The sequence below is a fragment of the Notolepis coatsorum genome (assembly GCF_963971535.1).
Source record: "Notolepis coatsorum genome assembly, chromosome: 19".
Taxonomy (NCBI): domain Eukaryota; kingdom Metazoa; phylum Chordata; class Actinopteri; order Aulopiformes; family Paralepididae; genus Notolepis; species Notolepis coatsorum.
The window spans coordinates 71,015,779-71,084,579 of record NC_140183.1 but is presented as its reverse complement, the minus strand read 5'-3'; the positions used below and the strand labels follow the sequence as shown (position 1 = coordinate 71,084,579).

Below are 68,801 nucleotides of genomic sequence, written 5' to 3'. Positions count from 1 at the left end.
GTGGGGAATGCAAAAAAGATTTGCGTGAGCATCCATGTATTCAGCCGTTTCCCACTTCCAATTTCCCACCGTCGACCATAAACTGAACGAGACAAACTCCTACGCAGAGCTGTCTCTAGCATGCGTGATTACCAAACCAAGCCGCATTTCTCGAAGTGGTTTGTCTTAGAGCAGGGAGGGGCAACTGGCGGCCCGCGGGCCGCATGCGGCCCTCACCGACGTTCCATGCGGCCCCAGGCCAATATTAAAAAAAATTAAAAATTAAAAATTATAATATTTTTTTATTTTTTATTTTTTTTTATTTTTTTATTTTTTTTATTTTTTATTTTTTTGTATTGTATTCGACTAAGAAGAGTTGGCAGTCGACTATGGCTCCTTTCGATCGATTAGTCGACTATTTGACTAATAGGGGTCAGCCCTAGTGTGGACATATGAAACGCTGTTGAAAGTGCCGTGCAGCAATATGGGGGTTTTGATAAACTGTCGGCTGTTGTTACCGATGGAGCACCGGCAATGAAAGGAAAACGCACAGGATTCGCCGGGCTTCTAAGGCAGAGTGGCGTTGAGTGTCCAATGCTGCACTGCATTATACATCAGGTAAGTTCGCTAACATAATTTCCATCTATTGTGGGTCACTAATAATGACCAATGCGAGTCGAGTGTAGTAAAATTATATGCGAGAGTCGTTAAATCGTTTTTCTTTTTTTTATCTGATATAGGAGGCTCTCTGTGCCAAGAAGCTTGACTACTACAGCCATGTTATGGATTTGGTTACCAAGGTTACTGTTCTGAAGGATCAGATTAAACCGAATATATATATTTATTTATATATATATATTTAATTGTATTTGTATATCCCCTGATATCCCTTGTATATTCCTTGTACAATATGCATTGAATATCCCTTCTAGTCTACTGAACATCCCATAATAGTCTCCATTCTACCATTGGACGAGACCTTGGTGCCAGGTCGCCATACCCCTCAGACCAGGTTCAATCGTACCGCTCAACATGTATGGACAAGTCCTAGTTCCGCGTAGGAATATGTCTACCGCACCACTAATGGTACTATTTGTTCATAGTGCGTATATATACTGCGCTATTAAAGTAGAGCTTTCTTTTAGTCCAGTTCCTTACCCTCCAACAGAGTGACAGACGCAAAAGCCTCCCCGCGAACCACGTGTGGGCAGTAAGGCCAATTCGGCCCAGTATCGGCATTGAGACATCGTGTATATTAATATTTGAATAGTCATATTTGGCACTATATCGTCGAGTTGGACGTATTCTATTAAGCTAATAATAGTCTATTCATATGTAGTGCCTCGTGCGGTAAGAGTTCTATAGTAATCAGCACCCCCATCGTTTCGGGCATCAGCTGGACGCTTATCCAGGGTGGTTGACCCCACGTGAAGCTGCACCCGAGGAGCTCCAGGCCAAAGAGCGAGTGGACCTGTATATTGGATTATTCTACCGACGACGGCTAGCCTTCCCCGGCTTGGATTATGCTTTGAGTGCTTTGATTATTCTATGGATAAAGGCCAACACTGCGGTGTGTTGGAAATACCCCCCCCGGAGAGGACGACAGGTGAGAAGACGCTCTACACGACGAGGTCGCCTCACGTCTCTCCATCGTGGACCGGAGGACGCCGGCCACAGAGAGTCCAACTGCTTTCATCTGTGGATCGAGGATCGCTGGGCACCGGGTCGCACGACTGTGGGCTCTCCCAGGATACCCTCGGCCAGACGGGATACAGCCAGACTCTACCCCCCCCCCTCCAGCTGTCCTACAAGCAGTCGGAACCTTCCCCTAGTGTATCCAGCTATATAATCATTCAAGTATCATTGCTATTGTTCCCTAAATATTCCAGGTTGTATATTTGCTTCCTGCGCAATCAGAGATTGGACATTCGATATTGATCTACCTACGAATACTCATTTGCCATAAAAGTGCATACTATTTCAAATCATAAATGTAATTAAGTGATCGTTGTACATACCTTTTGCTATGTATTATTATTAAACGCAGACTTTCGACTTGGTACATTTGTGTTGGATCCGTTTCATCAGGTGGGAGTGTTTATCATAATTATTTATACCTAGTACTGGGTGGCCAGAGTCTAAAGTACAAGAGGTAGTGGTAGTAAGTATCATATCTAACAATACAGTCAGGGAATTGTACCCCTCAGTTACAATTGGTCCTTCGAGCCGGAGGGTAATCAGTGTAATATTAATATAGTGTTATTAATATTAAAATGGCCTATGATGAACACTCCACGAAACGATCCTCCTAACCAACAACGCCCGCAAACGACAGCTCCCTCAGTACCTAGAGGCTTACGCTGTCAGTCAACAACCTAGTCTTCTACCAACAGTAAACGCGTTAAAACTAGAAAGTAAAATTATGTCTAACCCTAACGACCAGGCTACCCCGACCATAGAGGCCCCTATGGGTTCTAACGTAACTGACCCAGCTCACGGTGGGGACCAGGGGGAACCAGACATGACTTTACACCCCGCCAATACCGAAGAAGTAGTCCCCGACGAGTCCCGGGAGGAAGACAACACTACCGAGAGAGAACTCGGCACGGAAGAAGATGAGGAGAGCACCGTGGAGATAGAGCTCCAAGACTCCGCACGGAGTACCCCAAGGGACGGCTCCCCTATACAACCGTCTTCTCCCAGCGAGGCAGAGAGGACACTACAGCAGGCATTCCTCGTCAGCCTGAAAGCCTCTACTGAACGCGATAGACTCCAGGGTGAACGCGATCGATTGCAGATACAGCAACGGAGCGAAGAAGAGCACATACGCCTGGAAATAAGACGCATTCAGATGGAAGAGAATATGGCAAGAGACCGGGCCGACGCCCAGCGCGCCGCCACCGGTGCCCAGAGAGAATCGGATCTCACCAAGCGCGAAGCCGAGCGCGACAGAGCACAAGCGCAACTAATAGAACAGCTGATCAGAAGGACAACACCCCCTCCCTCCACCAGAGGCTCCAGGAACTCGTCTAGACATCACTCCAGGGCGGCATCCCCTAGCCGAGTAAGCGACCCTGAACTTGACCAACAGACGAGGTTTATACCCCCCGCAGACCCCCTTCCCCAACCGGTCCAAGCGAGACCCAGCCACCGGGAAGGAGCAGCATACACTGCGGAGAGGCTAAATCAGAGACTACAAGCCCTGGATGACCTAACGGAAGACGAAGAGGAAGAGGAGGAGAACCACGCCCGACGACAGCACAGTACTCTACCGGACCAGGAGGTCCAGTACAGCCCAGGCTATACCCCCCCGGAGCTGCGCTACAGACCCCCGACGCTATTCACGGGTGAGCACGACGCACGACCCGCACCGAGGAACAGCACCTGGACCAGCGGGCCATGGTACACAGCCGGTACCAGCCCACGCCAAGGAGCAGGAGGAGACTCGCCTAGGAGGCCTCTCCCCCAACGCTCGCCGATGTATCAACCATCCGCGTCATACATTGGCACACCTATGGTACCAGACTTCACCCAGGAGAACCGGGCCCAGTATACGGAGCTCCGCATGTGTCTGGAGACAATGTTGGTGGATGTCATTGATGAACGCCATAAATACGCGATACTACTGAAGCATTTAAAGGTACCCCGCGCGCACAACATAGCGCTCGCCTACGCCACTTCCACGACCCCATACACCGCAGCGCTGGTAGCGTTGGACCAGAGATATGGACGTATATGGGATTACGTGATCCAGGAGATCAGGCACATCGACCGCCTACCCCCAGCAATAGACAATCGAGCACTGGACGACCTGTCCATCAGAGTGCAGTCCCTGGTAGGGATGCTGGGAGCGCAGAGGGAAAAGGGTAGGCATGAACTATACGCCAACTCAAACGTAGAGAGGATCTTGGAGAAGCTACCGCCCGCCCGACAGGAGCGCTTTAGGCGGCAGAGAGACCACCGAGACCCTAATGGCCCCGAACCGAACCTCCTCGATCTAGCCGACTTCCTGGCGAGAGAAGTCAGCAGCTTACGGCTAGATACATTCGGACGGAGCACCCCTGGCTCCAGAGAAGGAACCAGGAGACTAAATGATGGAAGAAGATCGGTGACTGTCATGCACCAATCGGAGTCAGTGCCAAGCAGTAGGAGCCACAGTACCCCCTCAAGAAAGGAGAAGTGGAAGATAGTGTGCCCCTACTGTGAGAAAGAACACTGGCTGTCACAATGTGACTCATTCCCCAAGATGAATGCGGAGGAAGCGAGTCAATGGATAAAGTCCAACAGACGCTGTTTTCGCTGTGCGCGATCACACATGGCAGCCGAATGCCGCTTAAAGAAAAAGTGCAGTCGGTGCGATGGAGCCCATCTGGACATACTCCACGACAGTAACAGACGGCGGCCTCCACCCGCACCATCAAGCGGCAAAGCAAGCGTCATGTACATCGACCCCGCCAGCAGCAGCGGAGCCAGAGTGCTCTTAAAGGTAGTCCGTGTGACATTGAGCTACCAGAATAAAGTCATGGACACTTACGCCGTCCTTGATGACGGGTCAGAGAAGACCCTTCTGCTCGCGTCCGCTGCGGCCCAGCTAGGGCTGCGGGGGAGCGAAAACCAAATGACAATTCGGACAATAAGAAGAGATTTGAAATCGATAAAGGGCGAGAATGTCTCATTCTCTATCGCAGCAAGCGGCCAGCCCGAGCGACGGTACAGGATTACAGACGCTTTCACCAGCCAAGAAATAGGACTCTCGCGGTACACATACCCCGTAGCCAAGCTGATGGAGAAATATGTACATCTACGCAAGCTACCGATCCCACTCATAGACGGTGCTACCCCGACACTGTTGATAGGCTCCGACCATGCAGACCTCATTGTCCCGATAGACCGGGTTCATACCGGACCCAGAGGCTGTCCTGCAGCAGTCGAGACCCGCCTAGGATGGACTCTCCAAGGCCCACTCGCCAAATCTCTCAACCGAACCACAGCCACTAGCTGTCTCCACTCCCGAGTCACAGAGGGAGACACCGCACTCCTGCAGCATGTAGAGAGGCTATGGACCTTAGAACAAATGCCCTTTAAGAACGAAAAGAAAGACATTCGCTCTAAAGACGACATCTACGCCATTAACCTCCTCGAGACGGGAACAAAGAGAGTCCCAGTCAGCGGCGTGTTGAGATACGCCACGCCACTCCTGCGGCGGGAAGGGATGCCTACCTTTCACGCAAAGAAAGACGCCACAGAGCGGTACCTACTAAACACAGAGCGGCGCTTAGCCAAGGACCCCGCCCAAGAAAGTGTATACCGCGCTGAGATTGAGAAGCTCATCACAGCGGGACACGTCACAAAGATTGACATTAAAGAGGCCGACCAGACGACTGAATCGTGGTACGTGCCCCACCACAAGGTTCATCACAACGGCAAAGACCGCATCGTGTTTAACTGCAGCTACCAGATCGGATCCCAAAATCTGAATAAAGAGCTATTGCCCGGTCCTACACTCGGCCCCTCCCTACTAGGCGTACTACTCCGCTTCCGCCAGGACAAGGTGGCTATCAGCGGGGATATCAAAGGGATGTTCCTGCAGGTGAGATTAGTAGAGGAGGACAAGCCCCTGTTGCGGTTCCTATGGAGAGAGAGGCCAGGAGATGAGCACCCAGCCATCTACCAATGGGAAGTCCTCCCTTTCGGAACTACATGCAGCCCATGCTGTGCTACATTTGCACTACAGAGACATGTCGCAGAGGACCCAGCAGCGGACGAAGAGGTCCGACACAGTGTGAAGAACAGCTTCTACGTAGATAACTGTCTACAAAGCGTTTCGACCCAGGAAGAAGCCGAGGCTCTCCTACATAAACTCCGCGCCTCTCTGATCAAAGGCGGTTTTGATCTCAGGCAGTGGGCCAGCAGCGATCCGCACGTACTGCGCAGCCTCTCCTCCGAGGACAAGGCAGCGAGCAGCGAGACCTGGATGGCCACAATCCCAGGAGAAGCCCAAGAGATGACACTAGGACTAGTGTGGCGCTTCAAAACAGATTCGCTCCACTATAGACACAAACCCCTGACCACGGAGCAGGGAAGGTCGACGGCAATACCGACCACCAGACGGAGTGTGTACAGAACACTCGCCCGACAATATGACCCGTTAGGATGTATACTACCGTACACCACCAGGGCAAAGATGATTGTACGAGCATTGTGGGACAAGGACCAGGGCTGGGACGACCCCATTCCCGCACATCTTGCATCCACCTGGAGAGAGTGGGAGATGGAACTCCACTCACTCCCAGGCGTTAATATACGCCGAAGCTACTTCCCACCCACGGTGAGGCCAGAGACATGTAAAATGGATCTACACGTCTTCAGTGACGCCTCCGAGGTCGCCTACGGATCAGTAGCCTACTTGCGGGCCCAAGAAGAGGGGGGAGAGATCTACACAGCATTCATCCTCGCCCGCTCGAGAATAGCCCCACGCAAGCAACAGTCTATCCCACGTCTAGAGCTCTGCGCAGCCCTCGCAGGAGCGCATCTAGCCACGCTCATCCAACGTGAGCTCACCATTCCGGTGCATAGAACAATCCTGTGGTCAGATTCCACGACAGTACTCGCCTGGATCAAATCGGATTCATGCAAATACAAAGTCTTCGTGGGAGTCAGAGTCACTGAGATTCAAGAGTTAACCGGAGAGTTAACCGGAGAAGCAAACTGGCGCTATGTTGATACAAAACACAACCCAGCTGACGTCATCACCCGGGGAATGTCCCTAGATGACTTAACCCGTCATAACATCTACAGTGACGGACCAGCATTCCTCAAGCTCCCGGAAGGAGATTGGCCCACGCCCACCCCGAGGGAAGCAAGTGACGAGGAGGCTGAGAATAAGAAACCCATGTTCTGTGGATTGAGCACTGTTGTCTCCGCAGACCCCAACATAGACGATTGCATTACCATAGAGAGTGCGCAGCAACGGACATTCCTGCGGCACCACCCAGAGATTAAGTCCCCCGCTGATATGTCAGCAGCTGACTACGAGGAAGCAGAACTGCTTCTACTGCAACGAGCCCAGAGAGACTCGTTCCCCGATGAACTAGACTGTCTACAGGGAGGAAAGCCCGTCCCATCAGACAGCAGATTGATTCATCTGGCCCCCGAGAGTGACACACATACCCTCATCAGAGTGGGTGGTCGCCTGCGGAGAGCCCCCAATTTACCGGATGACATTAAGTACCCGATCGTATTGAACAGCCGACACAAGGTCACAGAGCTGATTATAAAGAAATACGACGAGGATGTACACCACGCAGGAGCAGAGAGAGTCTTCGCGGAAATCAGACGTCGTTACTGGATACTTCAAGGAAGAGAGGCGGTGCGACGCTTCCAGCGAACCTGTCTAGACTGCCGAAAGTGGCGCGCGCAGCCCAGCATACCACGGATGGCTGACCTACCTCCATGTCGCCTCCGACTCGGCGACAAGCCATTCCACTCAACAGGCATGGACTGTTTTGGCCCGCTGCACATAAAGAAAGGAAGAGGCACCGAGAAGCGGTGGGGTATTGTATTCAAATGCATGACCACCAGAGCGATACATATCGAGCTCCTTCCGACCATGAGCGCAGACTCATTCCTTATGGCCTTCCGAAGATTCACATCACGGAAAGGAAAACCGTCTACATTATTGTCCGATCACGGGACAAACTTCAAAGGTGGAGAAAGAGAGCTGAGGGAGAGCTTCCAAGCTATGGGCCCAGAACTTAAGACCCACCTCGCTCCAGCCCAGATTGACTTCCAATTCAACCCCCCAAACGCACCCCACTTCGGTGGAACTTGGGAACGAGAAGTACGTTCTATAAAGACAGCCCTGTATGCAGTACTTGGGGCCCAGACTGTGGCGGAAGAAGTCCTAATGACAGTCCTCACGGAGATTGAGGGAGTATTGAACTCCAAGCCCCTCGGTTACGTCTCCAGTGATGTAGCAGATGTCGACCCAGTCACCCCCAACACCCTCCTGATGGGGCGGCTAGATCCCGCGTTACCCCAGACAATGTACCGGCCTGAAGAAGCGAACGGCCGACGAATGTGGAGGTACAGCCAAGTATTAGCCGACAAGTTTTGGAGCAGTTTCCTACTGCACTACCTACCGTCCCTACAGACCCGCCAGAAGTGGGTAAAAGAGAGAGACAATTTGACGGAAGGAACAGTCGTCATGATTATTGACCAGTCACTACCCAGAGCTATGTGGCCGGCTGGCCGCGTAAGCAAAGTGATCACCGGTGCCGATGGCAAGGTCCGAGCAGCTGAAGTACTCGTCCAGGGGCGCATTTACACCCGTCCTGTGGCGAGGCTCATAGAACTGCCCCGACTCCCAGACACAATCGATGATGACCATGACCCTATGACTTTGTGAGTTGACTGACCCTTACAGCGAACCCTTGAGTGGTAGACAGTGCGGTTAATCTGTCTCTGCTTAACTAATTGGGTTGGGACCAATTAGGGGGCGGCTGTTCTGAAGGATCAGATTAAACCGAATATATATATTTATTTATATATATATATTTAATTGTATTTGTATATCCCCTGATATCCCTTGTATATTCCTTGTACAATATGCATTGAATATCCCTTCTAGTCTACTGAACATCCCATAATAGTCTCCATTCTACCATTGGACGAGACCTTGGTGCCAGGTCGCCATACCCCTCAGACCAGGTTCAATCGTACCGCTCAACATGTATGGACAAGTCCTAGTTCCGCGTAGGAATATGTCTACCGCACCACTAATGGTACTATTTGTTCATAGTGCGTATATATACTGCGCTATTAAAGTAGAGCTTTCTTTTAGTCCAGTTCCTTACCCTCCAACAGAGTGACAGACGCAAAAGCCTCCCCGCGAACCACGTGTGGGCAGTAAGGCCAATTCGGCCCAGTATCGGCATTGAGACATCGTGTATATTAATATTTGAATAGTCATATTTGGCACTATATCGTCGAGTTGGACGTATTCTATTAAGCTAATAATAGTCTATTCATATGTAGTGCCTCGTGCGGTAAGAGTTCTATAGTAATCAGCACCCCCATCGTTTCGGGCATCAGCTGGACGCTTATCCAGGGTGGTTGACCCCACGTGAAGCTGCACCCGAGGAGCTCCAGGCCAAAGAGCGAGTGGACCTGTATATTGGATTATTCTACCGACGACGGCTAGCCTTCCCCGGCTTGGATTATGCTTTGAGTGCTTTGATTATTCTATGGATAAAGGCCAACACTGCGGTGTGTTGGAAATACCCCCCCCGGAGAGGACGACAGGTGAGAAGACGCTCTACACGACGAGGTCGCCTCACGTCTCTCCATCGTGGACCGGAGGACGCCGGCCACAGAGAGTCCAACTGCTTTCATCTGTGGATCGAGGATCGCTGGGCACCGGGTCGCACGACTGTGGGCTCTCCCAGGATACCCTCGGCCAGACGGGATACAGCCAGACTCTACCCCCCCCCCTCCAGCTGTCCTACAAGCAGTCGGAACCTTCCCCTAGTGTATCCAGCTATATAATCATTCAAGTATCATTGCTATTGTTCCCTAAATATTCCAGGTTGTATATTTGCTTCCTGCGCAATCAGAGATTGGACATTCGATATTGATCTACCTACGAATACTCATTTGCCATAAAAGTGCATACTATTTCAAATCATAAATGTAATTAAGTGATCGTTGTACATACCTTTTGCTATGTATTATTATTAAACGCAGACTTTCGACTTGGTACATTTGTGTTGGATCCGTTTCATCAGGTGGGAGTGTTTATCATAATTATTTATACCTAGTACTGGGTGGCCAGAGTCTAAAGTACAAGAGGTAGTGGTAGTAAGTATCATATCTAACAATACAGTCAGGGAATTGTACCCCTCAGTTACAGTTACCAATCTAATTCGTGGAGGCAACAGGTCACTAAACCATAGAAAGTTTGTCTCCTTTTTGGAAGAGATGGACACTGATTATGGCGAGTTGCAGCTACACACAGAAATCCGATGGCTGAGCTGTCGGAAAGTACAGGAGCGACATTGAAACACTGCAAATGCAATTCAATGATCGGTTTGAAGATTTCAACGGCATGCAGTCACGGATAGCGCTGTTTGCCGGCCCCCTCACCGCTACGGTGTCAGAGCAGCCCCCACCGTTGCAGCTTGAACTGTGCAAGCTACAGTCGGATCCTTTTTTTCAAGCAAAGAGAAATGAGAGGGGAATTTTGTTTTGGAAACTGCTACCTGAGCCCCGCTTCCCACTCCTCAGGGACTTTGCCCTCTCTATGGCCAGTATGTTTGGGAGCACATACATATGTGAGAGCAATTTCTCAAACATGAAGAACATCAAGTCAAAGGAGAGAAACAGGCTGTTGGATGAAACATTATTTCATCTGATGCAGATTGCATGCACAAACATTGAAGTTGACATTCCTGCTATTGTGCGCCAACAAGAGAGACCACAAGTGTCTCATTAAAGACAGGGGGGGAGGAGATGATGAAGAGGTGTAGAGGGGGGGGAAGGAGATGATGAAGAGGTGTAGAGAGGGGGGAAGAGATGATGAAGAGGTGTAGAGAGGGGGGGAGATGATGGAGAGGTGTAGAGAGGGGACCATTATTATTATTATTATTATTATTATTATTATTATTATTATTATTATTATTATTATTATTATTATTATAACCATTATTGACCCACTGTGGGGCGAGGGTGAATGTCATGCCAGTTTGATAAAGGGTCAATGGGAGGTGTTACGGACTCTGTCCTTATTTCATTCCTTATTTCATTATGTATTATGTATGCATGTAATATTATATTGTGTGGGTTATTATTATTAGGCAGGTTGTAGTGTTTTCTTGTCTCCCTCCTATATAATCTATCTACCTCTCAGGGTCAATCACCATTCCACTCCAACCAACAGAAGAAGCAGCAGCAACCACAGCTGAGGCTCATCAGCCTAATTGGCCTCCACATCCCTTCATATAATCCCTGTGTATGCATTGTTAGCTAGAGCTCTGTCGGTGTATGTGGGTAATTATATCTGGTGGTGTTGTGGTAGAGCTCTCATTGTTTTTTGTGTATGAGCTAGTTAAAGCTCTGTTGAGCCCATGTGTAGTGCATGAGCTAGTTAAAGCTCTGTTGAGCTCATGATTGGTGCTTGAGCTAGTTGAAAGCTCTGTTGAGCTCATGTTTTGGTGCATGAGCTAGTAGAAAGCTCTGTGGAGCTGTTGTTTGTGTGAGAGCTGGTCAAGGCTCTGGTTTTCTAGAAATTCCCTATAGTATTGTACCGTTTTGTGATCCTGCCTGTTGTACATTTCTGTTTTACCCATAACCTGTTTCTGTATTTATGTATTTCTCGTCACCCAGCTTATGGTGATTGTTTTTCTTATATATTAACCTTTTGTTTCGCACACAGGGACATTGAGGGCAGTGAAGATACCCTGGGGTCTACACCTGCATCACGTAGGAGAACCACTGTTAAAGACACCAGCTTAGAGTGAGCACCACCTCCTGTACTTTGGGGCGTCCGCGCCTGTAAAGGGGGGGGGGGGCTTTGTTTTATTTTGATATTATTTGGTGCTCACTGGTAGGTCCTCTTTGCTCTCTGTGTTGCTGATCCTCACTTGTGTAAAATAAATATTGTTATTTTACAACCCGTCTATGGTGTTTTGTGTCACTGCATCCTCACCTATCCTGTCTGTGGCCTAGTGTTGCGTCTCCCCACGGGGGCACGTAACAGGAGGCATGTAGTATTGCACTTTACTTTACTTGCACTTTACTTGTTTACTTTTGTAGTGTTCAGATAACACTAATAACACAAACACAAAGCAGCATTCCTGCTGCATTTCACTACAACAGTAAATCAAAAGTGCAATAATAAATGATTTTGTTAAATGTATACACTTTTATCCTGCTACTAAACAAAACATTCCTGAGTGCTTCATATCCATAACATGCATTTCAGTGTTATAATGTTTTGTTTAGTAGCAGGATAAAAGTTTATACATTTAACAAAATAATTTATTATTGCACTTTTGATTTACTGTTGTAGTGAAATGCAGCAGGAATGCTGCTTTGTGTTTGTTGAGCAGTGGGCTTTAAGTTCATACATTTATTTTATTAGAAGCCTTAATTATAATTGATCATTTTTGTATATATTTGGGGTTACACAGCAATACTTTTAAATTCAGCTGTTTATAAATTCATAAAGTTGAAATTGCATTACTAAATGCATTTGAAATGGAATAAAAACAAAGTTACAACAAATTATAATTGTTTATATACCTTGTGACTATTAGGGCTATTTGAGTGATGGGGTACTACTGGCGGGACTGCCGATAAACAATGCGGCCCCCCAGATTGATTGTGGACATTTTGTGGCCCTCACCATATACAAAGTTGTCCACCCCTGTCTTAGAGCATGGCGATAGAACGCCAGGTAGTTTGCAGGCTGTTTGACGTGGAAATGGGCAAAGACACAGCTCGTCACGGATTGGGCAAACGCGTCAGTGGCCAATCAGAGAGCGTCAGTCAGTGCCAATCAGAGAGCGTCTCCGAGAAATGCGGCTTGGTTTGGTAATCACGCCTCGAAGGCGTGTTCGAGATTGATTTAGGCTCGCCTCGAAAATAGACGAGAGTAGCCGAGTGCAGCCGGGGGAGGAGTCAGATTGATTGATTGATTGATTGAAAAGTTTATTAACAGATTGCAGAATGGGTACAGTACAGTACAGCTCAATACGGGGTGTAGCTCCAGATTCTGGGCCCCATGAAAGAATGTATTTGTAGGCCCCCAGTGTATGCGAGCGCGCGTAAGCATGGTCAGTAGCTCATACCGTCGGGGGAAACAGCAGGATCTCCGCACCAGAGGGGCTATCAGGCCTGAGACACCGAAGGCCAAGCCTGAAGGAATGTGCGTTTACTGTGGAGGGATGGGCCACGGCAAAACGCCCCCGTGGCGCGCCAGGCGCGACGAGTGCCCCGGATATGGCAAGACGTGCCGGAAATGTGGCCGCCAAAACCACCTTGAGAAGGTCTGCCTGGGTGGTCGGTCGGACAAGACCCCGTCCGAGAGGACAAACGAGGTGTCCGACGAGCAGACGGCAGCCTTTGTCGAGCTATGCACGCTCACCGTGACCAGCGCGGGCGACCAGCTACACACGCTCCCCCTCGCTCACCACCTATACGACGATATGTGTGACAAGTGGATGAAGCGCACATCCAACCCGCAGCCCTACATTAACCTCTCCCTCACTGCCAAGCGTGAGGATTACAGAGCACTGGGCTTCGACCTCCCGAAACGTACCCGCACGGTAACACTGCCCGCCATGGCCGACATGGGGTGCCAGAGCTGCCTGATCGGGATAAAGGTAGCACAACAAATGGGCCTGAGTACGGAAGACCTCATTCCCGTGTCCATGACCATGAAGGCGGCGAACAACGAAGGCATTCGGATTCTCGGCACCGCGGTGGTCAGATTCTCCGGTGACAGCAACGATGCTCGGAGGTTGGAAACGCGCCAAATCGTGTATGTGACGGACTCTTCCGATCGCATATTCCTCTCCCGCTCAGCCTGTGTGGATCTGGGTATGATCTCCGACAGTTTCCCAACGCTTGGGGAGGTGAATCTGGCGACCTCAGGACTATGCGACTGCCCGCAGCGTGCAGAGCCGCCAGCTAGGTCGACCACGCTCCCCATGCCGGCGACCGAAGCTAACAGGGAGGCCCTACGCGAGCACCTACTCAAGGCATACGCTCAAAGCCCGTTCAATACATGCCCCCACCAGCCCCTACCAAGAATGTCTGGCCCGCCGCTCCGTCTCATGCTCGACGAGAACGCGACGCCGGTCGCCCATCACACCCCCATCCCCATAGCCATACACTGGCAGGATGAGGTGAAGGCGGCCCTCGACCAGGACGTTCGCCTTGGGGTGTTGGAAGAGGTACCTGTTGGTACACCGGTGACGTGGTGTCACCGCATGGTGATCTGTGCAAAGAAAAACGGCAAACCGCGATGCACAGTTGATTTCCAGGCGCTCAACAAGCATGCGTTCCGCGAAACCCACCACACGCAGTCCCCATTCCACCAGGCGAGACGCGTGCCAAGCGGGAAACGGAAAACCGCGTTCGACGCGTGGAACGGCTACCACAGCGTCCCACTGTACAGAGATGACCGCCACAAGACAACGTTCATCACTCCGTGGGGGCGCTACCGATACCTCTCGGCCCCGCAGGGGTACATGGCATCGGGGGATGGTTACTCACGACGGTACGACGAGGTGGTTGCGGACATTGGTAACAAAACCAAATGCGTGGATGACACACTGCTGTGGGCTGACACGATCGAGGAGAGTTACTTCCAGGCGATAGAATGGCTGGATGTGTGCGGCAGGAACGGAATCATCCTCAACCCGGAGAAGTTCGTCTTCGGCGCGTCCACGGTAGACTTTGCGGGCTTCACGATCACCATGGACAGTGTACGACCGTGCGGCCGCTACCTGGAGGCGATCCATGACTTTCCACGTCCACGCAACATCACTGACGTCAGATCATGGTTTGGGCTCGTCAACCAAGTGGCCTACGCCTTCAGTATGGCCAAACGTATGCTGCCGTTCCGGAAACTCCTGCAGAGCGGAGCGCGCTTCGAGTGGTCTCCGGAGTTGGAGGAGATATTCTGCGAGTCGAAGGCCATGATTGTCCAGGAGATCGAGCGCGGTGTCCGCATCTTCGACAAGGCCAGGCCGACATGCCTTGCCACAGACTGGTCGAAGGAAGGCATCGGATTTTGGTTGTTTCAGAAGCACTGCCTGTGCACACCAGTTAGACCTTTCTGCTGCACCGACGGGTGGAAGATCACCCTAGTCGGCAGCAGGTTCACGCACGCAGCGGAGTCCAGATACGCGCCTGTGGAGGGCGAGGCCCTCGCGGTTGCAGACGCCCTAGACAAGGCGCGCTACTTCGTACTGGGCTGCAAGAACTTGATTGTGGCAGTCGATCACAAGCCGCTACTGAAACTCCTTGCGGACAGAGCACTTGACGACATACCCAACCCCCGCCTCAGGAACCTCAAGGAGAAGACCCTGCGGTATCGCTTCCGCATCGTCCATGTCCCGGGCATGAAAAACAAGGCAGCAGATGCCATGTCCCGCAGGCCGGTCGGCACCTCGCGGCCGTCACTCATGAACCTTCCAGACGACAGCGCCACCGAGGTGACCCACCTCTCGCCCAGCACGCACACCGACGTGACGTACTGTCTCTCCTGCGCCGAGCTGAGCCGGAGGACGACAGCGACATTGAGGATGGTGACCTAACGTGGTGCGCCGCGGGGCTGGAGTCATTACGGTCTGTGACATGGGATCGTGTCAGGGCTGCCACTAGCAGCGACGGCGATATGCGCGCGTTGGAGGAGATGATGGCTGATGGCTTTTCTGAGTCAAGGGTCGGGATGCCGGAGGCGATTCGCGGCTTCCACCAGTACCGTGAGGACATCACATCCACTGACGGGGTGGTCCTGTTCAAGGACAGGGTGATCATACCGCCTTCACTACGAGGTGAGGTACTGAGCGCCCTCCATGCTGCACACCAGGGCGTCTCGATGATGACGGCTCGCACGGAATCCTCTGTGTTCTGGCCGGGCATGTCAGCCGACATCAGCGCCGCTCGGAACAGCTGCGAGCAGTGCCACCGGATGGCGCCCTCGCAACCTGGGGCCCCACCGACCCCGCCCATCCCCGCCGTTTACCCATTTCAGGCGGTGTGTTCTGACTTTTTCATGCACAGGGGGGGTACACTACCTCGTGACGGTGGACCGTTACTCGAACTGGCCGATTGTCTCAAGGACATCAGGTGGCGCTCCCGACCTCATATGCCACTTACGTCGCGCCTTTGCGACATACGGGACGCATGAAGAGCTCTCGTCAGACGGGGGGCCTGAGTTCACCTCTGCCGAGACCAGGTCTTTCCTGCGAAGATGGGGCGTCCACCACCGCCTTTCATCAGTGGCGTTCCCCCACAGCAACTGCCGTGCGGAGATTGGGGTGAAGACCATGAAACGGCTGATCACCGACAACACTGGCCCGAAGGGCGACCTCGACACCGATGCTGTGCAGAGGGCGATTCTGCAATACCGCAATACGCCTGACCCAGACACGAAGATTTCCCCGGCCATGTGCGTGTTCGGCCGCCCGATACGTGATTTCATCCCGATTGCCCCCGGAAAGTACAGGCCGCATGACACTTGGCGCGAGACGCTGACAGCAAGGGAGGAGGCCCTCCGCAAACGCCACATCCGCACAGCGAGCACCTGGGCATAGCACACTAAACGCCTCCCTCCGCTCGTAGTAGGGGACTTGGTCCGTGTGCAGAACCAGACAGGGCTCCACCCCAACAAGTGGGACAGGACGGGCTGCGTCGTGGAGGTGCGTCAGCACGATCAGTATGTGGTCAAGATTGACGGCTCCGGCAGGGTCACGCTTCGGAACAGGAGATTCCTGCGCAAGTTCTACCCGGTTCCCGATGACCGGCTTCCGCCCCAATCGATCTATGATGATCTGCCAGTCCGCGTCGCCGCGCCAGCGCCCGTCGTCATTCCTCTGCTGCCTGGCCTCACACGCAGCTCTGGGTTGCCCGTGACGGGGCCTCGGTCCGGCCTGCCACCTACACCGCCGTCGGCAAGCTCTCCTCAGCGCTGGACACGGCCCGCCTCTGCCCCGCCGGTGACACCGGCTCGCGACCCGCTGCCGGCCCCCGTGGCCCCGGTGGCTCTGTCTCCGCCGGACATTGTCGCGTCACCGCCGACGCTGGCATTGGGATTACGCCGGTCTGCCAGGGCGACCTGCGTGCCCGCCTGGCACAGTGACTTTTCTATGGACTGACTTTACGTGGGTGGTGCTCATATTGTATGCTATACTTGTTGGTTCGCAACTGGTGCACTTGACTCTGCTGTTTACTGTTTGCTGTTGCAATGTTACTATTCTAGGATTGTTTTATTTTAGCCTTTATTGTAGTCGTGTTAAAGACTCGGGAGGAGATAGGGAATATTGCACTCCGGTTACATATTGGTGCACGCACCGGAAAGGGAAGTAGTTAGGCTACTGCTCTGATGTGAAGAGACACACGTTTCCCCCGGCTCATGACTTGTTTGATTATTGTCATTTCGCCTATTAAAGCAAGTGAACAAATAGAATGTTGTTCTTATTTACTTACTGTACAACTGGGTTAGGACATTTCATAGGGGCCAGTTTCGAATTGCAGTCTCCCGTAGGTGTTCTTTGAGTGTTTTTGAAAGTGGGCAGTGATTCACATTCCTTTACAGCTTTGGGTAGGGCGTTCCACATTGATGTGGCGTAATTGCGAAACGTGTTTAGTCCCTTGTTTGAGCCGAATCTGGGTTTAACATGATTTGTGGAGCTCCCTCTGGTGTTGTGATCGTGGCATTCACTGACCTTTGGGAAGTATTTTGACATGTACATGGGTACCTTGGTCATGTAGTGTATCTTGTAGACCAGGCCCATTGCAAGTTGCTGTACTCTGTCGTCTACTCTAAGCCATCCTAGGTTGGCAAAGTGGGCAGGGGTGAGGTGGGTTCTAGGAGTCAGGTCAAGCAGTAGTCTGACTAGTTTGTTTTGAGATGTTTGTAATTTGGTTTTTAGTGCCTTTGAGGTGCTTTGGTACCATGAGGTGCAAGCATAGTCGTAGTACCCTTGAATGAGTGCTCCTGCCAGACGCCCCAATCCTGGACACCTTCAAATCCGCTCTAAAAACACACCTCTTCACCAAGGCTTTTCCCCATCAGTTAGTTTAGATTAGATTAGGTCCATTATCCCTTACCTTCCCTCATCCCCCCATTTATATTAGGGATGCTCGATATTGGCTTTTTTACCGATACCGATATACCGATATTGTCCAACTCTTAATTTCCGATACCGATATCAACCGATATCAATATATGCAGGGTAATTTCAGGTAATTAACATTACATATCTCTTGTTGTGGAATTAACACAACATTATGCATACTTTTGACAATAAATAAAATCAGAATTTGTTCTTACTTGCTTGCCTGGGTAAATAAAGGTTATAGAAATGTAAAAAAAAATAAAAAATAAAAAGAATTGAAAACCGATACCAATATTTTTTCCGATATCACATTTTTATGCCGATATCGGCCGATAATATCGGTAGGCCGATAATATCGGACATCCCTAATTTATATATAAAATACAAATAAATTAAAGGACTCAATTTCATACTGTCTGGACTAAACCATAACACTACATTAAATTAACAGGGAAGTAGTTTACTACATTTATAAACAACACTGGTACAAGGAATGTGTCAATACGAGCAGGTGAGCACAGATAAAAAGCATGGATGATCTTAGTTGTGGTCACTCACAATAGTAATATCAATAGAAAAGATTAAACTTCAATAAATAAATATCTATCCTATTTGCAACTCAGTGGAACTGTACAAGTGAAGTTATAGTGTCTCTACTACGAGATTAGTTGGTGTTTCAATACTCTGATGTTTCTGTGAGTGTCCACACAAGGCACATTTTGGTCGTATAAAAAATACAAAATTTACACTAAAACATGACAAGAAAAAGTAAACAGTCAGACATTACATTTGTAACATACAGCACTGCAGTATATGTTGTGCACAAGTAAAACCATTAGCTGAAATAAAATACATTCATTAGGTAAAAGCAACAATAAATCCCTTGGAATCAACAAAATAATAGTGTTTGGCAGATGAGATTTCCCTTCCTCCAAAATGAAACAGTGTAACTGACCACAGGCAGGTTTGAACTGTGGTTGAACTCGTACAGCTTTGGTAAACCTGAACAATAGTTTATTTTTTAACCCTTTAACTACCACACTACAGAAGGTTAACCTTTCACTACCACACTACATAAGGTTAACCTTTCACTACCACACTACAGACGGTTAAAAGTAGTGAAAGCGTTAACCTTATGTAGTGAAAGGGTTAATAATTTGTAGTGTGGTAGTGAGAGGGTTAATTTAGGAAACTCCCAAGTAATCACATAGATGCCAGGGACTGAATATCACTTCTCTGAGTTTGTTTAACAGTGTTCAAGCTGGTCAAGCCACAAAGGAAATCCTCTCCTCTCTCTCCTCCCTCTCCTCCCCAGGCTCCATCCTCTCCTCACTCTCCTCCCTCAGGCTCCATCCTCTCCTCACTCCCCTCCCTCAGGCTCCATCCTCTCCTCACTCTCCTCCCTCAGGCTCCATCCTCTCCTCACTCTCCTCCCCAGGCTCCATCCTCTCCTCACTCTCCTCCCTCAGGCTCCATCCTCTCCTCACTCTCCTCCCTCAGGCTCCATCCTCTCCTCACTCTCCTCCCTCAGGCTCCATCCTCTCCTCACTCCCCTCCCTCAGGCTCCATCCTCTCCTCACTCTCCTCCCTCTCCTCCCTCAGGCTCCATCCTCTCCTCACTCTCCTCCCTCAGGCTCCATCCTCTCCTCACTCCCCTCCCTCAGGCTCCATCCTCTCCTCACTCTCCTCCCCCAGGCTCCTCGCCCGCTGCTCTTGGTCCCCTGTGAGATCTGGAGAGCCGTCCACCTCGCCGCGGATTTCCATGCCGTACAGCTCATTGTCGACCATGGGCTTGCCTTGACTCGGAGGCCTGTTGGGAAGCGGAGGGGCCTGCTGAGACGCAAACGGCTGGTAGACGCCGACCTCCGGGCGCTCTGTGGCGTTGGCCGTGCCCAGGGAGAGTGGCGGCCCGGGTGGGTCTGTATGCCCCGCGAAGGACTGGTAGGTGTCAACCTCCCCGTAGACTCCCATCGCCTCCCCCTGTCTCAGGAGGTGTGTGTACACCAGCGTGTCCTCGATGGAGGCGTAGACGTGGGCCTCGTCATCGGGCGGTCCGGGGAAGCCGTTTTGCCCCACCGGCAGGAAGCTGGCGCCATTAGGGTTGTAGATGGCTTCCTGGTGGATCATCTCTCGCTTCTTCTTCCTGGTTGACAGGAGACGTGACAAGAGGAGGAGGAAAGATCAGTAGGGTAACTCGGATCATCAGCGTTACGTAGCCAACCAGGCTGGAGATAAAAAGATGGCAAGGCGGAAGGCGGGAAATGTACTTTGTCAGAGAGAGACCGTAGCGCCTTACGACCTAATGTCATCTCATTTATTCATGGGAACAAATTCCCAGAACGATCTATTTATCTCTACTACTAGTCATTCATACTAACATGTAGGTCTACTTTATTTATTTAAAGAAATTCATTTTTGAAAGAGGCGAAAAAGAAAAAGAAACAGTGACAGTACGATGTCAGACAAAAACACTTACTTGATCACCACGCAGACCACGGTGAGAACGGTGATCATGAGGACCAGCAGAACAGCCACAGCGCTCAGGATGATGGTCAGGAGCAGGTCTAGACGAGGACAAACACGGACGACGTTCACAGACGAGTCTCTCCTGTCCCATATTGACCAATCGCATTGACCGGTGCGATATCACTAATACAGTTCAACATCAGATCAGGTGTTCGCTCTCAAAAAGGATGTGTTAGAATAACAGCGGATCTGTTGTCCTTCGCTAAATTAAAACATAATTGCACTACATCTTTAAGATAAAAACTACTCTTGGTGAATCTGTCATGGTTCATAGTCATACTAAGATTAATTTGCATTAATTGTAATGAAACTCAAAGTATTAAGAGCGAAGTACTGCTCTGGGCTTTCTTATTATTTATTAAGCCTAAAAACGAATGAAACTTTAAGTAGACATACTTGCTGTTCTGTAAAGTAATTCAGAACTGTTCTGTAAAGTAATTCAGTTTATGCCTAATTCTATGTCTGGACTTTATGCATTGCTCTTGATCTGCCAATTTTATGCCTATGTCTTTTTTACAGCTGTGAAGCACTCTGAGCTGCAATTCCTGTATGAAAGGTGCTATAATGCTATAACCCGCATTTCATTGTATACTTGTATGCCGTGACAAATAAAACTCTTGACTTGACTTGACTTGATAAGCTATGCTATAATAAGGTTTATTATTATTATTATTATTATTAGACTTTTGTTTCTGACTACCTAAATGTTTACTGTGAGCAATCTGTAGTGCCGAATTTCCCTCGGGATGAATAAAGTATTTCTATTCTATTCTATTATTATTATTATTATTATTATTATTATTATTATTATTATTATTATTATTATTATTATTATTATTATTATTATTATTATTATTGAGAAAGAGATTAATGAGTAAAATAGACAGAACCCTCCCCGTGGATAATGCTCTTACTCTTGTGCAGGGTGATCCTCGTGATGACGCTGAACTGTCCCGTGTCAGGCATGCAGTTGGACATGTTGAGGTAGAAGCTGCTGAACACCGTGTGGTCGTTCTTCGCCTGCTCGTCCTCCCGCCGGCTGTACCGCTCCTCCAGGGAGCCCAGGGTCTGCACCTTGATGTTGGTGTGGCGGGTGCTGCACTTGGGCAGGCTCATGTTGGTGAACATCAGGTGGGCCTTGTTCTTGGACGGCACGTTGACAATCCAGGAGACGGTGGAATAGAACTTCATCCCCGCCGGCCAGCCGGGAGTTGCCAGAAGGAGGGGAGCACCTTTCTTCGGAGATACGGTGAATATGTAAGTGTCTGTGTGTGTGTGTGTGTGTGTGTGTGTGTGTGTGTGTGTGTGTGTGTGTGTGTGTGTGTGTGTGTGTGTGTGTGTGTGTGTGTGTGTGTGTGTGTGTGTGTGTGTGTGTGTGTGTGTGTGTGTGTGTGTGTGTGTGTGTGTGTGTTTGTGTGTTTGTGTGTGTGCGTGTTAAGAGACAGGAGAAACATGAATTAAACTAAACCTATAAAGGTAACATACATTAATTTACTCAAAATACGTAAAAGGAACACACCAACATTATGGGAACTTACCGTCTTCTCCAGAGTCAGACAAGAGGATGGATACCATTTCCTCTCTGTGTTCAGTAGAAAGCTAGCCTAGCTTAGCACAAATTAATGCAAGCGGATATTGACCACTAGCCTAGCTTAGAACTCCGGGAGAGGTGTTCTTGGCTAACAGCTAGGCTAGCTGGTCCATATCCGCTTCCATTCATTTGAGCTAAGCTAGGCTAGCTTGCAGCCAGGTAGCTTTCTACTGAACGTACAGAGAGGAAATTGGTATCTATCTATCTTCTGGTAAGTGCCATTTCCCATAATATTGGCGTGTGTGGGGAGCTCCAGTAGCTCACCGCGTACCTCGAACGCTATTTCGGCGTCGGGGACAACCGTGCGCGTCACGGATCTGGGGTAGCGAGTTCGACTCCCGGACTAGCCGTATTTTCTCAGAGTGTCTTTCCCCCATCTATACCCCCATTCAACCTGTTTCTGTCGGTCATACTTGACCAGAAAAAGCGATAAACGCGAAAAGAACCAGCTGACTGGTCAAAGTTTAAAAAAAAAATATTGGCGTGTGTGGTGGCTTTTAAACCGTACAGGTTTAAATTAAAGTTTCCCGTTACCTGAGATTTCGCCGTGGAAACTGACACTTAGCAACGCCTGAGACTGAGAAGATGGCTGCCACTCTTTGCTCCCCAGGCCTGAGGCGGTGACAGACACGTTGGTGTGGATCTGGACCTTCTGTATGGCACCCTGTGAGCAGAACTGTCCAAGGTGAGTGCCGTCACCCTCGGCCACGGTGAGAATGACCCTGTCGTCGCATGGCTGCCCGGGGAGGGACTGCCTGAGGCTGCCAGTGGGGGACAGAAGCTCCACCGAGCCACCAGGGGGAGGACGGAGGGTCCAAGTCACACTACTCAGAGGGGCAGGAAGGCACTTCGGCAGGACAGGCACAGCCAGGGAGACGGGAGCCTTTGGGCAGTCTCTTTGTTGATGACATTCTGGTGATACATGGAAACAGTAAGACAATAGGATGAATCTAGGATCTGATATGAATAGCCGATGTTACGCTGCTGGCCAGTATGACTACCACCATACTGTCTTTATACCTGTATCACTGTACATATTAATATTACAATTCTGTACATACATCTGATTAGCACTACACCCAGTAGTACACATTTATATATTTTATACCCAGTTGAATCACTTGTACATTGTATATTACTATTGCACTTTACTGTACATTTGCACTGTGGTTGGTCGCCAAACTTATTTTCGTTGTACTGTACTTGTGCTGTATTATGACAATTTTAATCTAATGTGAGACTATACAAGTCTGAAATTGTGTTTTTTTGTGTAATAATAATAAAAACAATACATTGTTATTGTCATTGTAGCAATCAAACTAAAGTGATAAATATGACAAGACCAGGGACTATTTTGGTCCATGGAAACATAACATCTTCTGATAATAACCATACGATATTGTCATTGTCTTGGTGAGCCGCAGTGTCGCTCCTAGGGCTGCGTTACCTAGGACTCTCCTGGCTGTCACGTGTACATCTTGAGGAGGACAGTCCTGGAATGACAGCTGAGAGACGCTGTCAGAGGGAACAGTGATCTTCCCCTGGGTGACGGAGTTCATCTTCAGCTCGCAGTCAGAACCGGGTCTGATCTTCTCGATGTCAAGGAAAAGCCCTCTCTCTCTCTTCAGGTCCACACGACACAGCACTGCGCAGAACAACACACCACAGTTACTCATCATCACAGACAATATAGGTGTGTGTGTGTGTGTGTGTGTGTGTGTGTGTGTGTGTGTGTGTGTGTGTGTGTGTGTGTGTGTGTGTGTGTGTGTGTGTGTGTGTGTGTGTGTGTGTGTGTGTGTGTGTGTGTGTGTGTGTGTGTGTGTGTGTGTGTGTGTGTGTGTGTGTGTGTGTGGGTGGCAAGGCTATTATAGTTAACTAAAACTAAACTAAAAACTAAAACTAGAAGTGAAAAACATTTTAGTTAACAGAAATAAAAATAGAAAGTAGACTTTAGAAAATAAATGGAAACTAACTGAAACTATATTGTGTACTACTTACAAAACGAATTACAATTAAATTGAATTAAAAAAATACAGCAAATGTCTATAAGACAAGATAAGATAATATATTATTGATCCCCTTCGATGCAAACGATCAAATACTTTGCCTAAAACTACCACAATCGTTTTAGTCTGGACATGGCCTTAGTCTCCTTTGTCAAGTTGGTCAAATTTGTCAACACAGCAAGCATGAGGTTTGGTGCATTATGTTCATTGAGACTGGGATGATACATGACTGTGTCATTATGTTCATTGAGACTGGGACGTCTACATGACTGTGAGTCAGCTGCCTTCACAAATTGATGTATTACACAATACCTATTCGCAGAACAACACACCACAGTTACTCATCATCACAGACAATATAGGTGTGTGTGTGTGTGTGTGTGTGTGTGTGTGTGTGTGTGTGTGTGTGTGTGTGTGTGTGTGTGTGTGTGTGTGTGTGTGTGTGTGTGTGTGTGTGTGTGTGTGTGTGTGTGTGTGTGTGTGTGTGTGTGTGTGTGTGTGTGTGTGTGTGTGTGTGTGTGTGTGTGTGGGTGGCAAGGCTATTATAGTTAACTAAAACTAAACTAAAAACTAAAACTAGAAGTGAAAAACATTTTAGTTAACAGAAATAAAAATAGAAAGTAGACTTTAGAAAATAAATGGAAACTAACTGAAACTATATTGTGTACTACTTACAAAACGAATTACAATTAAATTGAATTAAAAAAATACAGCAAATGTCTTTAAGACAAGATAAGATAATATATTATTGATCCCCTTCGGGAAATTCGGGCGTCATAGGAGCATGGGGGAGGGGGTAGGGGAGGTACAGGTATGGGCAGGGTAATAGTGGAAAGACATAAATATAATACAATTATAGTAAAGATAAAAATAAGCAGTGTAAACTATATAATTAACTCTGAATATAGGAATATGAGGACAGTGTAATCAAAGGTGCAGATGAGGGTCTGTATGCCCATCAGTTCTATTATACATTACAATAAATATGGACAATAAAACACTTAGAATCTGAATATATACTATGAGTAAGTAAGTAAGTAAGTAAGTAAGTAAGTAAGTAAGTAAGTAAGTAAGTAAGTAAGTAAGTAAGTAAGTAAGTAAGTAAGTAAGTAAGTAAGTAAGTAAGTAAGTAAGTAAGTAAGTAAGTAAGTAAGTAAGTACGTAAGTAAGTAAGTAAGTAAGTAAGTAAGTAAGTAAGTAAGTAAGTAAGTAAGTAAGTAAGTAAGTAAGTAAGTAAGTAAGTAAGTGTAAGTAAGTAAGTAAGTAAGTAAGTAAGTAAGTAAGTAAGTAAGTAAGTAAGTAAGTAAGTAAGTAAGTAAGTAAGTAAGTAAGTAAGTAAGTGTAAGTAAGTAAATGTAAGTAAGTAAGTAAGTAAGTAAGTAAGTAAGTAAGTAAGTAAGTAAGTAAGTAAGTACCGTAATTCCTCTAATAGTAACCGGGTCTCAAATACAAGCCGGGTCTCTATTAATGGCCGGGTGCGCTCTTGAGCTAAGCAATTATAAGCCGGCCTCCTAATACAAGCCGGGTTACTAATATACTGAGCTGCATACTGAGCTAGTTACTTGATTTCACTTTGAAAACGTTGAAATGACCAGTGACCACCTGTAATTGCACTGTTTACTATTTCATACAGTACTTGGTTTCAATAAATGAACCCAGTACATTTTACTGGGTTCAAACTGACACAAAATGTTGATTTATTCATTATGATCCGTTTGAAAATTTGAAATATAGGCCTCCCTCTTATACAGGCCTCCTCCTAATACAAGCCTGGTACCCGCTACAGTTGAAACAAATACAAGCCGGGGTTACTATTAGAGGAATTACGGTAAGTAAGTAAGTAAGTAAGTAAGTAAGTAAGTAAGTAAGTAAGTAAGTAAGTAAGTAAGTAAGTAAGTAAGTAAGTAAGTAAGTAAGTAAGTAAGTAAGTAAGTAAGTAAGAAAGTTTAGTTTTAGGCCTTGTCCAGACAAAAACGATTTTGATCTGTTTAGTTTTCGTTTTAAGGTTTCCGTAAAAACGAAAACGTCTCAAGATAGTAAGTGCATGCCACACATTTACACTTCCAAAGGAGAGGAGAGAAAGACCACGGCTGACATGCAGCTCAAACTACCTGTTGAAATTAATTGATTGATGTTTAACTTGTCCCTGTGTGTGTCCAGTCATTTCGACTAGCAAACGTTGTATTTAACGTTACCTCAGGATACCACTGTCTATTGTATTTAGTTGGTTAGCTATTTAGCTAATGTGGATAGCATTTTGAATAGCATCAATGCTAGCTGGCTGGCTACAGCTTTTATTTACTAAATTATGGAGGCTTTTAATCGTCAAGGTAAGATAGGATTTGTCATGATCAACTGAAGGCATATGCTATGGAACAATATGTGCTTGGGTTTTCAGAAAAAGGCTAGTCAAGTCAAGTCAAGTCAAGAGTTTTAATTGTCACGGCATACAGGTATACAATGAAATGCGGGTGGTCTAGCTATGTGATGCTAATTATTTAGCTAATATTGATAGCATAGCTTGCTGGCTACAGCTCAACACCATGCCATGGGGATACTATTTACTAAATTATGGAGGCTTTTTAATCGTCAAGGTAAGAGAGGATTTGTTGTCATGATCAACTGAAGGGGTATGCTATGGAACAGTATGCTTGGCTACTACTTGGGTTTTCAGAAAAAGTACATTTAGCTGTAAAAGCCTGATCAAGCTCTGTAACACTCTTAAGGGAGATGTCAATCTGTTGTCGACGGTGGTTGGTGATGTTTGGCTGAGTTTGCACATGCGGGTAAGGGAGTGGTGGGCTATGCGTCATCGGTTCAGGAGAAGACGCGTATCGCTTGTAAAGATGTTGACGCAGTGGGGGGTGTCTTCAGAATTGCGCACTCTGGGAGCTGGTATCAGAAAGTACCGTCTTTAGGCTGCCAGAACGCAGTTCTGTGTCCCAGAACGATGCAAACGATCAAATACTTTGCCTAAAACTACCACAATTGTTTTAGTCTGGACATGGCCTTAGTCTCCTTTGTCAAGTTGGTCAAATTTGTCAACACAGCAAGCATGAGGTTTGGTGCATTATGTTCATTGAGACTGGGATGATACATGACTGTGTCATTATGTTCATTGAGACTGGGACGTCTACATGACTGTGAGTCAGCTGCCTTCACAAATTGATGTATTACACAATACCTATTCTCAACTTCTCAAACCTTGGCTGTGACAAGTACCCCCATATTACCGGTAATAATAAACAAAACACGGAAACGAATAAAAGCCAAACTAAGGCCATGGTTACACTGGTGAATACAGCAACGTTTTTGTTGCTGAATGATTACGTTTGCTGTCCAAGTAAAAAAGAAACGCTGTTTTGGCAGGATAACGCGTTGTCCTACTGGCAACGCTGAGATTGTGTTTCCGTTTTGGATACTCGCCAAAACTCGCAGACAATGGTGCCATGTAATCTGCGCGAGCCGGATACGGAGCCGTTATTGCTCAACGCCCATGCGCAGTAGAGACCCGCACGGTTATTTCCAGTGTTTACAGCAGAGCTGTCCCAAGGAGCTGCGGCTACCATGTGTTGTCAAGTTATTGTTATAAGGAGCCCAGTCCAAGCTACAACAGTCTGCATTCCCTTAACAATTGTTTGTATTGAGCCGTATTGTATTGTACCCATTCTGCAATCTGTTAAATAAAGTTTACATCCATTCATTCTGCTAGCATTAACGTTACCAAGCTGCTAGCCACAATGCTATACTGTTATACTGGCATATCCCAATCACGTTAGCACGTAAGCTAACAAACTTCGCTACTAGCCACAATGCTATACTGTTATACTGGCATATTCCAATCACGTTAGCACGTAAGCTAACAAAATCGGCGACAATCTTTTTGTGAGACTAAACTCCGCTCTTGGTGGTCAATTGTGTTGATGTTAGTTTTGTTTCATCAACAAATGAGAGGCAGAACACACAGTGAATGTATCCGTTTTGTTTATTGCACTTTTATTGCACTTTCTTTACTGAAAAATAAATGCTACGTTGGCTAAATGGCTCACGCGAGGCATTTAAAGATGGTAGATTGTTGATTTTGAGCAGGAAGTGTATTGGCACATTCAACTTTTCTGATTGGTTGAAAATTGCCTTCATGTTTGAACTACATCGCCACCTACTCCCACCTATTGCTTTGGCATTGTACTACATGTATATGCATCACTGTGCTCAGGAGGCAAAAACAATGTCTAACTTGCCTGCCATTATGTTCTGAAAAGCGAAACTGACCCTGACAATATGAATTGAAAATGGGGGACCCTGATGTAAACAAGACAAACGTCTTTCTCTGGTCTGCATCCCCTTAACAATTGTGTGTATTGAGCCGTACTGTATTGTACCCATTCTGCAATCTGTTAAATAAAGTTTTCATTCATTCATTCGTTCACAACGAAACGAAAACTGGCCATTAGTGCTGACCTAAGGCTGCGGTTAGACTGAGTTTCGTTTTCAGATGAGTTTCGCTTTTCCAGGTCGCAACGTAGCCGGGAGGCGAGTCACACTTTCGTTTTGTCACCTGAGCACAGTCATGTAGTACACTGCCAAAGCAGTAGGTGGCAGTAGGTGGCGAACATGAAGGCAATTTTCAACCAATCAGAACTTGAATGTGCCAATACACTTCCTGCAAAGAAAATGTCAACAAGGCGCCGCCATCTTTAAATGCCTATTTACCCAATGCAGCACTTATTTTTCAGCAAAGTGTAATAAAAGTGCAATAAACAAAACGGATACATTCACTGTGTGTTCTGCCTCTCATTTGTTGATGAAACAAAACTAACATCAACACAAGTGACCACCAAGAGCGGATAGTTTAGTCTCAAAAAGGATTGGCGATGTTGTTAGCTACATTGTTAGCTACATGCTAACGTGAATGGAATATGCCAGTATAACAGTATAGCATTGTGGCTAGAAGCTAACGCTAGCTCACGTTAACCAGCCAGCACCAAACTGATGATATCGGGAGCTATCAGTAGCTAGATAACATTAGAGACAACGCTGTGTGTATTAAACAAAGGTGAATAGATGACTGGGCCATTTTGTTTAATGCTTGTTAAGATTGAAAGAGGAGCTTGAGCTAACAGGGTCTGATAGCTAACGCTAGCTCACGTTAGCCAGCTGCAGTGCTCATGCAATCGGTAATGCTAGCAGAATGAATGGATGTAAACTTTATTTAACATATTGCATAATGGGTAAGTACAATACAATACGGCTCAATACAAACAATTGTTAAGGGAATGCAGACTGTTGTAGCTTGGACTGGGGTCCTTATAACAATAACTTGACAACACATAGCTGCAGCTATTTGGGACAGCTCTGTTGTCACCGGAAGGGCACGCAGATGGTATCTACTGCGCATGGGCGTTGAGCAACAACGGCTCCGCGCAGATTACACAACATGTTGTCGGCGAGTTTTTGGCGCTATTCCAAAACGGAAACACAATTTAGCGTTTTCAGTAGGGCCACAACGTTTCCTGCCAAAACGGCATTTCTATCTAATAGGGACAGCAAACGTATTCAAAAACGTATTCAAACGAGCACAAAAACAGTGTGTGTAACAAGGGCCTAAAACAAAACTATTTGAAACAATGAAAACGAAACTGAAACTGAAACCTGCTTTGGAAACTACCTGAAACTAAACTGAATTGAAAGTAAAAATACAAAACGAAATAAAAATAAAAACAAATGGAAAATCCCAAACTATAATAACCCTGGTGTGTGGGCACGTTTACCAATTTGAAAATACACACCACAAAATCCAAACATTTGATGATTTGGGGACCAAATTAGTTTGACAAGCTATTATTATTTTTTTATTGATCTTTTTCCCCCTCCATTTTTCCTCCGATTTTCTCCCATCCCAATGTTAGTCGTTATGCCAATTCCCAATCCCCTTCCTGGTCGCTGCGCACTTACCCCCCACAGTCAGATCATCTGGGAGAGTGGAGGCTATCACGTGCTTCCTCCGACACACGTCCAGCCAATCAACCGCTTCTTTTCACCTGGCAGTGCGGATATTCTCCGAGAGGGCGTAGCGTGTGGAAGGATCACACTATCCCACTCAGGTCCCATCCGCGCTTAGCAGGCGCCCGACCGAACTGTAGGAGTCGCTGTTTACAACGACCCGGACCCACCCCGCCAGCTTCTCCCACCCTCTAATACTGCCAATAGACCTATCTCAAACCCTGCCCCTTTTCTTGATCCTCCAATCACAGCTGTCTCTTACCTCTGACTTCCTCGTACAAACTTTGTTTGTTTGTACGAGGAAGTCAGAGGTAAGCGACAGCTGTGATTGGAGGATCAAGAAAAGAGGGCAGGGTTTTGAGACAGGTCCATTGTATTAGTGTGAACGGCCAGCCAAGCTGGTGACAACCCCGGAGCTGTGAGCTGGATTTGAACAGGCGAATCCAGCTCACAGCTCCGGGGTTGGTGACGAACGCAATCTCGGCTACGCCACCTAACCGCCCTTTGACAAGCTATTATTGTGTAATTGTTAAAAGAGCAGTTCACCCAAAAAATAAAATTATTAAAAAAAAACATGAATTCCTACATGAAGCTGCTCACAACAAGGTCTGTGGATTATCCTGAGTAACCGGGTCATGATTTCTGGAAAGAGATGTTGCTTTTGAGTTTTACAAATGTATTTTGGGTGCATTAAGCGCCACAAACCGAGTGCCATTCACAAGGGCGTAACTCTGTTGTCAGTGGTGGAGGGGACACATTTGGGGGCGTGGTCAGTGGCGGAGGGGTGCTACGTATAGTGTATGGTCGCGGCGGGTAGGGGGGGGCCCCCTTTTCGTAGATTTTTTTTAATCAGTTGTGCAAGTCAATTTTGGTGAGTTGTTTCTATATACAATTCACTCGGAACGTGCATACTGCGTAGTATGTGTGTGTGTGAGAGAGAGAGAGAGAGAGTGCGCTATTTATTATCTACAATGTATAAAACAACAGCCTAGACGAGGCTTTTAAATACAGACAGACAGACATACAGATATTTCACAGACACCAAGCAATCTCAGTCACACAGACACATCGTTCACAGTTTCACACCAAACTGGGGAGGGGTGCTATGTAGCCTATTTGAGCACACCTGAAGACTGGGCTGTTGTTGATATGCAAAGACAGCTGTGGTCGGTACAGTACTTAGCGCCGGGTGCTCACCTGGCCACTTGACTTTGCATGACAATGGATCAGAGATGGACAAGCAGCCGTTTTCCGTGTGGTCCTATCACATCGCGTCACCGTTTATTATCGTGCAGGGGATAATAACTGCATTCTGAAAACATGCCGGGGACATGTCCCCCCCCTTAGGGCCCTTTCTCACTCACCTATTCGTTTCTATTCTGTTCCGTTCTGGCCCCGTTCCGGATCTGATGCGAACTCCCCCCCCCCTCTCTCCCCTCTAGTTTGTGTACACACTGCGGTCTTGGTTCGCTTCGGGTTCTGTTTACGGTTTGCCTTTTGAGCGTTTACGCTTGCCGTAGGCGATGATGTCACGTTCGAAAATGTAAACAGGAAGTTGGAGACTGGATGATGATATAAATGAACAAATTGCCAATAAATATGAAGTTATATTTGAACCTCTGTTGTCAAGCCTTGTCAATATAACCCACCCTATTTTATCACGAATGGATGGTGTTGTAGAGTCCGCTTTTGAGCGTTTTAACGATAGCGCTAAGCTAACGGCTAAACGCTAGTTAGCTTAGCCTTTACTAGTAACATTGCTGCATCGATTATATGCATTATATTGAATGTCATTGATCTACTGGTCGACCACGGCCGACTGGTTGGGCACCACTGGTCTAATAGAAATAAATGCATTCGAACAAGAAAGTATAGTATACAGCAATGGCTAACGGCTAACGCTAGTTAGCTAGCCTGTTCAGAAGCTAACATTATCCCATCGCTTGTGGCAATTATATTGCATGTCATTGATCTACTGGTCGACCACGGCCGACTGGTTGGGCACCACTGGTATAATAGAAATAAATGCATTCGAACAATGTATAGACATAGCAATGGCAAACAAAATTGCCAGGCCTAACCGCCCCCACTAGCGCGCACCTGAGACCACCTATTTCAGCGGTCCAGGTTCAGCGCCCCCGTGGACGAATCAGCGGGGGGCGGGGACGGGGGACAGCGTTCTCACTCAGACAGACACACCCTTTTCTTATGCGAGCCGGGTCTGATTCGACACAGAGCAGTGAGTGAGAAAGGGCCCTTAGTTACGCCCCTGGCCATTCAGCTCCATTGTGTTGTGATGGCAGATATCTCTACGGCATCTCCCAAACTAGGCAAATCACACTCTGTGTGTGTGAGTGTGTGTGTGAGGGTGTGGTTGTCCCCTTGGATAAAAGAAGGGTCTTCCAGCAGTTTTCCATTCCATTCATGACTCAATGGTGTGGCAATCTACGAGCTCCCCTATGGTATGACGTCAGGGCTATGATGCAGCACATGAGGCCCACATTCTAAACCATTTCATCACCTCACAACCCCCCACTCAAGTGTGACTTCCCTTAACTCATTGACCGCCGGTGATTAGCCGTCGCCCTGTGGTTGCATTGCCACACGTTAAAATATAGGACTGAGTCACCTTGTTTGTAGAGCTATAACTATATTCTATATTATAGCTATGGATACAATACTATGGCCCATTTGACATCACCTATGTATCGTTTAATATGTGAAAAAAAGAATTCCATCCATACATTCCCGTTTTATACCGTGGTGAATATAAGTATGGTTTTAGAGCGGTCTATGGTCATTCCTGGGAGGCTAGTAATAGCCCGCAACGTGTATTATACAAAATCCATTGGCAGTTCGTCCCTACACACGCTACAATTAAAAATTCAAATGCATATGATCTGTATTATGTTCCATCATGAATGCATGAAAGGGGGGGGGGGGGGTCGTTTCTGATTAATTGATTGTCAATAACGGCATTGGTTAGTACAACAACATACGCTGATCAGGGCGGTGGCAATGAAAACAAGGCACAATCAAGCTGAAATTGACGTTAAATTGCTCTTACCTGTGGCCGGTGGGATTCCAAAAAGAATATTCCAATTATTTGATTGCCATCTGGTAGATTGTATGTCCATTTGGCCCACGACATAACCCACCACAGCATAATGAATCGGGGGTCCCGAAAACTATTCAATGCGATTGGGTGAAGCCCTAGGTTCAGGTTAGTAGAAAAGAGCGCCCGGAGGCATTTCATCGACGCATAGCCCAATACACAAGGTTTCAAATGGTTGCTCCCTGGATGGATAATGAATGGAAATATCGAATAAAAGAAATAACGATCAAATAACGTATATATACGTGGTTGGTGTTCAACGGTTGTCAGACAAACACGTATATAAGCGTTGTTGGCATCCAATGAGTTAAAGAAGACGTGTCCGGCCCTTGGGGACATTAACGTGTGTTGTCGGGCCTTACAAATACATTTGATTTGATTTGATTTACTGTATTTTGGTGATAATGCTGCACACATTTCACAAAGGCAAGTTGTTACAGCCACAGCCAGGGCCTTTCTCTCCCCTGTCTGACAACAGGTCTCCACGGCCTTATATGGGTATCTTCCTGTTCTCACCTCACCATCACTACCTGAGCCGGCCTACACACCTGTGAACCCTCACGTCATCACAGAGCCAGAATAAAAGGCCTGCATTCCGTGGCTGCATTAAACGTCTGTGTTCTGCTCTTGGGTTCTCTAGACCAGTGTTTCTCAACTGGTGGGTCGCGGGGCCATTTTGAGTGGGTCGTGGATGTTTGTTAAAAAAAAAAAAAAGTAGAATATATATATATATTTTTTTAATAACATTTTTTTTGCACTACCTATCTTTGTGAAAGTGGCTTCTCAGCTCTGGTCCAGCTGAAGACAAAGCAGAGGAACAGATTGGACATTGAGCATGACCTCAGAGTTGCTTTGTCTACCATCACCCCAGACGTTGAGACTCTTGTCAGGAGCAAACAACATCCCCAGTTATCCCATTAGTTCCCTGGGATGTTAAGCTAAGAAGTCTGCTAAGAAGGATATATTATTTATTATTATTATTATTTGATTTCATTGTGTTTTTAGCCCTAGTTGCACTTTTGTTGCACTTTTTTGTGTTTATTTCATGTTTTTAACAGTGCATGAAAGATTGTGTATTACTGCAACAATTTTTTTTTTAAATAAATCATAGTGGTTCAAAGATTTGGGTCGCGACTTAATGACTAAGGAAAATGTTGGGTCCCGAGGCTAGACCAGTTGAGAACAACTGCTCTAGACACCCCCATAACACAAGTGGAGACACTTTCATTTGACTTGACTTGACTTGTAAAAAGAATACACTTCATGGACACTATCTTTGTTATATTATATAACAAATGGGGAAATTCTGTAAAAAACCTAATAGAATTAATCTTAGAATTGGTCTATTTCACATAATAATGAACAATCATTTGTCTTAAAGGGGCACTTTACCAAAAAAAACAATGCTGATTTATTTTGCACATAATCTCACACACATCCAAAAACTTTAAACAGTTGTGCACACGTTCACTTAGTTTGACAGTTATTGAGAGTACATTTTTTATTAAATTTAAACAAAAAATTTGAATATGGCCACCAGTGATCGGGGACACTGAATCCTTGTGTAACACGTGTTGTGTTAATTACAGCACCATGACGTAGATGTAGATGAAAAATTAGCAATACCTTTCTCATAGGTACTTCTACTTTATCATGTCATTGAGCTGCAACAAACACAACACAAGGATTCAATGTCCCCAATGACATCACCGGTGGCCATATTCAAACGCACTCACTCTCAATAACTCTCAATGTGTGTGAGATTATGTGCAAAATATATCAGCATTGTTTTTTGGTGAAGTAGCCCTTTAATAAAACAAAAACAAAGTATCCCACCACTGTACTGTATAAGGTGCATGTTGCTACACAGACCTGGGAGGCTTGCCCTAATAGCGGAGACCTTGAAGTGCAGGGACAGTCCAGGAGACCCAGTGCGGGTCCTGTCCATCTCGCAGTTCCTCAGGGTCAGCGAGAAGTTGCCTTGCGTCTTGCCCGGCTGGGTGTCAGTGAGCCTCAGCACCAGGGCCCCTCTGCCTCTGCTTTGGTACTCGACCCGGGTCTCCTTCTTCAGACAGCGCGGCAGCGTGTGGCGCAGGAAGCTGACGGTGGTGTTGTGCTTGGGAGGAACCTGGAACTCCCACTCTATCAAGTCGTCGTCGGGAAAGGTCTCGGGGTAGTTTGGGGACAGTAGCTCTGAAGATGAGGTCCCCTCCGGTACGGTCAGTTTGATTTTGGCCAACGCTGAGGGAGAGAATACATTTAGTGAAAAAAGGTAAGATGACGGTTCCTCTATCAAGGAACTGTTCATACTCTCTACCAAAGAAATGTTCATACCCTCTACCAAGGAAATGTTCATTCATACCCTCTACCAAAGAGCACCTTCTCCTTCTCCCCCTGTTCGCTGGTCTAATGTTCTATCAGACTTATGATCACATCATATTATGTTCTATCAGAATTACCCACACAAGGCAGTGAACATACAGTATATTATCGCTTGAGAAAGAAATGTTTGGACACGATTTAAAAATCACCGAAAGACATGAAAATGTTGAAACTCACATTTGATCTCCTCCCCAACAGACACAGGGAAATGGGCAGCTTGCAGTTTCTCCTTGGCAGGAACATCCAGAGAAAAACTGCCCTGATTCAGCACCTGAAGCCCGCTGATGGTGCCCCCTGTGCAGTAGGTCCCGATGGCCACTGGCCCCGTGCTCTGAGAGGACTGGAGGGTGTACGTGTGCTTGTCTGGACAGCGCTGCGTGGGGTTAATCTGCCTCAACGGTGTCCTGGCGAAGTCTAACCTGAACGCTCGCGGCCGGGAGGCCTTGAGATTCCAGGTGAAGGTGCGGTTGAAATTCGCAAAGGGGACGGAACCGGATTCGGTCTGGACGATGTGCCCATCGCAGGACCTGGTGGTGCACTCTGAGGAGTGGAGGTAGACCCGTCAGTGGCGATGGGGACACATATGCTAGCAAAGTAGTACAAATCTAAAATACAGAAATAAATTTTCATCTATTCCATAGATATTCTGAGCTGCTAATAGACTGTAATTCCCATGTGACGAGAAACAATATGTCAGCTATGATACGGATACAACTAAGCATATGCGTGAAGTGAGAAAGGGAAACACTTACCAATATTTCTTAGAATTTCCACTGTGAATTCGTCCTGAGGTTTGCTGCAGGTGAAGTCCACTAAGGCGGTACCGGTGTCTTTTAACACCACGGACGAATAGCATTGTCTCTTCCCTGTGCATACAGTGCACTTTGACCACTCAACCCTACTGATCTTAAAATCGGTGCCCCTGTCAGGGGTGACGGTGAGCGTCTGGGCCGCTGGACAAAATAGAGAACAAGTTGACAATAAAGGGATGGAAGCAGGTGAAAATAATGTAATAGGGAACAAGTTGACAATAAAGGGATGGAAGCAGGTGAAAATAATGTAATAGGGAACAAGTTGACAATAAAGGGATGGAAGCAGGTGAAAATAATGTAATAGGGAACAAGTTGACAATAAAGGGATGGAAGCAGGTGAAAATAATGTAATAGCGAACAAGTTGACAATAAAGGGATGGAAGCAGGTGAAAATAATGTAATAGGGAACAAGTTGACAATAAAGGGATGGAAGCAGGTGAAAATAATGTAATAGCGAACAAGTTGACAATAAAGGGATGGAAGCAGGTAAAAATAATGTAATAGCGAACAAGTTGACAATAAAGGGATGGAAGCAGGTAAAAATAATGTAATAGCGAACAAGTTGACAATAAAGGGATGGAAGCAGGTGAAAATAATGTAATAGCGAACAAGTTGACAAAAAAAGGGATGGAAGCAGGTGAAAATAATGTAGATGTCAAATTACAATACCACAGCAGTGGCTACTGGCTATATTCTGATTCTGATAACAATGAATACAGGGGGAGCTCCAGTAGCTCACCACGTACCGCGAGTGCTATTTCAGCGCCGTGGACAACCGTGCTCGTCACGGATCTGGGGCTGAGCGAGTTCGAATCCCGGACTGCAGCCGTGCCTTTCCCAGAGTGTCTTCCCCCCCATCTGAACCCTTTCAGCCTGCTTCTGTCGGTCGAACTTGACCAAGTATAAATGCGATAAACGTATAAAAGAGCCAGGGAAATGGCCAAAGTTTTTTTTTTTTTAAACATTGTAAGTCTTTCAATGACGAGGGTTTGGAGATGTGCTTGAACATGCTGTTCTCTTACACAGACATATACAGCGGTGGATGAGACTAATGCCTTGTCTCCACTAGCCAGGGTTCAGACGTGCTGTCTGGCACACAGCGGGTGTCTCTATAGTCCTTAGAACCTGGCCCAACTGGCCTAACCTGGCTGGACCCTGGCCCTTTCACAACCTGGCCAGACCTGGTCAAACCCGACTGGGACTGTTATCCTCAGGGTTGGTGTGACATTTTTAAAGGCTGCCAAGCAACCGGAGAGTTTACAAGAAACGCAATGGAGACGCAAACCCAACCGTACCATACCAAACCTGGCCACGGCTAGCCCCAGCCAGGCTGAACATAGCAAGGCAAAGCATTAGCCTGGTGTAAGCCTGGTATGACTGAATGGGTTGGGAATCGGGATGAGACAGGATTACATGCTTTTGTTTTATTTATTTATTTTTTACTTCACTTCCTATGACTAACTGCAGATCCACATGAGTGAATGAATGAATGGATGAAAACTTTATTTAACAGATTGCAGAATGGGTACAATACAGTACGGCTCAATACACACAATTGTTAAGGGGATGCAGACCAGAGAAAGACGTTTGTCTTGTTTACATCAGGGTCCCCCATTTTCAATTCATATTGACATTTATGACATACTCAACATACATGACATTTATGGCATAGGTATTTAGTACTGATACATTTGTGACATATACAGTATTCAAATATACAGTACTGTTACTCATAGATCCTGACAGAGTATATACATGCGGTGGGGAGGTGACTGTACATTAGGAGGGGGTGGGTAGGTGGGAGAGAATATATACATGCGGTGGGGAGGAGACTGTCTATTAGGAGGGGGTGGGGGGTTTGGACATTTACGGTGGCCAGTTTCGAATTGCAGCCTCCCGTAGGTGCTCTTTAAGAGCGGTTTTGAATGTGGGTAGGGATTCACATTCCTTTACAGCTTTGGGTAGGGCGTTCCACATTGATGTGGCATAATTGCGAAACGTGTTTAGTCCCTTGTTTGAGCCGAATCTGGGTTTAACATGATTTGCAACTCTGGAGTGCTCCCATTGTCCAGCTGCAGCCCCGGAGTGATCTGCTCAACATTCTACTCCAACTCTCCGCCCTCCAGCTACTACCAACTTTTAACCCACTCCTGCTCCTATTCTACACCCAACTTGGACTCCTGCTTCTCCTACCGTTTTCCCCTTGGATTCTCACAACCCCCCCTCCCCCCATTTTTCACTGCCCCCCCCCACCCCCCTGCCGCCTCTCATATACTCCTGCTGATCTTCACTCGCTCAACAACAACTACCGCCTCCCCGCTGCCACTGCCACTGCTGCCAGAAACGCTGGCATTCACTGTCGCCGTCGCAACATCCACAGAGGCCCCCGCCTAAATCGAAACCGGACTCTCCACCTCCCTGACGGCTCATACATCCCCTCTTCCTGGACTACCTCTCGCCCCCCTGCCACCCCCACCCGCCGCACCGCCAACCTCGATAACCTTCGCTCCTTCCTCCCTGCTCCCCCATCCATCTCCCTTGCTCTCCTCAACACCCGTTCTCTCTCTAACAAATCACCTCTGATCTATGAACTACTACTGGACAACAACCTGGACCTACTCCTCCTCACTGAAACCTGGCAACAGCCCCTGGACTTCTACTCCCTCAACCAAGCTACCCCCCCAAATTACAGCTTCATCGCCAAGCCCCGCCTCTCTGGCCGAGGGGGGGGTCTTGCCGTTTTTCACAAACTCTCCCTATCCATCACTGAACTGCACCTAAACCTCCCTCCCATGCTATCCTTCGAATACCTTGCCCTCTCCCTCCCCAACTCTATCACTGCACTACTCCTCTACCGCCCTCCAAAGCCTCATCCCTCTTTTTTAACCGAACTTTCTGATCTCCTGACCATAGCCTCCACTCTCTCCACCCGCCTCCTACTTACCGGTGACCTCAACATCCATGTTGACCAACCAAACTCAAACCTCACTCCTGACTTCCTCTCCCTCCTTGACTGTTTTAGCCTCACCCAGCACATCAACTTCCCCACCCACAACAAAGGCCACACACTTGACCTTGTTTGCTCTGCCTCCCTACCCATATCCAATCCTCACCCCATCCCATTCCCACTCTCTGACCACTACTGCATCCTTTTCTCTGCTCCCCTTCCCCCACCCCACCACTCCATCAAACGCACCATCTCTTTCCGTAACATAAAATCCATTGACCCTCTCACACTGTCTCAATCCATATCCTCTGCCTTTCCCCCTGACTCCGCCCCCTCTAACCCCGACGACTATGCCCTCCTCCTCAACTCTACTCTCTCTGACTCCCTCGACTCACTGGCACCCCTGAAAACCATCACTGTCTCATTCACCACCTCCTCCCCCTGGTACACTCCGGAACTCCGCTCCATGAAGCAGACCGGCCGTCAACTAGAACGCCTCTATAAAAAAACCCGCCTCACCATCCACGCCGACCTCCACAAACAGCACGTCTCCTCCTACCGTGATGCACTCCAAGCTGCCAAATCTGCCCACTACTCCACCATCATCAACAGCAGCAACCGCAACCCCCGGACCCTCTTCTCCACTGTCAAGAAACTCTTACAACCCCCGGACAATAACTCACTCTCCTCCCCTGACCTCTGCAACTCGTTTCTCCTCTTCTTCAATAATAAAGTATCTTTAATCAACAGCTCACTGACTGCCCGCATCGCCAATTCCCCCACCCTCGCCCCCCCCACCAACATTTTTCCCCCACCTGACTCCATCCCTCCCACCCCTTTTACTGCCTTCGCCCCAGTTGACTCCTCCTTCATCATGGACCTCATGACTACCTCCAAGACCACTACCTGCTCCCTTGACCCCCTACCCACTACTCTCACCAAAGCCTGCCTCCCTGCTCTCATCCCCCACCTCACCGCCCTTTTCAACCAGTCACTATCCCTAGGCCACGTCCCCTCCCCCTACAAACTCGCCGCTGTCACCCCTGTCCTCAAAAAACCCACTCTTGACCCATCCACCCTCTCCAACTACCGCCCCATATCCAATCTTCCTTTTTTCTCAAAAACACTGGAACGTATTGCTGCCTCCCAACTCCACTCCCATCTCCAGTCCAACACCCTATATGAACCCCTTCAGTCTGGCTTCCGTCCCGCTCACAGCACCGAAACTGCACTGGTAAAGGTCATCAACGACCTCCTCATCTCCGCTGACTCCGGTGCCCTCAACATCCTGATCCTACTCGATCTCAGTGCAGCCTTTGACACAGTGTGTCACTCCATCCTCCTCCAAAGGCTGCACCAACTGGGTGTTGAGGGCACAGCACTTGACTGGTTCTCCTCCTACCTCACTGACAGACACCAATTCATCTCCCTCTCCGGCCACACCTCCCCCCCCTCCCCAGTCACACAGGGGGTCCCCCAAGGCTCAGTCCTTGGCCCCCTGCTCTTCATCTGCTACATTCTCCCCCTTGGTCACATCATCCGCAAATACCACCTCAACTTCCACTGTTACGCTGACGACACCCAAATATACATCAGTACACAATCCCCCCACAGCCCACCCCTCAGTCACATTGAATCATGCATCACCGAACTCCAAACTTGGATGACCCACAACTTCCTTAAACTGAACAGTGACAAGACTGAACTCCTCATCATTGGCACCAAAACCACCCTCACCAGATCCGGACCCATCACACTCACCATCAACGACTCCACCATCACCCCCTCCCCCCTAGTCCGCAACCTTGGTGTCCTCCTTGACCCCACCCTCTCATTTGACCCCCACGTCCGCTCCATCGTCAAAACATCCTACTTTCACCTCCGCAACATCGCAAAAATACGTCACTGCCTCTCCCCCCCCGCTGCTGAATCCCTCATTCACGCCTTCATCTCCTCCCGCCTGGACTACTGCAACTCCCTCCTCACTGGTATCACCTCCCGCTCCCTCCATAAACTGCAAATGGTCCAAAATTCAGCCGCCCGCCTCCTCACTAACACCCGGTCCCGCGAACACATCACTCCTGTCCTCCACTCCCTCCACTGGCTCCCGATCAAACACCGCATTAACTTTAAAACACTACTCCTCACCTTCAAAGCCCTCCACAGCCTGGCCCCCCCCTACCTGACTGATCTCCTTCTCCCCTACCGCCCAACCCGTTCCCTCCGGTCCTCCTCCACTGCCTCCCTCACTGTCCCGACATCCAAGCTTAAAAACTTCGGAGATCGGGCCTTCTCTCGCACTGCACCCCGACTCTGGAACTCCCTCCCCCAGTCCATCAGAGACTCCCCTACACTCTCCACCTTCAAAGCTCGCCTCAAAACCCACCTGTTCTCCCTTGCCTTTAACCCCCCCCACCCCTAAACCCCCCCCTCCCCTCCAACCTGATCGATATGTCTCTAGTCTTTTTTTTTTGTGCCATCAGGCTGTTTCCCCGTTCCCCCCATGGTCTCATGTTCCTTTGTTTTTGTTTCTTTGTTGTTTTGTTTTGTTTCTTTGCTTTCGCCTCTTTGTTTGTACCCCTGCTCCCGACTACTGTCAGCGACTTCGGGTTACTGAGAAGCGCTATATAAATTAAATGAATTATTATTATTATTATTATTATTTGTTGAGCTTCCTCTGGTGTTGTGGTCGTGGTATTCACTGACCTTTGGGAAGTATTTTGACATGTACATGGGTACCTTAGTCGTATAGTGTATCTTGTAGACCAGGCCCATTGCAACATGTACTCTGTCGTCTACTCTAAGCCATCCTAGGTTGTCAAAGTGTGCAGGGGTGAGTGGATTCACTCCTGAGCAAACATGCCCATCCAGGCATCCACACACAGATAACATTACTTGCAATGTAGTAGCTCTCTGTCTCTCTATTTCTCTCTCTCTTTTTCTGTAGTGGCATTGACTGCATATCCTTTAATCCAAAATATGGTCGCTGTGGCGGGTTTCACAATGGGGATAATGTCCTCAGCATTTGAAGCCCCACTCCTGTTAAGTTATTAAAATGACAACGTTTTCCTAACACTGAGGTGATGATGGTATAATTATCAATATTTATATTAAAATGATACCATAAAGTTGTGGTAAATTGTATTCCTCAGGGACAAGGTGACTCAAAAAATACCAACTTTCGCTTCGTGAAATAACACTGTTCTATCCGTTTCCCACTGTAAATCACGAATTAGATTCACTTTAAGAACCTTGGTTATTCACGAGGACAAGATTGACGTGATTCATTTAGACCGAACCAATTGAATTCACTTGAATTCAGTTACGTCTGAGCAAATAATCGGCATTAAAATTAAGTAATTCAAAGCACGTCATCATCACCATGTTGTCATTTAAAATGTTTTTCGATTCGAGGCTTCCAGGTTGTCACCCACCATCCGTTTTCAATGAAAACATTTTCCAGCGTCTGGTTTTAAATTAATCCTATAGCCAAAATGTAAAGCCCTGGGGCAAAAACAATGAAGACAATATACTGAAGCCCTCTCTAATTGTGTATCATTAGGTGAACAATGAAATAATATGTCAACTAATCTATAAATAACTAGTTTTTTTTCTCTTAGCGTTGATTAAGCTGTAACTTACCTATTATACCGAAAACGGCAGATGCAAGGAGGAGGACGGTCTGTAGGGCGAATCTGAACGCTAATAAGGGCATAGTTGCCTACCCGAAATAAACGCGTAATAAAAACAATATTATAGTGATCCTGGCGTAAATAGGTAGGGATCAAAGCATCATGTATGGCTTATGGCTGGCACAGTCTCTAGATGACTAAGTAGCTCATAGGCCAGAACTTTTTCGTTTATGGAGATGACGCTGTTGGTAAAAGATTTCCAAACTTCCTGTATCGGAAAACCCTGCTCCTGCTTAACCTCTTCAGGTGGTAGGCTGCATGGGTTAAAAGGCGTGGCTCGATCGGCCATTTTGACAGGTGGGGTTGGTTATACTCTGGTTATTACAACATAGAAGGAAGCGTCACATAATAAGTTTTGTCGTAATTTCTGTGTTATAGTTGTTGTTGATAGCCAAAATATATTTCCTCTATTACTGGAATTTGGGGTGCTGGTTATCTGATGATGAGCCACCACCACACAATCACACACAGGCCCAATAAATAAATATTTTAAACAATGCCGTTTTCTCATAAGCAAAGTAGGCACCTCATACTTACAGGTAAACCTCACACCTTATTTTAAACGTATTATTGTAAACCATATAGTGAAACTTGGTGTTGTATGTCAGTTAGTGTTAGTTGTTAGGTTCAGATGTGATGCAAGTCGCGAGACAGTCTCTCCAGTCTGGGCATGCCATATACACATGTCAAGCCAAGCATGACTGTCTACTGTAGACTGGATTACATGAATTACAGCAATCTGACATGTATTAAAAGAAATAAACCACAATCCGATTACAGACTAATTGGATGTGAGTGTGACTGAGTATTACATCTTGACTGACTTGTAAACAATCTTTACCCTTGGAAAAAGTTATTTACATTGTGACATTGCACGAACATTAGAAACGATAATATTAACAGTTGTCGGTGAGAATAGCTATTACAGTCTGCGAATGTGGGCTCAATTTCACATCATATTCTATTTGATGGATTTAGGAGAGCAATCAAAAGATAATTAATGCAGATTGTGTCACTTGATTTGGAGAATTCCACAGGATTATGTTAATGATTACAATTTAACAGCAGGGTAGCCTTATCAGCAGTCTCACAGTAGCCAGCCGATAGGTCTCATAGGTCTCCGTTGCCGGATTGATGACCGTGAGACTAATCAGTAATCTGTGATGGATTCCACTTCAGATCTAATCTTCCCAAAACCCTGAGTGCAAAACACCATCAGAATAGAGGAACTGCAGAGGGTGGAGGAAAGACAGACAGAGAGAGAGGAAGATAGAGAAAAGCATGGAGCCAGACTGTGAGAGAAAGGGGGAGAGAGGGAGCCAAGGAAGGGAGAGAGACAGGGAGGAAAGGAGAGACGTTGTTCCCCTGAGAGATGACAGGGATAATGACTGTGAACAGAAGGGACATGGCGGTGAGAGGAGCCGGTATAGATTTGGTGTGATTTCTCTCCCTGCCAAGTTGTGCATGATTGCCGACTGATGTACGGCCATGTAAGAATAGCACAAAATTAATACTAGCATGAAAAGTTGTTGGAGGGGAGAATGTTTATTTCTGGTTGATAATTGTTTCTGTTCTGCTATACGGCAGCATGTGACTCTGTAATCAATTGTCTTGTTTTATTATTATTTCCACAGATGTCTAATGCATGAATAGCTAGATGGCCAAAGATAAAGAGTCTGGAATAAGATAACAGTAATGTGAGATATGATGATGATCACTTTCTGTTTATCACTGTGCAGACACAAACACAAACACATAAACACACAGTATAGCTGTTGGATGCATGATAAATCCCTGATGCAGGGAAAATCAGTTTAATATTGTCTAGTCCTTGAGCAATGCAATCACAGTCTAAGGTTATCTGGCACCATTCAGGGTTGTAGAATGGCATGAAATGTGTTTTTTAACCTCCTTATGTCCATAATATCAATGAAGCCACACCTATCTATAGAACATGGCCAAATAATGCAAACAGTGCTGCTGGTTTTATACAAGACTCAGTATACAGTATCAAACTCTGTGGTAACCCTTACGAAACGTATCATGGTGGTTTGGTGGTAATTTCAGTTTTACCATTTCGGCCATTGTGTTCCCGAATTGTGTTTTCCTAATTTCCCCAAGGGAATCGATAATGGAATATCTTATATTTTCTCTTTATAAATAATTAACCATGGTAGTAACTACTGATTTTTTTATAATATTTTTTTTTTATAAATACCATGATACTTTTCTGTATAGGAAAACTCTAAGGTGTACTTGGGCCTACTGTCAGAGCCTTTAACAAATGTCAGAACAAATCTATTTGATATCCTATTGACATATTTAAACAATTTTATTTCCATTCTAGTGATTGTTGTTACAAATACAAATAAGCACCACTTATATAGAACTTGACTTTATAAATCTAACAGTATAAATATTACAATTGTCTCTATCTCAAACATGAACAACAACTATGTTTCAGAATATATTGAAAAAGCAATTACATTTATTATGAACTTGACTACATGTATAGGCCTATCCCATAGCACGGCACGCTTTTAAATGTTGTGTAAAAGTCCTAACACACAAATAAGGCATATCAAATCATATATAAAGTTAAAAACTATACAAACACTGTTTTGAGAAAAGGGTGAATCACATTTACACTGACTTAATCTATAGGAAGGCCTAAATGGATTTACGAAAACAAACACATGTTGTCCTACCTTAAAAATTGTTATATGGCCCCCATTACACATTTCAGTACTTGGCCAGTTAGGTTGAGGGAGTTCTGGGGGAAATGAACACCCAACCCATTTTGTTTAAAACGTTGTGCAAATCTCCCTAATTTCATAAACAGCTGAATGGCTACAATTATTTTAGGCAGCACAGGCTTATTTCCAGATAAAATCCCTTGGCTTAAATAATTATCTGGGACGTCTCTGTTCCATTCCATTGGGCAGAAACCCTGCAATAATAGGGACTGGCCATATGAGAGCAGCAACACTCCACACGATGATCACCAAAGTCATGAAACAAGCCACAAGAGTTGACTCGATGGGTTTTCGGTTCAGTCTCCAACTTTTGTCTCCTTTAAGCTCATCAAGGCTGAAGTCAACGCAGCAGAAATTGATCGGATCCCCCGTCTGTTGTTGACCCTTTGACCCCCTGCCCTGGCCGAACCGCCGGTACCGGGACAGCCCGCATCCGACGCACAGTCTCAACTCCTGTTGCCCGCCGGTGACGCCGAGGTGTTCTATGGCCACAGGTGAGGTCGCCCTGTTGAAAGACGCGGAGAAGAATGCCCGTCCGTGGTTGTTGGTGGTATAGACGAGCACGTCACACTGGAACCCGAAGTGGCTGTCCCAGCGAGCCACCAGCGAGGTGGGCAAGAGTCTCTGCACGCTGACGTTACACTGCGAGGAGGGGGGCGTCTGGAGGAGCGAGGTGTCCGAGGACGAGGCTTCGCTCTCCTCCGCAGACCTCTTGGAATAGCGCACGTCCACCTCCACTTTGTTGGCCAGGAGCCTGTTGGTGGAGGAGTTGACGGGCGGCAGCAGGAGGTCTTCATCGCTCCAGCCGTGACACCGCTGGAGGAGTCCGGCCGCCGTGCAGGTGATGAGGGCCAGCAGAAGAGTCGGGGAGGTGTTCTTCAGCATGGCACAGGGCGCGTCTCTCCTGCTCGCATGGTGTTCTGTGGTGGTGAGGGTAGAGGCGTATGATGATTTGAAAATATCCGTCGCCAAGTGTCCTTGTTTGAGATTAAATTCCCTGCCCAGTCGTTAAACGTCCGGTATCTTATTATCACATGCGCGCATTTCCCCTCCCTCGTTTTTTCGCTCCTCTGGAAAATGGCTTCTTGTCCAAACGCGTACGGCAATTTACTGTGCAGCAGGAGGTGAACGCCGAATATCATGCCTATTGCTATTCCTTCTTCTTCTTCTCCCCCTGTCTGTCTGTCTGCTCAGGTGTGAGCGCTCGGCAGCAGTGAGACGCGCGGTGGGGGACGCGGCACCTGCGCGGGGATAGATAGACCCTTTCCAACTGTGCGCATCTCCACTTTTTAATGCGCGCCGGGATGCGTGTATGCTTTTACCAAACCAGTTGTGTTTCCGGGTTCCCGTTTTGCGCTCTGATTGGCCACTGACCTACACGCGTACGCCCCCCCTCGCTATCCCCTTTGGGGCGTGATTCTCTATTTGAACGACCACAGCAAGCAAGAGGTGGACGCGGGCAAATAGTGCGGCATGGTCATGCTAGACCTACAAAAGGCCTTCGACACTGTCAATCACACCATTCTGATTGACAAGCTAAAAGCAATTGGTTTTGAGTTTATCAGTGAGCTGGATACAATCCTACCTGGAGGGGAGAGAACAGATGGTGGAGGTAAACGGCACCCTATCGCCCCCCCATCACAGTGAACTGTGGTGTTCCACAAGGAAGCATACTAGGACCACTACTGTTCCTAATTTATGCAAATGACATGTCGTCAGCTTGTGACTGCAACTTGTTCCTGTTTGCGGACGACTCAGCCCTGCTGGTCTCTGACAAGAACAAGTTACAGGTTGAAAAAACCCTCAGCTCGGAACTAGGCAAAATCTGCATATGGCTCGCCGACAACAAACTATCATTACACATAGGCAAAACAGAGTCCATTCTCTTCGGTTCAAATAACAAACTCAGCAAGACCGACGGCTTCTCAGTTACAGTGGGTGACAATATTGTCACAAGGAAAGATGAAATTACCTACCTGGGTTCCATCCTAGAGGCTAATCTTTCCTGTGACAAAATGGCATCCAATGTAATAAAAAAAGTCAACCAACGAACTTGATTCTTGTACCGGATCTCCTCTCTGGTAAACAAGAATACCCTGAAGACTCTGGCAGGAGCACTCATTCAAGGGTACTACGACTATGCTTGCACCTCATGGTACCAAAGCACCTCAAAGGCACTAAAAACCAAATTACAAACATCTCAAAACAAACTAGTCAGACTACTGCTTGACCTGACTCCTAGAACCCACCTCACCCCTGCACACTTTGCCAACCTAGGATGGCTTAGAGTAGACGACAGAGTACAGCAACTTGCAATGGGCCTGGTCTACAAGATACACTACACGACCAAGGTACCCATGTACATGTCAAAATACTTCCCAAAGGTCAGTGAATACCACGATCATAACACAAAGAGGGAGCTCCACAAATCATGTAAAACACAGATTCGGCTCAAACAAGGGACTAAACACGTTTCGCAATTATGCCACATCAATGTGGAACGCCCTACCCAAAGCTGTAAAGGAATGTGAATCACTACCCACCTTCAAAAACACTCTCAAAGAACACCTACGGGAGACTGCAATTCGAAACTGGCCCCTACAAATGTCCTAACCCAGTTGTACAATGAAGACCAAGCATGGCTTTGTCAGTATTCCAATGTACAGTGCCCCCCCCCCCTACCCAACCCCCCCCCCCCCCCCCCACCTCCAATGTACAGCCCCACCCAACCCACCCAATGTACAGTTTCTATGTCAAATGTATGTCTGTCAGTATTCCAATGTACAGTGTGTGTCCCCCTACCCAACCCCCCCCCCCCCCCCCCCCCACCTCCAATGTACAGCCCCACCCCACCTACCCAACCTCCTCCAATGCACAGTTTCTATGTCAAATGTATATAAACTCTTTTTCTGGATTTTTTTAGTATCACAAACAGTACTGTATTTGCAAATCTGGTATGTCATAAACAGGGAACAAAATTAACTTTTTGGCTTACCAGCCAAGGTGGCTGGTAGATTAAAAAAACTACCAGCCAGGCAGATTTAGCCAAAAATTAGAAATAGCTTTTTAGTATATCGCCATGTGTTATTATTATTACTATATACAGGGCTCTACGCTAACCTTTTCCACAGGGAGCACATGTGCTCCTAAATAAAATAAAAATTAGGAGCACAAAGAAATTTAGGAGCACAGTGAAAAATTTTCAAGTAACAGAGTTTATTAACAAACTATTTATTACATGCATATTATACTGTGCGTGCGTGTGTGTGTGTGCATACTAAGGGTCAACATCTGTGCAATAGCACATAACACCAAAATCACACATTGGCCCATGCCTACTAGACACAAAGGATATCGGTTGTCAAGCTGCTTTTGTATGTTGAACTGTTGTCACAATACCAACATTTTTACTTTGATACAGATAGGAAAGGTAATGGAATATATTATTAGATGACAGAACATGGAAAATTCTTTATACAATTATTTAATTCATTATAATTTAAACGCTATTTAATAATAGTTAATCAATAGTAATTAATACAATTATTCTGTTACAGGAGCGAGGGAAAATGGATGGATTATCCAATGGGGGGTCCGGAAGGGGGGGGTACGAGCTGGAGCATATGTGTGTAGGTTTTTAGATAACAGGTATTAGGGGTATATCCTATATAAGACAATTAACTAAAATGTGATTTCATTGGATGTGCACTGACAACTAATGCTTGTATATCTTATCGTGTGTTGTCATGTTTGTTTATGTGTTTGTTTAAAAAATAATAAAAAAATAAAATACAAAAAATTATTCTGTTACAGCTACTGAGCTATTACTATAGCTACTGTCCATAAATATCTTCCTTTTGAATGAAATAGGTTCAGGAGAGAGATGGAGAGAGGGAAAGAGAGAGAGAGAGCGAGACACACACAGAGATAGACGGAGAGAGACAGAGATTCTCAGCCCCTCCTTCCCTCACTATGCCTCTGAGCGTCTCCAGTGATTAGCGTTAGCAGTAGTTAGCGTTAGCTTAGTTGGAGTACTCAGTTAACATTTACATTTAGTCATTTAGCTGACGCTTTTATCCAAAGCGACTTACAAGTTCTGTATGACAAGTCATCGGGAAGGGTACAACTCTATCAGCTGAGTAACAATGTTCATCAAAGTGTTGCGTGTTATAGTGTAGGTTAGTTTATTAGGAAAAGTGCATGACTAGTGCATGGTTAGTTGGGGTTAGATATATATATATATATTTTTTTTTTTTTTATAAAAAAAAAATAATTTCTCCATTATTTCAGATAATGGTTGAAGAAGTGCGTCTTTAGTCGACGAGCAGATAACATTACAGTAGTTATTGTTTTTAGCGCGACGTTGGTATAACTGGCGAGGATGCAAAGCATGTTAGACAATTGGAACTGCTGCTCGCAGAGTTTTCGTTGCACATAGAAGCAGCGTGACTCGAGATGAGTTGTTACAGAGCTGATCCACGCTGCTCCGTCTCTATTATGAAATGACAATTGCGCAGTTGACACGCCCACTACGCAAGACTATTACTCGCACACTATGCTCCTAAATGATTTTTCCGGTTTGCACAAATCTATTTTTAGAGGCAAATGCGAGTGAAATGCTTGCACTGTATAGCCCTGATATAATACTCTAATATGCTCATATGGCTCCCAATTATTTTACACGCCAGAGTGGCTGAGTAGCCTCTATAATTTACCAGCCAAAGAGGAAATCTACACGCCTTTGGCGTTTGGGGGGTGCTTATTTTGTTCCCTGGTCATAAATGTATAGATGTAGCAGTACTGTCTATCTGTATATGTCGTGTGTGTCATATGATTCATTGAAAATGGGGGACCCTGATGGAAACAAGACGAAAGTCTTTCTCAGGTCTGCATCCTCTTAACAATTGTATGTATTGAGCTGTACTGTACCCATTCTGCAATCTGTTAATAAACTTTTCAATCAATCAATCAATCAAACGAGCTGCAAATTGCGACAACAACCCAATAATAAACACTCGAAACAGCTATTACCAGACAATTACAACAGCAGTGGTGCCTGCTTCAAATGTCACGTATTATAGGCTATAAGCCTGTGTAGATCTATTCGGAATAATAAACATATACGCAGGGGTGCAGTCGTAATATGGGCGGAGGCCAAACGGTATCCTATTATTATGCAAAGTCTAGGCACTTATCACCCTAGACTTTGCATAATAATAGGATGCGCGCACTTCGAAGCCCAAACGCCGTTTGACCGCGGTTGCCCAGCACTGCACCACTGCATATACGCCCCTCTAGCAAAACATGACACAATGTGATCCTATCTCCGATAGAGCGGCTGGTCGCAGAGACGCGAGTTGAACGAACACATCGGGAGGAGAATGAATGAATGAATGAAAACTTTATTTAACAGATTGCAGAATGGGTACAATACAGTACGGCTCAATACACACAATTGTTAAGGGGATGCAGACCAGAGAAAGACTTTTGTCTTGTTTATATCAGGTTCAAGTTCAAGTTTCAAGTTCAAGTTTCTTTAATAGTTGTCATACAGAAGTACAGAATACTTTCATACAAAATGCTTCTTACTGTTACGCTCCAGAGACTGTGCTAGACAAGATAGTATCAATAACATAGTATAGCATGTAATTTAGAAGAAGAAAATGAGGTCACAGTGTTCGGTATAGACATATGTACAATGTTCTGAGTTACCATATAATATACAATACTATGCAGTGTACTAATGTACAGTACTATATAGTGCAAAGCAGAAATGGGATGAGGTACAATTTAGGTACAATTTACAGTAAGGTGTACGAGTTGTAGTGCAATCCTTCATCAATAAATATAAAGTGTGGGGAGTGGGTGCTACAGTGTGTTTGTTTAAAGTGGGTGTGTGCTATAAAGTGTGTGGAGTGGGTGCTACAGTGTGTTTGTTTAAAGTGAGTGTGTGCGTGTGGATGTGTGTGCTATGTGCGTTTGGTGGTTGTTGTTGTGTAGTGTTCATTGTTCGTTTAGCAGCCTGATGGCCTGGGGATAGAAGCTTCTTCTGAGTCTTTCTGTGCTCGCGTGTTCATTCATTCATTCATTCATTCTCCTCCTGATGTGTTCGTTCAACTCGCGTCTCTGCGACCAGCCGCTCTATCGGAGTTAGGATCACATTCTGTCATGTTTTGCTAGAGGGGCGTATATGTTTATTATTCCGAATAGATCTACACGGGCTTATAGCCTATAATACGTGACATTTGAAGCCGGCACCACTGCTGTTGTAATTGTCTGGTAATAGCTGTTTCGAGTGTTTATTATTGGGTTTTTGTCGCAATTTGCAGCTCGTATGGTAGCGCCTTCCTATACCCAGTTAAATCTGTCTTCATATATCACGCCCCAAAGGGGATAGCGAGGGGGGGCGTACGCGTGTAGGTCAGTGGCCAATCAGAGCGCAAAACGGGAACCCGGAAACACAACTGGGTTGGTAAAAGCATACACGCCGCCGGCATGCGTGAATACTTCCCCAAGGCAGTTGTCCTTCCGCGTTCATCAGTGGCCAATCAGGCCGCGTAAACCGAACGCGGAAGGACAACTGCCTTGGGGAAAGTATTCACGCCGCCGGGATGTGCGCGTGACAATGCCAGTCAGAAAAACAAACAGACGGAGTCGTGAATTAATTGTCGCCCAGTCCAAAATACACACACATTCACAGACAGTTCACACACATAAATACAAGATAATAATGTTGATACAGCCATGTGACCGATTAGCACGAGTTTTAACGTTTATTTTTTAATAGTGTCTTTTAATTTGATTTGATTAGGCGTTCTGTTTGTAAACACTGGAACAAAATGGACCTGGAGCATTATTCATTATTTTATTTATGTATGCTACAGTATTTATCATTATTATTATTATTATTATTATTATTATTATTATTATTATTATTATTATTATTATTATTATTATTATTATTATTATTATTATTATTATTATTATTATTATTATTATTATTATTATTATTATTATTATTATTATTATTATTATTATTATTATTATTATTATTATTATTATTATTATTATTATTATTATTATTATTATTATTATTATTATTATTATTATTATTATTATTATTATGTGGATTATTATTCTTGCTGGGCCTGTATCTTGAGCTGTGAGATTCTCCAGTATCAGGCAAATGGCACAGCCTACTGTACATGAACAAGGTTCAACATTTGAAATGCATTGTCCTATGGTAAATACTGGATGTTAAAATTGTATGGATGTTAAAATTGTATATATAATTCACAATCACCCCATTGACTCAGTATCTCTTTATCATACCTCATGATCCAATTACACCTACACATCTTTATAGTATAATTGCATCGCATGTGAAGAGCAATATGTGGTAATTACACAACCTAAAGATGGTTGTAGATGCCCACTTAAGGGGCAAAAGCCAGCATATCAATGCAGAGCAGGTGCTAAAGATGAATTGCCTTAAGAGGATGTAAACACTGAGGCGGCTGAGTGGCGCAGTGGGCAAGGCACTCACCACTAAGGCAGGAGATGCTGGTATCGAGCCCAGCTCTCGGCGTTGCTACCGGCTTGGCCGGCCGTCATACTAACACAATTGGCAGTGTTAGAGGGTGGGAAAGCCGGTGGGTGGGGATTGGACGTTGTGGACAGCGACTCCTACACGTCGGTTGGGTGACGCCGGTACGGCGGAAACAGGAAGTATCAGGGGCAGCGTGAGCCTCCCACGCGTTACTCCTCGCCACTGAGAGTTCAAGCTGCTGCGGTGAAAAGATGCGACAGGCTGCCTCCTCGTGTACCGGAGGGGACACGTGATGCAAGGCTTCTATCCTCACTACAGCCGACCAGTGGGAGGCATAGTCTAGCAATGTTCAAGAGAGGGAAGGGAAGAATTGGAAATACGAAATTGGGATGAGGAAAATAGAAAATAAGGAGAAAAATCAAGAAAAAAAAGAGGATGTAATCACTGCAATGATCCGCTCTTAACCCTTTCACTACCACACTACCAAAGGGTTAACCATTTCACAGCGACAATACAGAAGGTTAACCCTTTCACTGACACACAACAATGTGTTAACCCTTTCACAACCACACTACAGAAGGTTAACCCTTTCACTACCACACTACAGACGGTTGGTAGTGAAAGGTTAACCTTCTGTGGTGTGGTAGTGAAAGGGTTAATGAATTCTTCCTCTGCTCGGAATGCTTCTCCGGATGTTCAGAGATGGTTTCCGCCAGCTATAGTTGTGGCCAGGGTAATGTCAAACTGCAGGGTCAATAATGTAGACTACGTGACAGAATTTAGGTTTAAATCTGTTCACACAAATATACACTGTTGATGTTCTAAGCTATCAGGAATGTCTGACCACTAAGTGCATTTTAATGTATTTATTGTGTATTCATTGTGATATAATATAACAGATAGGGCATACATCTGCACCTCATCTACCCTCACCTGCACCTTTGTTTACACTGTTTATTTTTCTCACATTTTTATATTCAGAGTTAATTATATTGTTTACACTGTTTATTTTCTCCTCATATTTTCATATTCAGATAAAATTGTATTGCCTATATTTATTTAGTCGTTCTACTAGTACCCTGCCCATACCTCTCCCTCCCCATTCTATGACACCTGCATTTCCACAAGGGGATCAATAAAGGAATATCTTATCTTATCTTTTTTTCTGCACATGCTTTCATTGTGTTTTGTACATTTCTACCAGATTTTAATGAAAGATTCTAGTAAATGTGTTCTTTGTATACTTGCGGTATCTATCCGTTGCACAGTGAGATATAGTTTTGACTGTATTGCAACACCATAGGTATAGCTTCTATCCCCAGGCCATCAGGCTGCTAAACGAACAATAATCGCTAAACGAACAATAATCACTATGCAACAACCATCAAATGCACACAGCACACACACCCACACGCACACACTCACTCAAACAAACAACACACTGCAGCACCCACTCTCCACACTTTAGATCACACAAACACACTTACACTTTATATTTATTGATAAAGGATTTGCACTACAACTCGTACACCTACTGTGAATTGTACCTAAATTGCACCTCGTCCCATTTCTCCATTTCTGCCTTGCACTATATAGTATTGTATATTAGTACACTGTACAGTATTGTATATTGTATGGTAACTACGTCTATTCTGCATCGAACATTGTACATATGTCTAAACTGAACACTGTGACCTCTTTTTTTTTACTTCTAATTTTACTATGTTTTTATTTCATACTTATCTTGTCTTGCACAGTCTCTGGAGCGCAACAGTAAGAAGCATTTTGTACAAAAGTATTCTGTACTTCTGTATGACAACTATTAAAGAAACTTGAAACTTGGTGTATTCCCTGGTATGTGGCGTTGACAACCGGCCGCATCGACAAACACCTGCCTCCTCTGCGCCCAAACAGCAGGGGTATTGGACAGGGTGTGCATCAACCTTTCTGTGACAATGGGCTGCTATTTGATGTTGAGGAGTAAATTAAACTTGGTCTGAACACAACGCTCTTTTAATGAATGGGTAAACACAGCAACATTTACAGCTGGGGAGACAGCTGCACTTAATGCCCTCTAAATTTTTTTTTAATAAACTCAATAGCTTTAATAAACATCCACGCATTGTAGCAGCAGCACACCTGGTCTGTTTTGGCAAGTGGTGATGCAACCCCCCCCCCCCCCACACACACACACACACACGCACATACACACACACACACACACACACACACACACACACACACACACACACACACACACACACATCTTATGTCAGTCACATTGTACCTGGTTGTGCTACCTAATTGGATTATGCTCTCAATCACTCTGAGTTCAAGGTGAAATAGCCCCTGATATCAGAGGAATTACCAAGAGGCCCGAACTGCAGTTGCCTCAGGTATGCATAAATTGAAGGGTGTGAAGTCAACACTAGAGGCTTGCTTAGTAACTAGTTTAAGTCAGCTATACTTAAATTGGTTGCTCCACAATTACGTATGGCATAACCTAAGCAGTTTGGACGGGAAGTCATTAGTAAGACGAGTGGCCAATCAACGATAGAAGATATAGTTCCATTGTCATGGTTACTGTGCACATTCGCTTTCTGGCTGGCATGAAGCACTTGGCATCATAGCTGTGTGCTGTGAATTATGTAGTGTGGGAGAAAAACAGCTGTTTTACCATTAGTGAGTATAATTCTGTGACATTTTCGGATTTACACCTACCCTAAGGGCATGTGTAACTAGTAGTTACTTAAGCAATATCACACTCAAGGTCGTGCTGTTATACTGAATATCAGCGCGGCTGTGAGTCGGTCCCGCTGGCCGAGTACCGAATATAATCACAGCTAAGATGATATTATAGTATATATACTATTATAGTAATAATAAGCGACAACAGCTTATGATTTGTTTGTTTATTTAATCATTTAAATAAATGCATTCAAATGAAAATGTGTTAGCTCTGCCAACAAATAGTTCCACAATTGCAGCTCTTGAACTTGGACCGTTGCCAGATAACGACCGTTAATGTAGCCTAATTAACAGTTATTAATAGAACACCTGTGCGGTGGAGTGATACATACAGTTAAAAGTCCCAGTGCTGTTATACTGAATATCAGCACTCGTGGAATGCCTCTTGTCCACTCAAATGACTTGGTTGGAACTCACTGCTGTATAGTTAGAGTTGTAACTTATCTCCATGATGCAACCTCTTTTACTTTAGTAATGCGTAAATGACAACTTTATATAAATGTATGTTATGACTAGCAGGCCCGTTTCTTGCCATATGCGGACTATACGGTTGCATAGGGCCCCCGAAGCCACAAGGGGGCCCCCTAAAATGCAGTAATTATTTTTTTTATATATATATATTTTTTTGTATTCACTCAATACACTGTAGGTATAGTGTGTATAGTACACTGTGTATATATATATATATATATATATATTAAGGCTGTCAAATATATCGCGTTAATATCGCGTTAACTCCCGATTCTATTAATGCCACACATTTTTTTAACTCAAGATTAACTTAAAAAAAAAAGTTTTTTTTTTTTTTTTTTTTTTTAACTAGACTTCACTCAGGTGTATTATTGATGCTCTCATTGATACTATGTTTGTTTCTGAAGTGTGTGTGTGTGTGTGTGTGTGTGTGTGTGTGTGTGTGTGTGTGTGTGTGTGTGTGTGTGTGTGTGTGTGTGTGTGTGTGTGTGTGTGTGTGTGTGTGTGTGTGTGTGTGTGTGTGTGTGTGTGTGTGAGATATAGAGAGAGAGGGGGGTGAGAGAGATGAGGAAGGGGCAAAAGAGAAAAAGAGCTGGGAGAGTGTGTGTGTGAGGGAGAGAGGGGGGTGTGTGATTAATCAGCCCTTGTGTGTGTGAATGTAACAAGTTCCTAACGTTTTCTTTCCCCTATTATTTCATGCACACTTTATTCATTGTTTTAAATTATTATTTTCTTTTAAGTTATTTTGTGCATCACTCTGTTTTGAATTTGATGCAAATTTGCAATGCATGAGGGTCATCCTTTTGTGTTAAATGGCTGCACAAAGCAAGCATTTGTTGACTCGCATGTTGATAAGAGTATTAAAACTTGGAACTTGAAAAAGATCTGTTTAAGGTAAAAAAAAAAATGTAAAAAAAAATGCGATTAATTTGCGATTAATCGCGAGTTAACTATGGACAATCATGCGATTAATCGAGTTAAATATTTTAATCGTTTGACAGCACTAATATATATATATATATATATATATATATATTATTTAGTCTTTGTTTGATGCATAAATTGGATTAAAAGCAGAACCTCAGCCTCTCCTGGAATCACTCTGTACTACATTCTGTTGTGGAAGGACAGCACATTCACTGAGAGACTTACACTGCATCAGGGTAAGACATTTTAAGTAATTTGGTAATATCTTTAAACTGAGACTTGATTGCTGACCTGACCAGCTGACTTGATTAAGGGGCGTGTTTAAAGCGGCCATTTTGTTTCCTTAAGTGACCCATTAAAGGCTGCTTCCTGCTTAAAGACAGCACTTATGTACTGAGTGTGCTATCAAAGGCCTGTCACTGCTTAAAAGCAGAACCTCAACCTCTCCTGGAATCACTCTGTACTACATTCTGTTGTGGAAGGACAGCACATTCACTAAGGGACTTACACTGCATCAGGGTAAGACATTTTAAGTAATTTAGTAATATCTTTAAACTGAGACTTGATTGCTGACCTGACCAGCTGACTTGATTAAGGGGCGTGTTTAAAGCGGCCATTTTGTTTCCTTAAGTGACCCATTAAAGGCTGCTTCCTGCTTAAAGACAGCACTTGTGTACTGAGTGTGCTATCAAAGGCCTGTCACTGCTTAAAAGCAGAACCTCAGCCTCTCCTGGAATCACTCTGTACTACATTCTGTTGTGGAAGGACAGCACATTCACTGAGAGACTTACACTGCATCAGGGTAAGACATTTTAAGTAATTTAGTAATATCTTTAAACTGAGACTTGATTGCTGACCTGACCAGCTGACTTGATTAAGGGGCGTGTTTAAAGCGGCCATTTTGTTTCCTTAAGTGACCCATTAAAGGCTGCTTCCTGCTTAAAGACAGCACTTGTGTACTGAGTGTGCTATCAAAGGCCTGTCACTGCTTAAAAGCAGAACCCCAGCCTCTCCTGGAATCACTCTGTACTACATTCTGTTGTGGAAGGACAGCACATTCACTGAGAGACTTACACTGCATCAGGGTAAGACATTTTAAGTAATTTAGTAATATCTTTAAACTGAGACTTGATTGCTGACCTGACCAGCTGACTTGATTAAGGGGCGTGTTTAAAACGGCCATTTTGTTTCCTTAAGTGATCCATTAAGGGCCAGGTGTTAGACAACACTAATTAGTGATAGGGATTTAAAGGCTTGCTGGCTTAGCGTCAGCGAAGCGTCAAGGAACGAAGAGGGACAAAGTGGAGTTTTCCGCAGAGGAATCCAGGGATCCACCTAGTGCTAAGTACACCATAATCCTATTTTACACTCTACTCTGAAAAATCTCCCTTTCCCTCCCACTCTGCTATTTCTCTACTTCCTCCCTGCCACTCTTGACACCACAATGTGTCTCATACCTATATCCACAATCTGCTCCTCCAGAACAGATTCAACCCACCCACGGCAGTTTGCTAGCAACCCGGCTAATCTCTCCTACCCTCCTACAGCCACTAATACACCTGTCACAGTACGGGGAGGCTTATGGAATTGTCAATCAGCAGTCAAGAAAGCTGACTTCATTACTGCCTACGCCCATAGTCAAAATCTGCAGCTCCTGGCTCTAACTGAGACCTGGATAACCCCCAATAACTCATCAACACCTGCAGCATTATCTACAAAATATAACTTCACTCACACACCTTGACCTTCCAGACGGGGTGGAGGCACTGGCCTCATGACATCTCCTTCATGGGTCTACAAACTTAACACCACTCCCAGAACTGTCACTCTCCTCCTTCGAATATCATGCAGTATCTGTCTCTAATCCTTTCAATCTCACCATTGTTACACTCTACCACCCTCCAGGTCCGCTAGATCTCTTCACAGATGAGCTGGACATGCTTCTAAGCTCCTTACCGGAAGATGGTACCCCTCTCCTTCTATTGGGCGACTTCAACCTGCCTGACTCATCTCAGTCAGTCATAGTAGTCTCCCTCCTACAATCGTTTGACCTGACTCCCACTGCCATGCCTCCCACCCACAAAGCAGGCAACTCCTTGGATCTCATATTTTCCCGTAACTCCAGCATCATTAACACCACGGTAACTCCCCTACATGTATCTGACCATTCTTTCATATCCTTCTCACTAACTCTCATGCTTAACCGAAAGGTCTTCACCCCAACTCAAACCGTCTCACTCAGGCCCCGTCCACACGAACGCTGGGTTTAATGTAACCGTGATTGTATGTGCGCAGTTGCACTGTTCGGCCACACACAACCGGGGATTTGCTACACTGCAACCGCGGTCTTTTGAAACCGGTGGCCAGGGTGGAGTTGTGCGGTTTTGCAGTTGCGTGTGGGCATAGCAACCGAGGTTATTCCCAGTGTTTACAGCAGAGCTGTCGCAATTATTCCCCATGTTCACGGCAGACCGCGGGGTAGAGAGATTAGAGCAGAGCCAACTACACCAGTGTTTACAGCAGAGCTGTCCCAAGTAGCGTTATATGAAAATGATTGTAACAAACTTTTGTTCAAAACGTATCGTCTGTGTTGAAGAGTGTTGTGATCGACTGATGTCTGTTGACGCTCAGAGTAAACATGTAGCTGCAGCTAAACTAAACTCATGTGTTGTCAAGTTATTGTTATAACTTATAAGGAACCCAGTCCAGACTGCATCCCCTTAACAATTGTTTGTATTGAGCCGTATTGTATTGTACCCATTCTGCAATCTGTTAAATAACGTTTACATCCATTTCATATCGGTAACGTTACTTCTTCTTCTTCAGTTAATTAATGGCAGATCGCGACCCAACAGGAAGTTTAGTGAGCGTTCAGTCTTTTCTGATTGGTTGAAATGGCCTTCATGTCTGAACAACATCGCCGCCTACTGCTTTGGCATTGTATTACATTGTACTAAATGTATCGGTTGCTGGGTTCCAGCTCTGCCCGTTAGTACGCAGTTATACACGGTTGTCCACCTGTGTTCACCGTGTGGACGGAGTTTTATTTTTTCAAACTTCGGTCATATTAAATCCAAACTCTCGTGTGGACAGGGCCTCAGACGCAACCTGGCCTCCCTATCCCCCTCCACCCTCTCCTCTGACATACTATCCGCTCTACCTTTGAGTGACACCTTCTCTGCTCTCTCCACAGAGATGGCAACCTCCACCCTCCTCTCAGCCCTTACAACCTCCTTCAACAAGCTCTGTGCCCTCGTTGAGAAACCTGCCCGCCGTTCCCCACCCAGTCCATGGCTGACAGATCCAGTGAGAGAACAAAGACAGGTCCTGAGAGCAGCTGAAAGGAAGTATAGAAAGTCACGCCTCACTGCTGACATCGACACATATCACAACCTCTTGTTAACATTCTCCAAAACCATTACTAATGCCAAAGCTTCTTTCTTTCACCATAGGATCGAGGCCTCTGCCAAGAATCTTCACAAACTGCATGCTACCATGTCCTCCCTCCTCACTCCCCCCCCACCCCCCCCTCCCTCATCTTTCTCTGCCGAAGACTTTGCGATCTTCTTTGAGGAAAAAGTGGAGAACTCCTTCTCCCAACCCCCACCCATTCCAAATGCTGAATCGAGAACCTCATCCTTCACTCTGTCATCTTTCTCTCCCATTACAGAAGCCGAGACCCTGACACTGGTAACGTCGAACCGTCCGACTACATGCCAGCTGGACCGGCTACCCTCCCCACTCCTCCAGACCATAGCACCAGACATCCTCCCATTCCTAACTGCAACCATCAACTCCTCACTCAACTCGGGGGTGGTCCCCACCTCCCTAAAACAAGCCAGAGTCACACCCCTCATAAAAAAACCATCCCTGAACCCTACCGTCATAGGCAACTACCGTCCTGTCTCTCTTCTCTCCTTCCTTTCTAAAACACTTGCTGTATCCAACCAACTTACTGCTTATCTCTTACAAAATGACCTCCTAGACCCTAATCAGTCAGGCTTCAGGACTGGTCACTCCACAGAGACAGCCCTCATTGCGGTCACAGAGGCACTTCACTTAGCAAAAGCGAAAGGCCTCTCCTCTGTCCTGATTCTCCTAGATCTATCTGCAGCCTTCGACACAGTCAACCACCAGATCCTCCTCGCGGCCCTCGCAGGAATGGGAGTGGCTGGCTCTGCGCTGACATGGCTGTCATCATACCTCAATGACCGCTCCTACCAAGTGTCATGGAGAGGGACCCTGTCGGCCACCCGCCCCCTGCGGACGGGTGTCCCCCAGGGCTCGGTTTTAGGACCCCTTCTCTTCTCCCTCTACACTAAATCACTGGGTAACATTATCACGTCTCATGGCTTCTCCTACCATTGTTATGCCGACGATACTCAACTCTTCCTCTCCTTCCCTCCCTCAGATATCCACGTCTCTGAGCGGATCTCGGCCTGTCTGTCCGACATCGCCGTCTGGATGACGACCAACCACCTCAAACTGAACCTAAGCTAAACAGAATTGCTCCACCTGCCGGCCAAATCCTCCCCCCTGACCGACCTTCCCATCACAGTCGAGAATGCAGCTGTGACCGCGTCCCCGACCGCCAAGAACCTTGGTGTTGTCCTCGACAACCAGTTGAACTTCTCTGCTCACATCGCAGCGACAACCAGAACCTGCCGATTCCTCCTGAGCAACGTCAGAAGGATCCGCCCCTTCCTGACAAAAGAAGCCACCCAACTCCTCGTCCAATCAACAGTCATCTCCCGCCTCGACTACTGCAACGCACTGCTCGCTGGCCTCCCGGCCACTGCCACTAAGCCTCTTCAACTCATTCAGAACACAGCGGCCCGCCTGATCTCAAACCTACCGAAGTCGGCCCATGTCACCCCACTTCTTAGGGACCTGCACTGGCTCCCCATTGCTGCACGAATCCGTTTCAAGGCCCTCGACCTAGCATACCGTGCGGCAAAGGGAACCGCTCCCGCCTACCTCCGGTCAATGGTCTCTAACTACACACCCTCAAGATCCCTACGCTCTGCATCTTCTGGCCGCCTCAGACCTACTCCTATCCAAGCTCCGGGAGGGTCATCAAAGAGAAGTCGCCTATTCTCAGTCCTTGCCCCACAATGGTGGAACGAACTACCCACCCCAGTTAGGACAGCCGAAACACGTCCAATCTTTCGCAGTCGACTAAAGACGCACTTCTTCAACCATTATCTGAAAAAAAAATAATAATAATCTAACCCTAACTAACCGTACTGTCATGCACTTGTCCTAATAAACTAACCTACACTGTAGCACTCAACACTTTGATGAACATTGTTGCTCAGCTGATAGAGTTGTGCCCTTCCTGATGGCTTGTCGTACAGAACTTGTAAGTCGCTTTGGAAAAAAGCGTCAGCTAAATGACTAAATGTAAATGTAAATGTATAAGGGAGGGGTTGCTATGGATCTCAGTGGGTATAGGGGGAGGGGTTGCTACTGCTGGCCACACTTCAGGCTCTACCAAGAGAGGTCTGGTATAATCCACAGTATAATAAGCTACTAAACTCCAACCCACACGTCAGACCAAAGTAAACAATACCAAGCGGGGCTCTTTTGCCTCGAGGTCACTGTTTGACAAAATTCTACCTAATTAGTGGTGGGACTTGATAAAAAAAATTATCGAATTAATTCAAGACTTTATGGTTAATTAATCTAAATTAATCGCATTTTAATATTTAATGTTATTATTCGGGATAATAAGCCACAAAAGGTAACGTTTTTGACAAATATGAAACACAGTTACTTTCTCCTCCCTATTGTTAGCATGTAGCAACAATTAGATCTGAAATTAGTTTCAAAATGGTTGCACTGTGGTGAAAATAAAAAAGTACAGTACATTACAGTAGATATCATTATCTGTTCTTATGCACGCCTGGTGATACTAAATCCAAATTGAACTCGGGCATTTGAAAGATAATATATGTATATATATATATAAATGTGCGAATTGGCTATAATAAGGTAATGTATAAGCCTCTATTCTATATTCTATAATAATATTTCAAATTGCATTGGTCCGGATGGGAGAATTCAGTACTGTATCTACAGAACCTTGGTTTTATCATCTTCCCTTTATTAATTTCCTTAGATTTTTTGTACACATGATCTCAAGAGGGTACTGAACGAGGTCAGTTTTTAAGTTTGGTCATTATTATCATGGTGTTATTCACTGTCAAAGATGCAAAGAAAAATCATAATTCATATTCTCCTTTGTTTCATCACAATTTAAGCAAGCCTAGACACAATATTTCTGACACTGTGAATACATTCACTGAGGTCCATAGATGTACCTAGATACCAAGAATATGCAAATAGCCCTTGTAGAAGTGGAGCAATATTCCATTCACCTAGGTATATATTTTATGCGGATTTTCACATCGTGTGGAACAGGTTAAGACAGCATTCATTACTCTGATAAAAAATAATTTGGTGTGTGACAGCTTGAAGTTCATCATGATGATATGATGATAACGCATAACGTTTTTTGAGGAAGCTCTTGGTACCCAAACTCCTGTATCCAATAATAATAATAAATATATCTGATAGACGGGTAGACGGGACCCGTACTGTAATAAAGTCTTCAATCAATCAATCAATCAAACGTCTCATAACTCCCTGGCTGTCACATGGCTGGTGACTGACAACTTTTCTGAGCCAATAGGCGCTTTGCGCGACCATAGCAAGTCGTTTCCCATCATGTATTTGCGTGGAGCAGCCGGGTGAGAGGTACTGTGGAGCCTCGCTCTGAAGGCTGTGCGTGGCTCGCTCCCGCGAGAGTTCCGCGCCTCGTCTTGTCAGATTTTCAGAGCAAGTCGGACAACATTCTAACCGTCATGCAACACGCTTGGCGAGGCCGTAGTAAAACCTGCGCAGATCTGCGTCCGCCTAGCCAATCTCGAACACGCCTATCAACACGATAAAGTCAGAGCCCATTTCACATACAGTACTCCCATATACCCACATATATACACATAATATTATACCCACATATACACATATATACCCACATACACATACCCACCTATACACATACTGTATATACCCACACATTCTACACTTACAGTTGTCTGGTAATCCAGAGATTCCCGGTTCGATTTCCGCTCCTCCCGGGCAGCACGTTGAAGTGTCCTTGAGCAAGACGCTTAACCCGTAACTGCTCCCGATGAGCAGGTTGGCACCTTGCATGGCTGCCTCCGCCGTCTGTATGTGAATGTGTGAGTGAATGGGTAAAAATGTGAGGAACAATTGTAAAGCGCTTTTAATAAAAGCAGCTATATAAATGCACCATTTACCATTTACATGTAATTATATATTAAATATACCTCATTATACCCACATATACACATATATATACCCACACACGCCTCCACGTGTTTAATGTGACCTCTCCTCTTACCCCATTTCAATGATCAAATCTAGTTTTGCCACTGGTGACCCAAAACACATATCTAAAACGCTAGCCCCGCTGCCCATCCACATCAGATATACTCTCCAGAGTCTAGAGTAGACGATGTTCTGGCGAACAGAACAAAAAAAATTTAAATGACTTCTTGTTCATTAATTATGCTATAAAAATGTAAATTGCTTCAGCACCAAGAATGCAAATGGGATGAAGATAAAAGTCTCTTGTGCCAAAGGAGAATGTATGAAAGATTAATTTTCTCCAAATGTGTGTCTATACTGGAGAGCGAAAAGAAGGACCTGTTCCAGTGGCTTCGGGACTGTGGCCTCTATCAATCCTCCACAGGAGAAGCACGCTATTAGTCTGACCCGTGGGTTCACACAGACAACTGGCTTAACCCTTTCACTACCACACTATGTCTGTAGTGTGGTAGTGAAAGGGTTAACCTTCTGTAGTGTGGTAGTGAAAGGGTTAACCCTTTGTCAATTGGCAGTGAAAGGGTTAACCTTCTGTAGTGGGGTAGTGAAAGGGTTAACCCTTTGTCATGTGGCAGTGAAAGTGTTAACCTACTGTAGTGTGGTAGTGAAAGGGTTAACCCTTTTGTAGTGTGGTAGTGAAAGGGTTCATTAGAAGTTGAGGACCGGGGCTCATCATGCCTCTTCACATTAACACGTTCCAGCTTGTTGAGTTTATGTGTTAATATGATAGTATGTAACTGCTTAACTGTTCCACAAGAGGGCGCTATAGGCGTAAGGAGACGCAGCTGTTGTGGTTGACGTCAGGTAAGAGGGTATAAAAGGGATTGTTCCCTCCCCCCGATCTCTTCCTCATCTACCTCTCACAGAGAGAAGGTCTCATGGTGCATATGCAATGTGAAATAAACCACGCCGATTAAAGGCTAAAGAAGGACCTTGTCGGGACCAGCCTGGCCCCATTCCCCCTCCAGTCCGGAGAGCCTGCCCTGCAGCCCCCTCTAGTGGACTTTTCCCGTTACTCCCGTTCCTGCCACTGCTACTGGCAATTAATGTGTGTATTCTCCATATGTCTTTAATGTTCAATGTATTCTCCGTGATGTTGTCTTTGTTGCCCACTGTGTTTCCTGGTCTGGTCTAGTGTGTTGTCTCTTGTATTTGTATGTATTGTTATTCATTCCTGTCATGTATTTGGTGTCATTGTTTGTCAGCCTGTGTGTCTGTCCAGGTGTGTCTTGTTAGTAATTAGTCTCCCTATATATTCTGTCCTTTCCTGTTACTCCCCTGTCGGTTCGTTATCTTGTCATATCATTATTATCCTGCTCTCCACGTTTGTACCCTGTATATCGGGTTTTCGTATTATGTTCTGTCCCAGCCGTGCTGAGGTTTTCTTTCGTGATTTGTAGTTTAAGCCTTGTGAAAGAACAAGTAAAGCCTTTTGTCAACTACATCCCGTTGTGTCCTGCCTGTCTCTCTACACTCGTCCTGTGATTGCTATTGGGTTCACACCAACACCGAATCATCACAAACGGGCAGCTAAAGCTACGCCTACCATCAAAAGAGGATGGCGACCAGAGGAAGGAGCAAGTGGCCCTCGTTTAACGGAAGCGCAGAAGGCTACGAGCTCTGGGAAGAGCGAATGTTGTGCTGTATGCACGGAGTGGGGCTGAAGACAACCATCTTGACGGCTCCCACGGGAGAAGTAACGGCGGAAACGCAAGCCCAGGATATCAAGCTAAATGCTGACGCATACTGTGAGGTAGCACCACTCCTAGATGCAGGGCCGCCTCAGGGGGTGTGCGAGCAGTGCGGTCGCACAGGGCCTCGCGGGAAGGGGGGCCTCACAAAAAAAATTAAAAAAAATTTAAAAAAATATTATTATTATTATTTTTTTATTATTATTGTTTTATTTTTTTATATCTTTTTGCGAGGCCCCCCTTCCCGCGAGGCCCTTTTTCATCACAGACATAAAATCTAGTTTTGCTTACATGCTTATATATTTCACATTAGACGTTTGTAGAATAGTGTTCTGGGCTCTGCGGCTCTGCTGCTCTGCAGATAGACACGTTTGTAGAATAGTGTTCCGGGCTCTGCGGCTCTGGGTTTTTCTTTTGTGCAAAGCATCATTGGAGGACTAACACTAGGGGGAGCCGAGCTGGTTGGCGTCGGTCTGGTAGTCGGTAGAGAGATGTGAAGAAGACCGGATCCACGAGGGAAGGGGCTACAGCCAGGTACAGGATCTATTCAGCACTATCCAGAGGAGCGAGTGGATGTCTTTTGAAAAGCAGCATGGAGCAGAAGAAATAACACTGTGTGCCATAAGATTGTTATCAATACCAAGTATGATTAGGTTATGCCAAGACGAAGAGGACGTTCGGCAGATGGACTGAAGATGAAAGTTGTTGTGTGTTAGAACCTTCAGTCAGGCTATAGCTATGTCGGCTAGTAGCAATTAGCTAAAGGCAGGGACAGGTAACTAGCGTTAGCTAACTAGCGTTAGCTAGCTACGTTATCGAGTGCTGTTCCGGGGGGACAATATCATGGATGGGACTGGTACTTTTCATCTCCACGGTATGAAAATGCGTCGACGTCGTCTCCTTCCAACTTTGCCATTGAATCTGCGTTAGGGTGAGTTTTTCAAGCAATCTATTCTGTTCCCGCTATGGTCTCTCTCTCTCGCTACACCCACCCGCCGTGGTCTCTCTCTCTCTCTCGCTTCACCCACCCACCGTGGTCTCTCTCTCTCTTGCTACACCCACCCGCTGTGGTCTCTCTCTCTCGCTACACCCACCCGCCGTGGTCCCTCTCTCGCTACACCCACCGCCTCTCTCTCTCTCTCTCTCGCTACACCCACCCGCCATGGTCTCTCTCTCTCGCTACACCCACCCACCCGCCTCTCTCTCGCTACACCCACCCACCGTGGTCTCTCTCTCGCTACACCCACCCGCCGTGGTCTCTCTCGCTACACCCACCCGCCTCTCTCTCTCGCTACACCCACGCGTCTCTCTCTCTCTCTCTCTCTCTAGAAGCATTTGTTAGGGTTTGAAACCGACCCCAAACGCACGGCACAGACAGGTAGTTCAGAGTTAGCCAAATACTAGGGCGTATTTATTTTCAGAGTCAAAAAGGAGCAAGTAACAATCTTGAAACAAAGGGAGACTGCCTTCAGCAGAGTTATCTGCGGCTCTGCAGATCCTCTTGGTGTTCGAGGTGGGGAAACGGTATTGACGCTGAAGCGGCTCTGCAGATACTCCCAGCTTCAACTCGAGGTGGAAAAGAGAGAGAGAGAGAGAGGTAAATAACAGTCCACATCACACAGAGGCAGTGCGGTCTCCTCCTCCCTTAGCTGAGTCAGAACAAACAAAACGACATCTTCAGTGTTTCACCACAACACACAATTTAGCTGAGGGTCAGTGCAAAACAAAACGATAAACTTCTGTGTCTCTTCCAAACACACACCCCAGCTGAGTCCAGTGCAAGCAAATGATATTCTTCAGTGTCTCCTTTAACACACAACTTAGCTGAGTCAAGTGTAAGCAAAAATAGAACTCTTCAGTGTTCTTCAAAACACACAAAACAGAATCGTCCAAAAAAGGGTTTGGTTCAAACTCACCAAAGCGCAAGAGTAAAGCGGGTAAACGAGGCGCAGCTCAAAACGGGGGACAAGGTCTTCACCAGCGGCAATCCACAGATGTCCTGGAGGGAGAGTAGACGAGGCACAGCAACGGGGAACAACAGGCAGAAACAGAAGTATTGATACTTGACCTAGAAGTGTGCATTCGGCAACGGACCAATCATCACAGAATCCTCACAGTACCCCCCCCTCCACGGGAGCCACCCGGCGACCCACCCTGCCTCGGCATGCCCGGATGGGACCGAAGGAAGCCGGTGACCAGGGGCACTGGAGAGGGGGACAGAGACAGAGGCCCGGAGAGGGAGGTTGGAGACGGGGACAGGGAACCGGCGAGGGAGGCCGGAGACGGAGACAGAGGCCCGGAGAGGGGGCTAGAGACAGGGACACAAAGGGAACCCCGGGGCGAA

At 46.0% G+C, this 68,801-nt stretch overlaps 2 protein-coding genes across 2 annotated transcripts; both read right to left on the bottom strand.

Annotated features, from left to right (window-relative positions):
• Positions 1-19,440: 19,440 nt before the first annotated feature.
• On the bottom strand, positions 19,441-43,068 carry cdcp1a (CUB domain containing protein 1a). Its single transcript, XM_084336293.1, has 9 exons — positions 42,853-43,068; positions 36,204-36,404; positions 35,629-35,991; positions 34,942-35,310; positions 23,393-23,590; positions 22,480-22,857; positions 21,269-21,619; positions 20,305-20,392; positions 19,441-19,971 (listed from the first exon to the last, which is right to left on the bottom strand). Exons 1-9 carry the CDS (start codon positions 42,923-42,925, stop codon positions 19,476-19,478), a joined length of 2,517 nt encoding a protein of 838 aa, XP_084192419.1. The 5' UTR covers positions 42,926-43,068; the 3' UTR covers positions 19,441-19,475.
• A 1,643-nt stretch (positions 43,069-44,711) lies between these two features.
• Positions 44,712-46,857, bottom strand: tmem158 (transmembrane protein 158). Its single transcript, XM_084336191.1, has one exon. The coding sequence runs from the start codon at positions 46,541-46,543 to the stop codon at positions 45,812-45,814; it is 732 nt and encodes a 243-aa protein (XP_084192317.1). The 5' UTR covers positions 46,544-46,857; the 3' UTR covers positions 44,712-45,811.
• Positions 46,858-68,801: the final 21,944 nt, after the last annotated feature.

Coding starts and splice junctions, on each gene's coding strand:
- cdcp1a (XM_084336293.1), bottom strand. CDS start 42,925: ATGCCCTTATTAGCGTTCAGATTCGCCCTACAGACCGTCCTCCTCCTT. Junction 35,992..36,203: donor GGAAATTCTAAGAAATATTG/GTAAGTGTTTCC, acceptor TCCACTCCTCAG/AGTGCACCACCAGGTCCTGC. Junction 22,858..23,392: donor GACAGCCAGGAGAGTCCTAG/GTAACGCAGCCC, acceptor ATGTATCACCAG/AATGTCATCAACAAAGAGAC.
- tmem158 (XM_084336191.1), bottom strand. CDS start 46,543: ATGCTGAAGAACACCTCCCCGACTCTTCTGCTGGCCCTCATCACCTGC.